Source organism: Vitis vinifera, chromosome 12, assembly GCF_030704535.1.
Source record: "Vitis vinifera cultivar Pinot Noir 40024 chromosome 12, ASM3070453v1".
Lineage (NCBI taxonomy): Eukaryota > Viridiplantae > Streptophyta > Magnoliopsida > Vitales > Vitaceae > Vitis > Vitis vinifera.
In genome coordinates this window covers 7,440,621-7,494,455 of record NC_081816.1, presented here as the reverse complement: position 1 = coordinate 7,494,455, position 53,835 = coordinate 7,440,621, and the positions used below count along the sequence as shown (strand labels likewise).

Sequence of the window (53,835 nt, the reverse complement as noted above, 5' to 3'; positions counted from 1 at the left end):
ATGGGACTCATGCAAACCATTTCCTCACCTCACCCATCTTCACTCTTCTCCTATAGCCATGCCTTAAATGCCCACATGCCATTTCTCTCACTACCCGTGGCTACATTTCACCCATGATCTCTATATCCATGATCTCTACACTCCTTGTTGGTGCCGGACTTCCACCACGGCTACTGTTCCTACCGAAAATGGAGATCGAACCAACTCGAAAAGACTCCTTCCTTTCTCCTGCAAAAAGATGCCCGGACTAACCGTCCGGACACATCCTTCGAAGTTTAAGTTAGTCTCTTTTTTAATTGACTGAAAGTGATACCCTTTTTAGAGAGTCACTTTACCGATCCCCCTCCTGATTTGTTTGTCTCCCTTCTTTTTATGTGAAACAGAGGGAAAGTCATAGTTGGGCTAGTGGGTCCCATGATGGTCATGATTGCAGCTCATAGGGTGGCGGAGTGATCATGACACTTTTAAGGCAAATTAATGGTTGTCAGAGAAGCGCTCAGACGACGCTACTGTTGTCTCAAGTCTTAATCATCATCACGTGGGATACGACAGGTGGCGTGAGAGGCCTGGAGACTGTCCCATCAATCGTATCTTGAGTTAAGAATGAAATGATGACTATTGAGGGATTGAGTCAGAGGCGCTGCTCCTCGAGCTACTGTTCTGATTCCGGGCGATCGTGGTTCCCGATTGGCTAGTAGATTCTTCCGAGTAGGATATATCCGGAGAAGCTAAATCGATGCCTTTTCGGATTGCATGAGCCAAACATCGTGGTTCTGGATGGAGAGCGCCCAGGGGAAGACCAACCATCATCCAGATAGTAATGTGCTTACTGTCCAAATATGATGGTGACACATGGTAGATGGGGATGCGTCCACGTGGGCGAATGAGGAAATGCCGCGTGGCGATTCCGGGAAGGATACCACAATGCCCCCTTTTACACCGTTGATGATGTTCTTACATAAAAGCGGGATAAAAATGTTGTCTTTTCAAAGGTTTTCTTCTCCCTACATAATGTAACAGGACGTGTCACTTCCCCCGAAAAAGGTATTCATGACGAGCGCCATCCTCGAAATTTATGCCAGCGGCGTGTTGTTTCGAAACTTGGCACGATTGGGATCCTTGTCGCTTGGGGTCCCTAGGGATTTCATCTCTATAAATAGTGGCCTAACTCCTCCCAAGAACATTTTTGCTTCGCTGTTGGCTTTTTGGAATTTCTTGGTTCTTTTCCACAACAGAAGCTTACCTAGCGATGCCTGCATTTTAACTCATTTTTGCGATCTTCTGAAAGGTATGTCTTTCCGCATTCGCCTCTCTTTCCGCCCATTGTTTGTAGCAATGCCTGCTTGTGGTTGGGGAATGAACAATTACGGCGGGAACATACAGTGATGGCTGTTTTTGCGAGATTGGGAAATGTGGGGTAAAAGTCTTGCTAGGGTTGGACTGCGTTAGGCATTGATAGAACATATTGGGGGTACTTTAGTGCTTTTTGGGATATTATTCCCTTCCCAAATGCATCGAAAGGGTGGTTTTGGGTTTGTAAGGCGTGGGGTAGAGGTTTTTGAATAGGGTTAGACTTTGGATACATGAAGTCAAAACTTGCGGTTCGGGATGTACCTATGACGGATGTGTTCTTGTTGAAGAGTTTTGAGTTTTGTTCGAGCGATCGCATTCTAAAGGGAATCCTTGTATTATGTAAGTATTATTCCACCGAAGATGCATCCATAAAGAGATATTGTGGCTTCGGGAGTGTCTACTCAGGGCGGAGCAATCATCCGGGCGAGTCAAAGTCCGGCTCGTCCTCTTTTGAACAAGCCCAATGAACTTCTAAACGAATGGGAGTTTCGAGAGCGCTTCTAGATCCCTAATGGTGTATCCATCCAGCTTCTAGAAGGTGGTCTTGTTTCTACTGAGAAGGATGGGGACCACATCATCTGCTTTACTAAGGAACAGTTCACGCGGGGCTCCGTCTTCCTCTTCCCTCTATTTTTAAGCAGTTTCTTCACTACACGAGAATTCCTCCTTCTTACCTTCATCCCAATGTGATTCGGGTGCTGATGGGGTGTAGCGCTCTAGATATGTTGTTTCACTTGGATCTCTCGCTATTAGAGATTCTTTTTGTATATTCCATAAAGAAAGGGAAAATGATATTTTCAGCTTGGCTGCTAGCATCCCGTCCCTTCAACTGGTGACTGGACTTTCAGATTCAATAAAGGGGGCTGCAAAAGGGCATGTGTTAATTAGGGGTCCATGGGCAGGATTGATGGTGCATCCGGAGAAGGAATTTTCGCCAGTTCGCTCGCTGAGGATCCCAGGTGAGAACAACTTTTTGAATATCTTCCTTCAAACTATCATGGCGAAAACAGTTAATTCATCATGGTTGCTGAGGCAGTGTGTTTTGTTGATGCAGGCGCGAATAGGAGGAATTACCAGACGTTGCTCTCCATCTGGAATTTGGCAGCATTGGCTCAGGACTCCCAACCATATATTCCCAATATCATCCCCAGGCGGTTGCCCAAAAAAGTGGTAGTCGAGGAGCATTTCGTGCTTAAAGACCTCCTGTTTTATGCGGTGGCATGCGATGCAGACGCCCAAGCTCGCCAAAAGCGCCTCAGCCACAGGGAGGAGAGGAGGCAAGAGGGGACCTTAAGAAGGGCCCTTGGTGAGAAGCGCTCAGCATTACTCCAGCTGGCTCGTCCCCCAACGGAGAAGAAAAGGAAGGTTGCTATCAAGGAGATTGTAATCCGATCTCCGATTCCTTCGTCCTCTTCTACCTCAACTAGTGAGTCTAGCCTTCCAAGACACGTGCCCGATGCCAAAGGGTCCAGGCCTTCCGTTCCTACGAATGAGCACTTGGCACTTCCGGTTGGAAAAGAATCGAAAGTGGATCAACCCGTGCCACCCTGCTCGGAACCAGAGGATGATCAACTTGCGATTGCGGTCAAGCTGGTTGTGAAGGAGCTTAGGCCTTTTGCCACAGAGCCAGCACCCCCTACGCTCATTGTCATAGATGAGACGACCGTAGAGGGGATGGAATCACCTTGCCGCGAGTTGGACCATCTTGCTATTGTGGTGGTGGATAAGCCCATTGCGAGGAGGCCAATTGTTTCACATGACTTACAAGCGGGCTTCGGCTAAAGGCTTCAAGGGCGCCTCCGTGAGGCTATGGAAGCAAGTTGTTCCTTTGTCCACGGGGAACAACTGGAGAGGATTCGAAAAGGGGATGGGGTCAGACTAATATCTTCTCCGGATACCGCACAATCCAGAGACCTTGTGCATGAGGAATGAGGAACGAGTCCGGCTCCAAGGGGAGATTTCGGACATAGCGCTCCAACGGGGGAAGACTCGGCCAATGAAATTGCTCATATCTCTGTCTCTGTCTCTGTCTGTCTGTCTGTCTCTGTCTCTGTCTCCCCCTCCCCCCCCCCCAGCTACGCGGAGATGGAGGAAATGTTGAGGTGAATCCCTCATTCCTTTGACGCTGACTTGCCCCCTGCGAAGATGTTTAAGGCTGCAGAAATGGTTCTTGTTTCATCCTTTTACTAGTATCTGCCATTTTGATATGTACTTAGTGTAGCAAATGTTTCAACTTATTATTTATGCTTCTGATCGTAGCTAGTGAACGGTATCCGAGGCATGGCTCAGCAGCGCGAACTCTTTTCAGATTTGTTGAGGGTTGTCGATCACATGAAGGCCTTTGTTTCCCATCGCATGGGCGAAGAGGAAAGGTTGCGCCTGAGATTGGAGCAATCTAAAGCTACTTTAGCCACTGCTCGGAAGGTTGCTGCGGAAAATGCTAAGGCCCTAAAAAGGCTAGAAGGAGATAATGAGGCCTTCCGGGTCGAATTGAAAAGGGAAAAGACCCAGGGGGAGGTCTTAGGGGCTAGGCTCGGTGATGTGGAACACAAAAAGGCCCGGCTAGAAGAGAACGTGAAAGATCTCTGGACCTGTCTGGCGAGTGAAAAGAAACAGAAGGAAGATTTACACCTACGCCTTATAGCCCAAAGGGAAGAACTGGAGGCTGGGTTCGTCGAACAGAGGAAAGAACTTGAGACGAAATATCAGAAGCAAGTAGACGAGATGTACTTCTTTGGCTATCGTTGCTGCATAAAGAACAATGGTATCAAACGCGATATTCCTTCAATTCCTCCTAGTGAAGAAGATAAGATACACCGCGACCCTCCTCGATGATCTTTTTATTTTAGTAAATCTTGCTGTAATCTCCTTCTGAGAACTTTTTTGGATGACATTTTTGTAACTAAAGCTCTTTAAATAAATAAAGTACATTACTCATATACTTTTTACATCTTTTCCTTTATTGGTAATATTGCTTCAAATGGGCTGTGTTCCAAGGACGGGGTAGAGGGGTTCCACCTAATGTTTGCAAATGATAAGACCCATTTTCGTTCCTTTTTGAAACCACATAGGGCCTTTCCCAATTGGCTTGGAGTTTTCCGGTTCTTTTCTCGGCAGTGTTCTCAAAAGCTTTTCTTAGAACAGAGTGCCTTCTCTGAAGAAGCGGGGACGCACCTTTTTGTTATAGTACGCAGTTGCTTTCTACTGATAGGCTGCCATTCGGACGAACGCCATCTCTCTTGTCTAATCTGCCCAGTCTAAGTGCCTCGTGAGCTCCTCGCTTTCCTTTTTTTGCCCTTGAACGACAGTCCGGGCCGTGGGCATACCAATTTCTGTTGGTATGATTGCGTCTATGTCGTAGACCAGGGCAAATGGGGTGTTCCCTGTCGGCCGTTCGGGCGTGGTTCGATAGGCCCACAAGACACCGGGCAATTCCTCTACCCACCTTCCTTTGGCCTTTTCTAGCCATTTTTTTAATGTGGACAGTAGGGTTTTGTTGGTTGCTTCTGCTTGTTAGCTGCTTTGCAGGTATTGCGGCGTGGAATATAGATTTTTGATACTAAACTCTGAGCAAAAAGACTTGAAGAGGGCACTATCAAATTGTGGGCTGTTATTGGCTACAATTACTTGGGGGATTCCGAAGCGGCACACAATGTTTTTCCAGACGAACTTTGAGACATCCTTGTCTTTGATGCTCGCGTAAGCTTCAACTTCCACCAATTTGCTGAAATAGTCAGTGACCACCAGCAAAAATTTCTTTTGAGCGGCCGTTGTGGATAATGGGCCTACAATATCCATCCCCCACTACGTGAATGGTCAGGGACTCATCACAGAGTTTAGTGTCTCGGTGGGCATGTGTGGAATGGGTGCGTACCTTTGGCACTTGTTGCATTTTCTGGCGTAAGCCTCTGCATCTTGCTTCATAGTGGGCCAATAATATCCTTGCGAGTGTGCTCTATGCACTAGGGTCCGGTCGCCTGAATGGTTGCCACAAACGCCCTCGTGTAACTTGGATAGCACGTATCGGATCTCCAGTTGGGTCAAGCATCTGAGATATGAGCCTCCGAAGTATCGCTTGTAGAGGTCATCTCCCATTAGAGTGAAGCGGGCAGATTGCACACGAATTTTGTGGGCATGCTTAGGGTTTTCAGGTAATGCTCCTGTCCAGAGATAGGCCTTTATGTCGATTGTCCAGTTTTGATCCTCATTATTGACGCTACAAACATGAGATTTAGCGATGGAAGGGTTTTCTTGAATATATATAGGTAGCAGCATTGACTCTTTAATAGGAAACGTTGCGGCTACTCCGGCTAAGGCGTCAGCTTGCATGTTATCTATCCTTGGAATTTTCTCAATGGCTCACTCTCCCAGCCGGTTCAGCGATTCTTGTACTTTCAGCAAGTATTTGGCCATGCGCTCATCTTTGGCCTCACATTCTTTTTGTATTTGTCCCACGATGAGCTGAGAGTCGCTGTGGATTTTGACTTTTGAGGCATTGAGAGTGATAGCAAGACCTAGACCGAACATAATGGCCTCGTACTCTGCTTCATTCTTTGATGCAGGAAATCCCAGGTGGATGGATTGCTCCAGTCCTTCTCCGATTGGTGACTCGAGGAGAAGTCCGACTCTTGATCCGGACAACCAGGAGGCTCCATCAATATGCAACACCTACCATCTATCCTGGGTTGAATCCTTATCCGGGGCAGGTGGTTCAGGCAATTCCGCTATAAAGTCTGCCATGACTTGTCCATTTAGGGACAATCTGGGTTGGTAATCAATTCCATACTCGCTCAGCTCTATCGCCCATTGCAGCATTTTCCCCGTTATCTCTGGTTTATGCAGGACGTTTCTGAGCGACTGATTGGTGAGCACAGTTATGGGGTGAGCTTGGAAATAGGGATGCAGCTTCTAAGCGGCTATGCGCAAAGCCAAGGCGGTCTGTTCCATCTTCGTGTATCTTGTTTCTGCATTAGCAAGCGCTTTGCTGATGAAATAAACGGGTCTTTGTTCTTTGGCCGACAAGGATCAGAACAAGACCGCACTAACAACCTAACTAGTTATTGCCAAATACAAATATAATCTTTCTCTAGGTTGAGGACTGCTCAGAATGGGAGGTTGAGAGAGATATCGCTTGATTTATTCGAAATCATTTTGATAGCTTTGTGTCCATCCTAATTTATTAACTTCTTTGAGTGCCAGAAAGAAAGGCTTCATCTTGTTTGTGAATCGAGCTATGAATTGTCCGAGAGCGACGAGTTTTCCAGTGAGGCGTTGCAATTCCTTCTTATTCGTTGGTGCAAGTGTGTTCGCAACAGCCTTCACCTGGTCCGGGTTGATTTCAATTCCTCTTTGGGTAACCATGAATAGGGATGGCAATGGGACGGGTCATTTCGGGTATCCGCCCCGCCCCGCCCCTAATGGAGTGGGATATTATTTTTCTAAACGGGTATGGACGGGTTTGGGATTTTTTTTGAAGCCCGGGGCGGGTTCGGGTATTGCCCCACCCCGCCCCGATTATATATAAAATTAAAATTAAAATTAAATTTAATTTAAAATTTAAATTTAATTTAATTTAATTTTTATTTTATTATTTTTAATATATAGATAATAATAAATTATTTTTAATAAAATAAGTTATAAAAAATATAATTATTTAATTATTTATAAAACATATTTATTTTAATATAATTAAAAAAATTTAAAAGTAATTTTTAAAAAAAATTAAAATTAAAATTAAATAAAAAGTTAAACGGGACGGGTATGAGAATGTAGCATACCCGCCCGCCCCGCCCCGCCCTGCCCCGTTTAATTTTTTAAATGGGACGGGGATGGGAATTGGTTTAAATAAACGGGGCGGAGTTGGGAGGGGGGCGCCCCGCCCCGAACCCGCCCCATTGCCATCCCTAACCATGAATCCTAGGAATTTCCCTAAGCTTACACCGAAGGCACATTTGGTCGGGTTGAATTTCATGTCATATTGTCTCAACAAGTGAAAAACCTTTTGCAAATGCTGAGCATGCTCGTTCCGAGTTTTGCTTTTAACCACCACGTCATCAATGTATACTTCTATGATGTCGCCAATTAGTGGTTTGAAAATCTTGGTCATCAACTTCTGGTATGTGGCTCCAGCGTTCTTGAGTCCAAATGGCATGACTTTGTAACAGTAGAGCCCGTGTGGAGTTATGAAGGTGGTTTTTTCTTCATCCTCGGGCGCCATGGGGATCTGGTGATACCCGGAGAAAGCATCCAAAAAGGATAACACCTCATGTCCGGCGGTAGCATCTACTATCTGATCTATCCGTGGCAGCGGAAAACTATCCTTAGAACATGCGTTGTTGAGGTTGGTATAGTCTACACACACTCGCCACTTTCCTCCCTTCTTAGGGACCACCACTGCATTTGCTAGCCACTCTGGATACTCCACTTCTCTTATGAATCCGGCTTCTAAAAACTTTTCCATTTCATCTTGAATGACCTTTTGCTTGTCCGGGTGGAATCGTTGGACTTTTTGTTGAACGGGTTTTGAGGAGGCCAATATATTAAGCCGGTGAGAGGCGATGGTTGGGTGTATCCCAGTCATGTCGAAGTGGGTCCAAGCAAAGATATCCCGGTTTTGTTGGAGGACATTTTGAAGTTCCTACCTTTCAATTGGCTGCACGAGGGTGCTAATGTATGTGAAGCATTCGTCTTCCTCTGAAATTTTCACAGCTTCCAGTGGGTCTGCAACCGGAGGATCTTTGTCCGTCGGACTTTGTAATTGCTATTAGTTGGATGGGCTTGTTTCTTTGGGAGAATGCTCGCGGTCAGTGCTAGGTCCGACCTCGCGAGCGATCTGATAACATTGTCGGGCAACGAGCTGGCTCCCGTAAAGATCAACTTGCCCATCATGGGTGATGAAACTGACCATTTGATGGTACGTGGACGGGATGACTTTCATACTATGTAGCCATGTGCGTCCCAAGATGGCATTAAAGGGAGACAAATCTTCAACTACAGAAAATAGGACATTCAGAATGACTGGTCCAGCTTGAATCGGTAATATAACGTCACCAAGTGATGTTGTGGAAGCACCGTTGAATCCAGACAACATTCTTCCTGGATTCTCCTGGCTGGATGGTATGAAACCCATTTGTTTGACGACCGATACTTGCAAAAGGTCTGTAGAGCTACCCGGATCGACTAGTATCCTTTTCACATCGAAGTCCCCAATCCCTAATGTCAGGAAAAACGATGGGTCCATTTATTGGATGGACGCTCCCACTAGTTAATCCTGGTCGGATGGAGCTTTTATGCTCCTGGATAGTGGCTGCCCGCAACAATATTTGTCTTTTCCTTTTAGAGTTGTATTCTTCATCGAGGGGTCCTCCATGTATGTAGTTGATAATGGCTCTAACAGGAGCTATAGGGCCCCGTAGGCCATGATCACGAGAGGGTTCCCCGCTTTTGGTGGCAGCACGGACGTATTGCTTTAAATGCCCTTCTTTTAGAAGATTCTCCACTAAAAGATGGAGACTTCGGCATGCTTCTGCGGTGTGTCCATGGTCCTTGTGGTACGCACATTTTTTGCTGCGATTTCTTTTCATGGGATTTGATCTTATTGGTCCAGGCCATCTGAAGCCGGGCAACTCGCGAACCACAGGGAGCAGCTTCTCATATGTTAATGTAAGAGGCGTGAGAGTAATTCGTGGACGTCGCTCGACCTGCCCCCTGTTGGATGGCCCTTGTTGACTCGAAGGCTTGAAGTTCCTGGTGGTGTCGTTCCTCGTGGCCTGACCAGCGACTAGCACTTGCTGTGTGGTGGCTCGGACGTCGTCCTCCAACATGGAATATTTGTTTGCTCGTCGAAATAGATCATCCATGGTTGTGGGAAGTTTCTTAGCGAGGGACTCAAAGAAAGGGGTCCCTGGACATATGCTTCGTTTAAAAATTTGTAGGACGACATCCATGTTGTAAGATTCTACTTGCAAGACAACCTGTCTGAATCGTTTCACAAATTCCCTCAAGGTTTCATTTTCTTGCATCTTGATATTCTGTAGGGTGCTGATGTTTTGTTTGTGCCTTGTTGAGCACAGGTGTTGTCCTACGAAAACTTCGGACAGGTCCCTGAAGTTGTCAACCGAGTTCATAGGAAGTCGATGAAGCCATGAGAGGACTTGGCCTTGGAGGCTAGTTGGGAAAACTTTGCACAGTAGCATGTCATTCCCTATGTCGATGGTCATAAGTTGACGATAGTGCATGATATGGTCGAATGGATCACTAGATCCATCATACGTAGAAAATTTTGGAACGATGAACCCTTGTGGGGGCTCATAGTTAATGATGCGAGAACTGAAAGGCGTGGAGAGCATGTCATCTAGTCGCTTACTGATGGAACCTGGAGGTGCTGCGTTTAGGGGGTCTCTGCCGACCCTAAGCACCGATTGGTGTGTGGCGTGCCCTTGTGAAACGGGCGAAGCTGAGGGTCTAGGATGTGATGCTGGCGTTGCGGTGGTGCAAGGTCTATTTTTACTAGGAGCTTGAGGTCCTAACCGTGCGCGCATTGCGTCGGATATTTGAGGCCTCTTTTCACGTTGTCTTTTAGATGAAACTCAAGTAGAGTCTGAACTTTCCTCCCATTGTTCATGACGAGTGGGCCTTGGCGCTTCTCTAGGCCATTCCGCGTGTGCATCAAGGGGAGGACTTGCATCTCCGGGGTGCATAGCTTCCTGGTTGAAGCGGGAATTCCTTGGCTGTTGGTAACATGGATACTTGGATCCTCAAGACGTCATTTTCTTCTCTGAGTCTTCTCGTTTCTTGAAGTAAGGTTTGCACCTGTCTTTCATTTTCTCTCTGTTGTCTCTCCATGTTATCTCGCCATTCAAAGTAACCTTCTTTGCCTCTAGCAAAAGAACGACTTCTTGAAGGTGTGGACATCCTTGCCAAAGAAAGGTTTAGGGGCTACTGAAAATGCTGTTTCCCACAGACGACGCCAATATTGGTGCCGGACTTCCACCACGGCTACTATTTCTACCGAAAATGGAGATCGAACTAACTCGAAAAGACTCCTTCCTTTCTCTTGCAAAAAGATGCCCGGGCCAACCGTTCGGACACACCCTTCGAAGTTTAAGTTAGTCTCATTTTTAATTGACTGAAAGTGATACCCTTTTTAGAGAGTCACCTTACTGATCCCCCTCCTGATTTGTTTTTCTCCCTTCTTTTTATATGAAACAGAGGGGAAGTCATAGTTGGGCTAGTGGGTCCCATGATGGTCATGATTGTGGCTCATAGGGTGGCGGAGTGATCATGACACTTTTAAGGCGAATTGATGGCTGTCAGAGAAGTGCTCAGACGGTGCTACTGTTGTCTCAAGTCTTAATCATCATCACGTGGGATACGACAGGTGGCGTGAGAGGCCTGGAAACTGTCCCATCAATCGTATCTTGAGTTAAGAATGAAATGATGACTATTGAGGGACTGAGTCAGAGGCATTGCTCGAGCTACTATTTTGATTCCGGGCGATCGTAGTTCCTGGTTGGCTAGCAGATCCTTCCGAGTAGGATATATCCGGAGAAGCTGAATCGACGCCTTTTCAAATTACATGAGCTGGACATCGTGGTTCCGGATGGAGAACGCCCGGGAGAAGACCAACCATCATCCAGATAGAAATGTGCTTACTGTCCAAATGCGATAGTGACACATGGCAGATGGGGATGCGTCCATGTGGGCGAATGGGGAAAGGTCGTGTGGCGATTTCGGGAGGGATACCACACTCCTCACGTCCATGTGCATGCCACCACTACCTATCTCTACTTACACCACAACCATACCCATATCTTGGCATACGCTCACACCCACCAAGCTCCTCAAGCCCACATCTTCTCTCTCTACACCATCCAACCATCCAAACCCGCATTGCGGCTATAGGTGGATCCAAAACCCCCTTCATTTAGTCCACTGTTCTACTTTGTGCATGAAAGAAAGAAAAGGTTAAGGCATTAAGGGCAACAAGAGGCTCATTTAGAGTAGCTGTTAGTTGGGGATATATGGGCTTGAGGTGGAGCCCAGGCCCATATGTGTTGATAGAAGGCCCCATGTTTTGTTCACCCATCTTGAGATGAAGCCTAGACCCATACGTGTTGATAGAAGACCTAATGTTTTGTTCACCCATCTTGAGATGAAGCCCAAGCCCATACGTGTTGATGGAAGGCCTCATGTTTTGTTCACCCACCTTAAGTTGGCCCATGCCCATTCCAAGCCCATTTGTTTTCAACTTGCATAATTTACCTTTTCTAAAAAACACTAATTTCTGGATAAATTTTCAAAATTCCATTTTCTAAATTTAATTCCAATTCCCAAAATTCCAATTTTCATATTAATTTATTTAATCATAATCATTTTATTCATTTATTTATTTGTTTATTTTTAAAATTCAATCTTTAAATAACTCTTCAAAATTCCAATTTTTAAATTTAATTCCGATTTCCGAAATTCCAATTTTCATATCTATTTATTTAATCATTATCACTCTATTCATTCATTTATTTGTTTATTTTTTTTTTATAAATTCAATCTTTAAATAACTCTCCAAAATTTACGTCATTTATTTAATCATTATTTTCGTTATTATTATTATTCTATTTATTTTAAAATTCCATCATTTAACAATTCCAATTTTCCTGACTTTCGAATTTAATTTCCAATTTGAAGAAAATCCAAAATTCCCATTCATTTGTTTAATCATTATTACTTTTCGTCATTATTATTATTATATTTATTTATTTATTTTAAAATTCTATTTGCAAACATTTCTTTAAAATTCTAATTTTCGAACTTAATTTCCAATTTTCAAAATTCTTATTTATTTCAAATAATTTACTAATTCCTTTCAAAATTTAATTTCCAAAGTTCCAATTCCTTAATTTAATTTTCGAAACTCTAATTCTCAAGTAATTTTAAAATTTTCAATTCCTTTCAAAATTTAATTTCCAAAGTTCCAATTCCTTGATTTAATTTTCGAAACTCTAATTCTCAAGTAATTTTAAAAATTCCAATTCCTTTCAAATTCAATTCCCAAAATTCTTATTCTTAAATTTAACTCCCAAGACTCCAATTTTCAAATAATTTTCAAGATTCCAATTTTCAAATAAGCTTAAAAAATCTAGTTTTCTCTTGAGCAGTTTTAATCCCTCTGATTTTCAAATAACCTTCTATTCCCCTCGACTTTACATAAGCAAGAATGATGGATTTTCATAATTCCATAATAATGGAATTTGTGAGATTGATTCATGCAAAAATAAATCAGGTTTTGGTGGGAGCCCCACATACGTGATTTTATGATTGATTGATTGATTGGTTGATTTGATTGTCATGCGTAGTTAATTTATTCTGTTCCATAATATGCACATAATCACCATATGTTTGTTCACTAATCCCCGTTTCCAATGAAATAAATCAGACCATCACTCAGGTACAGTATTTGTCTCTCCTGTTCATTATTCATTTATTTTGGTTTCAGTGACATCCGTTTGGTATTAATGCTTGATTAATCAAACGTCATACTTGCTTCATTTTACTAGTAGAGACCTTACTTTAGGAACTTAGAGGGATGCTACGGTCTTTACCGTACCTTCCCAATAAGTAACTTGACCTCCAAGCCCGACCCGATTTTTCACAGACCGCCTTTTCCAAAATAAAGAGTCGCACTTATGGTTTTTTTTCTTATTTTGTTTACTCTTTAAAAATAAAACAAAAATAAGTGGTGGTTTCAAGTAATTTTCTTAACAATAAATAAAATCATTTTTCGAATGAAAAGCAAGCTCGCCATTGAGCGGAAGCGCATGAGTCGAAATACGGGGTCCACAGCGTCATATCGTATTATCTATTTAATAAATACACAATCTAACTTAATTCATTTATTACATGAATTAAATTGATTATGTCATATCATTTTTATAATAAATGTGTCAAGTTACCAATGTTTTTAGAATCGAATCGGTGATTGAATCAGAAAAGTTATCGATTCATGGTTTAATCACGATTGAATCGGTGGTTAAATTGATGATATCATAAATATATAATTTATATTTTATTAAAATTAAATTAAATTATTTAAAATTATAAATATATATAATTCAAAATTATAATATTTATAATATATATATATATATATTTTTATATAAAAATGTATTAATATTTTAAATTTGTGTATAATATTTAAATATGAAATTATATTGAAAATAAAAGAAAAATCGTGTAATGTAATTTTATATATATATATATATATATATATATATATATACTGTTATTAATGAAATAAGATATGTAAATTATTTTTGATATATTTTACAAAATTAGAAAAACAGTGAAGCGATGCACTTACTCTTCCTTGAGCGTAATGTCCATGGTTCAAACCCGTTGCAGTTTAAAAGCTGATTTTTCATTTAAATCAGCTACTACATCAGTCCCACATCGGAAAACAAAGTGCAAAATTCATGGCCCATTTTGCAAAATAAAATGGACAATTACGTAGGGCCGATAAGGAAGGCGAGGCCTATTTTGCCAAAACCAAGGAGAGTTGAACCGTTCACACGGTTTAGGCGGTCTGAGGCCCGTCTCACGGTTTGACAAGCGGTCTGGTTTTCAAAATAGAAAAACCACCGGACAAGTATTCTTTCTTCAAGCATGCATGCATCGTTAAAATAGAAAATGCTAGTGGGCCTAGGCCTATTCCTGAGCCTCTTCTGAGTCCTGCAAAACGGGGGCTGGGCCTAATCCTTAGCTGGGAATGATGGACAAATGCCATAGGAGGATAGCAATTCTTGTTGTATATCTTACGGGGCCCATTTAGTTTAGAAAAGAAATAAGGTGGAAAATAGTCACAAACTAAAACAACATTGGTTTTTTTTTTTTTTTTGAAGATATTTATCTAATTATTTTTAAAAAATAAAAAATAAAAACCCACTATAATTACCATAAAATTATATGTTGTGTAATCTATGAATATTATTAGAATTTTATTTTAGGCTTCTCTAATGAAATTAATATTTGTGATTTAGGTTTATGGAGGTTAAAAGGTAAAAAATTCCAACATAAATTTACATAAATTGTTTCTTTCATTTACTTCATAACCTCATGTAAAGGTAAAATTAATTGACAATAGATTTTGCAATCCCTTCCGATTACAATTAATCATCTTCTGTTGCTCATCTTCATGCCATCAAGATAGGGTTTAGTGCTTGGTTCTATCAATATTGGCTTGATGATGAATGATGTCAATCGATCTTTGGTCACCCCAATTGATGTACCGATACCATCTCCAAACTGAAAAATGCATTGAGCTGATCGCGCCATGTTCAATGATGAATTTATCATGGACTTCGGGAGAGAGCTATCAATACTTGCTTCATTCAACTTTTTCCATGAGTAACCTATAAGCTTCTCTACTTGATCTCGAGCTTGTTCTTCGGATATGCGTTCTTCAATCATGTAACATTGGATAGATTTTGCCACGTCGCCTCTCGCAATCTCGGCCTAAGATGAGAACATGAAAAGTGTTAGATTCACAATATAGTTCAATTGTATCTAAAAAATAAAATAATTTAGTTTAATAGAATAGGTTTAGTTAATATACCGAAGAAGTTCCCAAATCATCGCTAAGTCGAGTAATAAGAGATGACCAATAAAGTAGATTAGAGGCATTGTCTAAACAATTGTTCAAGTTTCCCTTGGTGGCACAACCCATTAGAAAATAGGCATGGACCATGGCTGCAGGACCCCCTACGGAAGTCCAGGCATTGCTTAAGTATTCATCGATGCTTGGCTTATACCCATTGTAAAACCATTGAGCTTCCATTGAGTAGGATGTACAGAGATTTAGCCACTGCAGTAAACATCAATTAGCCAACATTAGTGGAAAATAAGGATTAAATATTTAAGATTCGTTTGAATCATGTGAAGTAGAAGAAAAAGGGAAAGGAGGACGTGGAAGAAGACAAAATTCTATCGTGTCATGTGGAAAATTGGTTCAGGTAGGGTATGACCACACATGTTCATTTTTCTTAGAGTATCCAAAATGCATGCTAGCTTACCTGACTTTTAAGATAGGGTAAAATATATAGGTCATGATCTCTTAATGCATCATAGGCCATTTCATTAGCAAAGTTGTACATGGCCAAGTAACATATCTTCATGTAATCTGGAAGGTCCACCAGTGCCCCAGTATCCCATCTACTCACAACAAAGAAAGGAAAAAAATTGTTCAAGGCAATTGACATCTAAGTGAAATACAGAACAAGATATGAAAAAGATTAGCAGCTTGCATTATTATCATGTCATATATTTCATACCGATTCACAGCATCTGTAAAGCGTCTAAGCTCATCCGGTGATCCATATATGTCATACATGTCATCTATGGCTGTTAATATGCATATGAATTTGGTGAGTCCTATCCTGCATTTGGAGAAGTGGGGCTCAGGAGCGATCCCCATTGACCACAAATAGTTCTCCACCAATCGATCCCGAGAAAAACTTAGCTTCTCCTTAAATCCCAAGTCCGTCCACCACCTAATGAATCAAGTCTCAAACACGTTAATATGACATGTCAACCTGCTGCCATGAAACAACTGGGGTTTTAATTGGTACAGTTTTACCTTGTTAGCTCCTTCAACTCCTTCTGATATGATGACTGCACTAGATTGTAGTCCAGCTTGGCTAGCTCAAGGAGTGCTGAGTTCTTCGTATTGCGCCTTTGGTAGATATCGATGAAGTTTCGGGCTTCTAGCCTTGGCATTCTCCAGTGTAAGGGAACTTCCAGGGACTGCTGCACTTGGTCAGCTAAATCACTCTCCAAATTCCCAACCAGTGACTTCAAATGTCTAGTACTGAACCTCCTGGCTTCTTCCAAGTCATCTTCTCCCTCTAGTCCAAGATGGGAAGCTTCATACAAACTCAAAAGCCCAGCAATATCCTGGCTGATGCCATCCATGAATCTCCCATCTTTACTTCTGAATTGATCAAACACCTCTGTTTTCGTAGTCACCAAGAGGCCAAATTGTTCAGGAACTTGCTTCTGACCTTAAAAACATTATCAAACACATCTGCTAAAAGAACAAACCTGAGCTAACTGGATAGCCGTGTTGTCGTAGAAGTCTTAATCGGAGTGCAGTTGTGGAAAGATCATCGGTAGTGGTATCATCCAAATGAACAAGATCAATAGCCTCTTTGATTTCCTCCTCCAAATGGTAAGCCACTCCCAACCTTTGCATCGAATCAATGAGCTCTAATCGGGAGGAAGTGTCTCTAGCGTCCTTAATTAGCCTTTTAGCTTCTTCCTTCAAGTCCTCTAATAGGTTGGAATAGCCCTCATTCTGCAAAACAATTCAAATGTTCATAACCAAACCTGGTTTATTATGTACATATAGGCATACATATGTTACACTTACCGTATAGGGAGTGCTTAAGGACTCAATAAATTTGGGGTCCCAAATGCTAGGATGGTAATTAGCCGATCGCCTTTCGGTCACTTGCAACTCATCAATCTTCGAAGTGATTGTGAGGTTGGGCAATTCTGATCTCCCTTGCTTGATTCTCATTCTTGGGGATGCCATGGCAAAATTTTTACGACAATTGAGGGCACCATAGGCCAAGGGTGAGAGGGATGTGAGGGTTAGTTCCATTGCAGAGATCTAAGCTAAGTTTCAATCCTAAAGCGAAGAGAGGTAGTTGATTTGAATGTTCAAGCTCAAACACATCCCACACATATATATACATAGCCAAGTTACACTTAATAATATTATTATACTACCATCCGACTACGCACTTCGTGGAAAGAGATCACCATATAATATGCTAATGTTTTTCATGTGATCAATTAATTTTCCTACACCTCTCTTTAAATAGGGTCCGTTTGGGATCTTTAATCATAAAAGAAGCAATTATTACCATTTTAATCTATATTTTATGATTGGAAATTTATTTTTCTATTCAAAGATTCTTCAAAATTGTGTCATACTTTTCAAAGTTTAAGAAAGTATTTACAAGAGTACAAGAAGATGACACATTTGTAAGCAAAATATAATAATACGCTTAATAGTATTATTATATTACCATCCGACATCCGACTACGCGGAAAGAGATCACCATATAATATGTTAATGTTTTTCATGTGATCAATTAATTTTCCCACACCTTTTTTTAAATAGGGTCCATTTGGAATCTTTAATTATAAAAGAAGCAATTATTACCATTTTAATATGAATTTTATGATTAAAAAATCTATTTTTCTATTCAAAGATTCTTCAAAATTGTGTCATACTTTTCAAAGTTTAAGAAAGTCTTTACAAGAGTACCAGAAGATGACGCATTTGTAAGCAAAACATGTGATCGGTGTGATATCCAAAGGACTATATGACTATATATATTATATAGCACCACGTGATAAATATATGGATGCATCCATTTTCTCTTACACCTACAGTGAAGGAGTTAAACATGATTGGCTTTCTTCTGAGTCTTTTGTCTTATTCTGAGGCATACAAAAACATAAGGGTCTCCAAAAAGCTTTTAAAAAATAATATACTTTATTTATATATATATATATATATATATAACTAATTCAATTAATAAGCATAAAAAGAATGTAGTTTAATTGATTAGAGCCTTAAAATTTAAGCATGAGGGGAGGGGTTTGAATCCCCCCTCTCCCTTCCTTTTTTTGAAAGTCATTTTGGCTTATTTCAAAAAGCCCACGGCCCGGCCCGTTTGCCCGCCCCCCAACTTGCCAGCCCGCGGGCTCATAGGCCGGGCCGCGGGCCTAGCATTTTAGCATGGCCCGGCCCGTTGACCAGTTAACGAGCCCATAGGCCCGGCCCGAGCTGAGCCGCGTGCCTCCTATTTACGGCCCGGCCCGCCCGTTGGAGACCCTTGCAAAAACACGTTGAAGTGGGAATATGTATGTTTTTCTGATCATTGAAATCGTGCACATGGGTGATAAGATGCGCACAATATACATATAGCTTGTGATATATGTCATTTTTTTAATTGTTAATTTCATTCATCTTTGACGAGGTTTAAGTTAAATACATGTAATCAATATTAATTGGAAATTTTATTAAATATTTTTCTTATTTTTAGAAGTATAATTTAGACAATTTAATCGACCTAACTCAACATTTGAATGATTTTTGATAATCATTTTCAATACATAGATTTAATTTGGATTATGTTTTCTTCAAAATCAAACTCCATTTCGATTAGATTTAGGTCAAAGTTTGAATATCGTGACTTTGATTTAATTATTTTATAATATTTATTATGTATATTATCTTATATAATAATTTTTTTAAAACAAATTTTAAGAAAAATATCAAATTATACTATATCACATTTTTCTTTTTTCTTTTTCTACTTTTTTATTGTTATTATGAAATTTTATCCTATTTCTTATTTAAATTTTTATATAAATAATTTTTTTTTAAAAAAATATTATATATAAATTTTGAATTATCCAACCCTATCAATTTGAGTTTACATCAATCAACCCGAGTTTAACCTAATCAATTCAAATTCAATATGAGATTAGAGAAATAAGGTTGGTAGGGTTTGGGTTGAGTACCTCATGTTAGAGGTCAGGTTGACTTGGCTTTAGGTTGATTGTTTCTGAATTAAGTTGAACTTGGATTAGTTATCAATTCAACCAATCCTCTTATTTTGAATGAAAAAGGGGTGGGTAAAAATAGAAATGAAAAAGGTGAAGGAAGGTCTTTGATAGACGATCAAGTATATTTAGCTCAAATCTATACAAAATTTCATGAAATTTATCTATTTCTTTTAATCATTAAGCTGAGCCACATGGCTAACTAGATGATTGAATTTAATACCTTGCTTGAAGCATAAATAGTTAGGCTAAATGAATCATAAATAAGGAAAATAAAGGTATCAATGGGCAATTTTGAAACCAAACAATAAGAAGATTAAAAAGTGATATAAGTTTTAGTATTGTGGATCCTACATTTTCTCGTGTGTTTTCACTCGATAGCATGACTCATTTTTTTATTTGTTTAGTGAAAATTTGATTTTTAGAAAAGAACAAACCTGAGCTAACTGGACAGCTGTGTTTGGCGAAGAAAAAGCATTGGAATATTTCGCTTTTGGGACTAGTACTGGACATGTGGCATCTCAAAATTGGCAAACCCAGTATATTTTCAATTAACCATGATCCAGAAAAAGATATAAAGGGGAGGTTTGATGGAGACGAAACATCTGCCACATGGGGAAGATGCCACCGGCTCCATGCATGAGCAATTAATTAGTGACTGGGAATGATTGGGCATGGCCAATTTTCACGTTCATCAACAAGCAACCTACTTTTTTTTTTTTTTTTTTCTTATGGTACGTTTGATTAATTGGTGAGTCTAATCAAAGGTTTTTGTTTTCCCTTTTGCTTCTACGATTAGACTCTGAAGTACTTCACTTTTAATATTATTGCTTTTCAAGAAGCCTCCCCGAACCATATATTACTTGGGTTGGTGTGGTATATATCCACTGGTGGACCATTGGTACTGCACCGACTTATCAACATCTCTCACAGCTTTTCTTTAGCTTCCAAAGGTGTTGAGTTACTATCAGAATTGTGTCATACTTTTCAAAGTTTAAGAAAGTCTTTACAAGAGTATAGGAAGATGACACATTTGTAAGCAAAACATGTGATCGGTGTGATATCGAAAGGACTATATGGACATATCCATTTCATGTCAAAAAATAATTTTATTTTATTTTTATTTGTACATCAGGTTCTTTAGAGAATATTTTTTAGAAAAATTATCTTTGTCTTTTGGTTCCTAAAAAGTTTGAGAGAAAGTGCAAGGAAAAGCAAATGTCGAATAAAAGTATAAGGAAGAAAAAAATAAAAAATAAAAAATAGATTTATAATCAATAAATTATTTTTATATCTTACTTCAAACTCATTTCACTTATTTAAATCTTTTATATAAATATTAAGTAATTTACAAATATAATTTTTTTATTAATTTTAATTATAATTGACTTTCTTTTATATTTTGTTATAGTAAAATCGAACATGAAAAAATCATTTTTCTTAATAATTTTTTTTTTCTTTTTTGTAGTACTTTCTAAAGCCAAACATAGTTTAAATAATTGATTTTAGTAAATGCGAGAACTGAACATTTCATATAGTCTCCCTCCTAAAATATTGAATCTTTTAAAACCGTATTTTGAAGTGTAGTTTCCCATTTTTATAGTGCTACTTTCAATAATAGTTTCAAATAATGATTATTATTTGTATTTTATTTCCCCATATAGCTAATTTAATAACTATAAAAAAATTCTTCAAAACCTACACATTGTGAAATTGTTAACATTGTGTTTTTGTTTGGATTCATTAATTTGTCTTTGAGCATTTAGGCAAAAGATAAGCATGACTAATGTCACGGATCGACTTAGTCTCTTCCTAAGCTCGTGCTGCACTTAGACAAGTCAAGACACTTGATCTTGCTAGGTTAGCCTGACTCCCAATGCTTAACTCGCTAGGCTAGGATGTTCACGACTTAGAAGCTTTAGAAGGCATAGTAGACAACTCTTAAAGAATGGAAGCTTTTATTACTAAAAAAAAGCTTTACAAGTGCTTTGAGAACTCACTTACTTGATTGGTTAGGTTCTTAGGTGGTTTTTGGGTGGTGCTTTGGCCAAATGAGACCCTCACCTATTTATAGGCACCAATGGAACTCTTTGAAACCTTAGAGGGTTCCTTACAAATCAAGAAGATTCTAGAACACCCTACACAATTCTATGTACAAAACTTATGTACAAGAATATACAAGAGATTTCTAGATTTCTCTAGAAAGCCTTGGCCTTCTCTCATGTCTTCCACCATAGTGTAGAAATGTGTGGACATCTCTAGGCATCTTTAGAACCTTGCATACTCTTCCCACCAATGACTTAGTGTAGATGGCTCCAGGAGTTTCTAGAAGCTTCCTAGGCTCTATAGAAGCCCATGGGGAGGATCATTTGAAGCATCCGATGACATTCTCTCCCACCTATGCCGTCGACGTCCCCGTCATTGCCTCTTCTTGAAACCTCTCAATGTGTTTCCAGAATCTTCTCAAGGCATCTGCATGTTCCTAGCTTACCTGCCTCTTAGGTAGTCATTTCCATTATACTAGATACTCTATCACAGGAGGGACCCCTTGTCTCCTGATGACCCGTTCAACCAGGATATTCTTCACCTCCTTCTCCTATGAGGCATCGGATGGATGCAAACCCTTGCACTTTCGGTTCCTGGAGTGTTGTTTCCTCTTACCCATTGAGTTAACCTTTCCCTTGGTGACCTTGTCCATGTGTGTGGGGGCTACCTCAACTCGCCCCTCTTTTGCCTCATTTACTTGCATCCCTGATAATAAGGAGGTCTTAGGCGTACTAGGCTTTAGGTTGACTTGGAGGACACCTAGTAGCTGCATCGAGCCCATATGTGCTTCATGTTCTTGCTCCCTCTCCTCGATCATGGAACTGAGTGCCTTCCTTTTTGGACAATCCCATGCCCAATGTGGATCGTCACACAGGAAGCATTTGATTTTAGGCGTAAAGTCTTTCCTTTCCGCCTTACCCCTTCCTTCTCAGACATTAGGCATCTTGCCTGATCCATTTCTAAGAGCATTTTGGTCCCTTGAAACCTCGTCTTCCCCACCTGTGATGTGGTTATCCTCCAAAGACTCAACCTTGGAGGAGTCTCCCCTCTTGTAATCCGTTAAAGACTCTACTACTGCTATAACAGTGGCTAAGTCTTGAACGCCTCAACTCTTTAATTCCTGCTCGGCCCACCCTTGCAGGTTATCCATGAAGTTGAATAACAACTCCTCTTCAGTTGTGTTAGGAATCTCAAATATGACCGAAGAGAATTCCTTGACATAGTCGCATAGCGAGCCTATGTACTTGAGACACCTTATGTTTTTCCTAACCAAGTAAGTCACGTCCTTGGGGTAGAACTACCTTTTGATCTCCCTCTTGAAGTCCTCTCACGTCTTTATGGTACAAATGCCTTTCTCCATATCGGCAAACCTCCTACGCCACCATAGAGTAATTGTGTCGGTAAGGTAGAGGATTGCAGTCCTTACCTTAGCTGTCTCATCAGTTAGTGTGATAGCCTCAAAGTATCACTCCATATGCCATAAGAAGTTGTCCTACTCCTTGGCATCCCGCTTGCCACTAAACCCTTGTGGCTTCGGCACCTCCACCCTAGATGCCCCCTGGGTGGCCATGACTCGTGCCGACACAGTAGCCTTGTAAATGGCCAACTCCTGTCTAACCTCTTAGTCTCGAGACTCCATTTAAGTGGCCAAGGCCTCTATCATTGACTCCATGTTGCAAGCATGCTCAAGACCTTTTCTTGGAAGAACACAAACTCCTTGTGTGACACTGGCTGAACCTGTGAGACTAGCACTCCCTCACGAAGGTCTTGGATCTGCTCCCTTAGATCCTCTAAGCCCTTTTCCATGCTTTGCTCAATCAAGTCCAACCCCTCCCAAGTGTCCGCCATGGCTAGCTCCACCTTAGCTAATCTTGCGTCCATGTTAGCAATGGCATCACGAGATTTATCCTTCTTACCCCTACCCCGTGCAACAGGCTCGGTCTCCTTCCCATGAGTTCGCTCGCAAGTCTCCTCCATGTTGGAACCCAACATGCTTCCTTTACTATGCTCGTTTTGTAGTTGCATTCTGATACCACTTGTCACGAACTTAGTCTCTTCCTAAGCTCATGCGGCACTTAGACAAGTCAAGACACTTGATCTTGCTAAGTTAGCCTGACTCCCAATGCTTAACTCGCTAAGCTAAGATGCTCACGACTCGAAAGCTTTAGAAGGCTTAGTAGGCAACTCTTAAAGAATGGAAGCTTTTATTGGTCAAATGAAGCTTTACAAGTGCTTTGAGAACTCACTTGTTTGGTTGGTTAGGTTCTTAGGTGGTTTTTGGGTGGTGTCTTGGCCAAATGAGACCCTCACCTATTTATAGGCACCAATGGAACTCTCTGGAACCTTAGAGTGTTCCTTACAAATCAAGAAGATTCTACAATACCTAACACAATTCTATGTACAAGACTTATGTACAAGAATATATAAGAGATTTCTAGATTTCTCTAGAAAGCCTTAGATTCCTCTCATGTCTTCCACCATAGTGTAGAGATGTGTGGACATCTCTAGGCATCTCTAGAACTTTCCACACTCTTCCCACCAATGGCTTAGTGTATATGGCTCTAGGAGTCTTTAGAAGCTTCCTACGCTCTATATAAACCCATGGGGAGGGTCATTTGAAGCATCCTATGACACTAAGCTTTGGACTTATATCGTATGACAACACTAGATTTTCCACATAGAGAAGAAAAATAGGTTTAAAGAGATCAACGTCGATGGTCCCAACTCCCTAGCTAGCCATGGTAGACATTCCACTAAGGATGTGACTATGGTTGAAAGGAGGGTCGGATGTTCCCTTGAAGGATACTTAGGCCATGTTTGCAAAGCCAATTATGAAAAATATTTTATGTATAATTCAAAAGCTCACATGTTATTCTTTATATTTTCATTTTCAATTTGCTATTATATTAAAAATAACTTAAAACATCTTAATTTCTTTCTAAATAATGATTTATTTCCCGAACAAATTTTTAAGAAGTTTTCTCCTAAACTTGTCAAATGTGTTTTTATTTGTATTATTCAAAAATTTTAAGTAAAATAATCAATATATTCAAGGGACTGAAATAAGTGTTCCATTGCTTCATATCGAACATACTTTCATAAGTGTTTCATTACATGACAATAGTCATTTAGTACCAAAATGCATATCGTTGTGGTTTCATTGCATTATTAGACAAAGGGAATCTCTTTATAGTACAAAGTTAAATCATTTTTGTGCTTTGACCAAGTAGGTAAGAGGAGTAAAGTGTGACAGGAGCATGCTTTCGCCAAAGTTAACCAAGTAAGGAAGCAAGAGAAACGTGAAAATATCGATGATATATTGACCAACCGATAATCAGTGATTGATTTCATATCGACCACTCCTGATATCTGAAATTTCATCGATATTTCGACAAAATTTCCTGACATCTTCAATCATATTTATATTTCACAAAGCTTTTATGATATTAATATTTCTCTTTTAAAAAGTCATAATTATAACAACATTGGTCAACAAAAATTAAAATTCAAAAAATTATCTAAAACTAATATTAATGACCAAATCTTTTATTTATGCTTATTTACAATCTCAAAAGTAGTGTCTTGGAGAAAATTATTCAACATGTACTTCATTTTTCATAATAAATAAAATAAAAAATTGAGATCCATGTTGAATAATTTAATTATGAGTTAATAAAAACAAGTCAATATTATTTAACAATATTTGATTGTTTTCTTCGAAAATAATTTAAATTTTGTATACAAATAAATATAATATAAATTTTATATAAATAAATAATCTGGTTTAGATTTGGTTTAAAGAAGTAATGCAACGGAGAAAGAACAACTTCAAATGACGTCGTTTTAATGAACGAAGAACCTTCTCATCCCTCACGTCTGGTCACTGTCCCTCCAAAAATGTCAAATCTCCTCCGAGCCTCCCCTTTCGATGGCCCAATCTACACCAAAGCTTCAGCTTAAAAACCCACTTCTTTCTCTCCTTCAAAAGTCCAAAACGTCCTCACAAATCCTCCAAATTCATGCTCAATTGATCACCACCAATCTCATCTCTGACACTTTCGCCGCAAGCCGATTGCTTGATTCCGTAGTATCAAAAACTCTTAATGTGAACTATGCTGAGCTTGTTTTCGCTCAAATTCACCAGCCCAACTCCTTCATTTGCAACACGATGGTCAAATGCTACACCGAGAGCTCAACCCCGGAAAGGGCCTTGCGTTTTTATGCCGAAATGCGAAGAAAAGGCCTTTTGGGGGATAATTACACGTACCCATTTGTGCTCAAGGCATGTGGTGCAATGTGCGGGTTGTTGGAGGGGGGATTGGTTCAGGGGGAGGCCGTGAAGAGAGGGTTTGGGGGGGATGTGTTTGTGGTGAATGGGTTGATCAGTATGTATTGTAGGTGTGGAGAAACTGGCTGGGCGAGAGCGGTGTTTGATGGGTTTTCTGAGAAGGATTTGGTGTCGTGGAATTCGATGCTTGGTGGGTATGTATGGTGTGGGGAGATGGAGAACGCACAGAACATGTTCGATGAAATGCCTGAAAGAGATGTTGTTTCTTGGTCTATTATGATTGATGGGTATGGAAAGGTTCGCAATTTAAATATTATTTTGGCTGTTTTAATTATTCAGGTTGCATGGTGAGGCATTTAGACAGGTTGCTATATATTTTTAGCTTTATTACTTATTATTTAAGTTTCTGGGTCAATGAGTAGTTGAAGTCATGAATTTGAACTTTTTCTGTCTCTTCTCTCTTTTAAAGTTGCAAGATTTTCAGAAAATAATTTGAGAAATAAATGATATCTGTGGGGTTCGAAGATTTTTTCAGATGAATCTAACCTAGTTTCTTTGAAATTCAATTGTCACATTCTTCTTTATATTTTTGTTCTGTTTCTTGTGCCATTGTTGGATGTATTTTGACATATTTTTGCCCTTGCTCACTTTTCAGAAAATGGGTGAAGTTAATCGGGCCCGTGTGTTTTTTGACAGCATGCCCACACGAGATCTGGTTTCTTGGAATTCTATGATTGATGGGTATGCAAAGGTTGGAGAAATGGAGGTGGCTCGGGAAATATTCGATAAGATGCTGCAGAAAAATGTGATTTCTTGGAGCATTATGATAGATGGGTATGCTCAGCATAGAGATTCCAAGGAAGCATTGAATCTCTTCAGGCAGATGCTTTGTCAAGGCATCAAACCAGATAGGGTATCTGTGGTGGGTGCAGTATCAGCATGTTCCCAGTTGGGGGCACTTGATCAAGGAAGATGGATACATTTGTACATGAAGAGAAACAGAATGTTGCTGGACATTGTTGTTCAAACTGCCCTTGTGGATATGTACTTAAAATGTGGAAGCCGTGATGAGGCTCGCAGGATATTCAACAGCATGCCAGAAAGAAACGTCGTTTCTTGGAATGTAATGATTGTTGGACTCGGCATGAATGGTTTTGGAAAGGAAGCTCTAGAGTGTTTCACTCAAATGGAGATGGAAAGAATTCCAATGGATGATTTGCTTTTCCTTGGTGTTCTTATGGCTTGTAGCCATGCAAATCTTGTAACCGAAGGTCTTCATATCTTCAATCAGATGAAAGGAGTTTACAGGCTTGAACCAAAGCTTGAACACTATGGCTGCTTGGTAGATCTCCTTGGCCGGGCAGGACAACTAGATCAAATTCAAAACATAATACAATCTATGCCTATGAAACCAAATGCAGCTTTATGGGGATCCCTTCTTTTGGCTTGCAGAATTCACCAAAATGTCACTCTTGCAGAGATTGTGGTAGAGAGGCTTGCAGAACTCAAAGCTGATGATTCTGGGGTTTATGTTCTCATGTCAAACATCTATGCTGATGTGGGAATGTGGGAGGGTATGCTAAGGATACGGAAACTGATGAAGGAAAGAAAGATGAAGAAAGATATTGGGAGAAGTGTAATTGAGGTAGATGGCAATGTTGAGGAGTTTGTTAGCGGAGAAAAGTCTCATATTCTAAGAGAGGAAATAGAATTGGTTATTTGGAGCTTAGCAAAGATGGCAATGTTTGCAGGCTAGACTCTGAGATGTGATGACTCCATACGCCAGGAGAGTGTCTGCAATTCTGCATCTAGAAAACCAATCCCCAAAAACGTTCCAACTTCTCAAGGCTTGACATCACATTACACACCCATCTGGGGAATTTAAAGCAGGCATACCAACCCAGGCCTTATACACACTCATTCCTTGGCTGATTTCTTGAGCCATCAGTTCCTTTGGAGCTATTCTTAGCATTGTTGCATGGCCAGATTATCTACAGGAGCTGGAAGGCAAGGTCTAGAAAGCTTTGGTGGTTCAAAGCGATATGTTCGAGTTCCTTGAGGCCAGGCCTTTGTTACCAAGCCCTTATTCTTGACTAGCATGCCAAATTATCTTCACAACAGGAAGACTCCTCAACTAGGAAGCCAGACTGGATGCTGAAGCTAAAATTGTTGTTACAATGGACAACTTACATCACTTGGGCAACTACAGATTCTTAAGAACTACTTTATCTGAGTGAGAGCAATGGCCTTCAACTTGCAGACGCAAACTAAGAGAATCAGCAAACTAAACATCTGCTACAAACTGTGACTGCTTCTTTAGGCATGTGATGCATTACATCACAGAGTATGGGATTATGCCTCATGTCTAACTTCAGTTTCTGAATGAAGATGGTCTTTATTTGAGATTTATGCTCATACGTTGTTATCATCCTCTTGGTTCTAACTTCTAATCAAGACTTCATGGAAAAATGCCTCTGCATTCCTTAAGCAGTTAAATACAGTACAAATTCCAAAGGAAAGATTGAAGCTCTGCATAAAACCTATGAACCCTTGTATATAATACAAAACAATGCAATTGGGAGACACATACTAGCAATCAGATTAGGAAAACCATTGCTTCCTGAACATGACCGAACAACAATTGTGCATACTGGGAAAGAAAAATGACAAAAAAATTTAACTTCTCAGAGACATCTCAGAAACTGAAAATAAAAAGGGAAGAACAACCCACCTGCTGTTCCCAGACCCTGGATTTTTCGGGTGAATCCTCTTTACTCCATGAACTTCAAAATTTCTTGTCCACTATATGGAAATCTATGCCATTTCGTGTCACAACAGTTTGCATAACTAGGCATCTCTTGTTACTCAGACTAACAAAACAAGACCAGACATTTAGTGATTTGATGAATCAGATATAGATCTAAGGGTTATCATTAAACAAAACTAAGTCAAAAACTAATGGCAGTAGAACTTCATTGAAAGTTTCTCACTAACCAATCTGTATGGTTTGAACAAGCATCCATAACTGTACACATTAAATGGGAATAGTGTCAGGACATATGCTAAAAGGGAACCAAAACTAGATAAAGCTCAAGAAAATAACCAGGAACTGCTCTTCTTTTCCACCTGAATTCTGGACCAAGGAATAGAAAGAGGCAACATAATTCAATCATGGCTGTTTATCCAAAGCATTAAGATATGACCCTAATTCACCTGACTTAAGCACTAGGACATGATCAGCATGAAATTCAACAATTACAACTTGATTCAACCCTAAGCAACAAAATCAATTGAGGTTCCAAAAAAATAAAAAATAAAAATTGTATCTTCCAAAAATGAGTACTTTCTCCATTATTTGCTAGAGGAAACATTTGATTCGAACTCACTGCAGAGCAAAAATTGCAATGTTCTACTTCAAGCATATGGAGAAGAAAATGCTAAACACAATTAAAGTTGTACATACCGAAACAATTTCAACAAGCACAATTATGTAACATATTCTTCGCCTACAAGCACCATTTCTCTCAAATAGTAGTGAGTGATAATAGAAGTAGAGAGCAAGTTACATAGATACTTCAACAAGCACAATTATGTGACAAATTTCGTTGCCTGCATAGCTACCTTGAATTGTCACCAGCCGTTGGCTGAGGATTTGAGGGCTTCAATCTAAATCTAATGAATTATTGTTCTCCAGGTAACCAAAACTGGCTCGACCAGGCTGAAAATATTCTCTTGCATGCTCTGACAAAGGGGAATTGAACATTCAATCCTTTCATGCTAATATCAAATAGGATCAAATGTCAACAACTTTAGAAATAATCATTCACCTAGAGAGGTGTGTAAGAAAATTTCAAACTCAAATGGAGCAGCCTATGAACTTATTAGGATAGGAGACATCAAGCAACAAGCATTGATCAATAGATGAACTCAGCAAAACTTCTGAACAAATCAATATATCAAAATTTTAGAACAAACACCGTGAAGAACAGAAATGAGATCAATTTTTTACAGCATGAAATGACTTCATCAACCTGATAATGCAGACCATCTGTGATACCCGAGCTCAACTTCACCCAACATACCTATGTCAACATGGCATGACAAAGGCATGGGTGTGGGATCCGTGATAGATATTTTTATTTTGCTTTGGTTATTGACTATTTTGGGTTTTTTTCTTAAATAAGGATAAAAGAGGGGAAAAAGAGTTATTTTTTACTTTAATCAAAGATATGCTATTATTGTTTCTAATTGATTTTTTTCTTTATTATGTCATATCCAAGAACCATTCAAGATCCTTTTCATCCAAGTCCCCATATGATAAAATTTGAGATGTGAAGGATCATGCATAGACATGCACCTACACCGAACACCCATACATGAACCCATGTAACATAGCAGACCATGCATCTCCGCAACCAAATAGTTTCCCATTTCAGAAGTGTATCCTATAGTAATAAGATATAATCCTGCCAAAAATTTCATAACCATATGGATTGAACAAAAAAAATGACACAGTCTGTAATAGAAAATACATGCAGCTCCTTAAGTAATGACCTATGATATATACTCTCACCAAGATTTCCAAAACCAGAAGAAGCGTGGAGTGCTTTTAGAGTACCCTGTGATCATTAAAATGAAAAATTTATAAGACAACAATTTACTTTACGATACATATATTAGGCATCTAAGAAAGAACTTGACCATAAAATGAAATTAGCTGCAAAACGAACATTTAGAGGGATGGATGGCCGGGCAAGAAAAGACCAAACCAGAAATGATAGCATTCTTGAGCTGGACTCCCAGTCAATCATCAGATGAGTGAAAATCAGCCAAGCTGGTCTGGCAATGTTTAGTGTTAATCAACAATTACAGCAATAAGAAGTGAAACTGCTCGGGTTAGCAACACAACACAACAACAAAAGGCTAACAAGAACCTATGGCAAGGGTGTGATAGAAGACATGAGAGCCAATCAGATGATATGGTCGTAGGCAGCAAGTCTACAAAAAGAATTTGCTACCAACCCTAAAAAGGATTTGCTACTTTCATCCTGGCTTTATAATTATTAGTTGGAGCTGAAGGATTAAGTTCTCTTAAGAGTAAGTGGTAAAAGTGAGCAAAAGGCCCTGAGTTAAGCAAGCGTAAGGAATATCTGGCAATAATTACCCAATGATTATTGAGAGCTTTTAGCAATAAACTACAAGCCTATAAAAAGAATATAATAGATACCAAAAGTGAGCGAAGAGCTCTGAGTTAAGCAAGTGAAAGGAAGACCAGATAATGATTGTCCTACATATAATAATAAACGACAAGGGCATTGAGTTAGCATGCAAGGGACACCAGCCAATGACTGCCCATTTATTACTCAAGTGATTTTAACAATGAAGAAAAAAAGGAGTAAAGGCTCTCGAGTTAAGCCAGCGCAAGGAACACTAGGAAATGATTTCCCAACAACCATTAACAACATTTAATGATCAAAGACTATGCAAATGGGCTTGAGCTAATCCAGCACAAAGAACATCCAATAATGATTACTCAATGATTTTGAGGGTGTTTAAAGATAAAAGAAAAATCAAAGCAAATGGCCTTGAGCTAAACCAGCATGAGGAGCATTGGACAATGATTGCCAATGATTTTAAGGGCATTTAACAATAAACAACAAGAGCAACTAAAGGGCCTTGAGTTTTAAAACAAGGAACACTAGGCAATATTTGCAGAATGATTATTGAAGATATTTAATGACAAATGATAAAAGCAAGCAAAGGGCCTTGAGTCAGGGAAGATAGGACAATAATTTCCTAATAGTTATTCAGGATATTTAATCAAACCAAAAATCTTAAAGTAAATAGAAATCTTTACAAATTAGTTGAAAAAGAGTTCCAACAAAACCCAAGTGCATGAATGTGTCAAGAAAATATGGAGACCAGAAAAGTAAAACAGCTAAATGAAAAAAATCCAATGCAGTCCATTCCAAGCTGTCAATGAACTTCAGACACAGTCTGCTGTTCAGCCTAACATCAACCAACCAACCGAAGAAGGATTTGGTGTAGTCAATCTCAATTTCCATTCCAAAATTTCGTTCCCCTCAAATTTTCTTTTCTTGCACTACTTCCCATTCCACTAAGGTCAACATAAAAGGTGCATTTTTCAACACTTTGTTTTTCCTCCTATCTGTAATTTTCCATGTCAAATAGTCATGGCCTGCTTCACACTACTCAGTAGCATCAAAACTACTGCAAAGATGGTGAATACCACATTCAATTTCCCAACCCACCATAAGGACATGAGAATGTGATCAGCTCTCTGCCAGCCGTCTTACACATACAGCACCAATTTGGATTAGCCCTCCCCTAAAAGTCTTATTTCATCTTTCTTGCACAAAGACAAACTGCTCTCATCACCATCTTAATGGGAAAATTAGTTTTTACTAAGGATTTTTGCGTGGCATCCCTAAAGATATTGCACAAATGGGATTAGACACAGTTTTAAAAGAACTTACTTAAAATGCACCAATTAAAGAACAAATTAATGAAATCTACACTAGGACACCTTTATTACATTCTCGCTCCATTAAGTAACAACTTAAATAGATTTTAAATCTTACAAATACTTGAATTAAGTAACATAGACAATTCAAAATGTATGAAGTTCCCACATTGGAGACAACACGACAGGGGCATTAGTATAGAATAAATTCCAGAAACATGTAGTTACCTACACTGCATGCTGAAAACATCTAGTGTTGAATATGCTGTTAGGTGCACATCATGCATGTTTGACAAAGAAAGAGATGAGTAGTTAGTGTAGGGCACACCAGGCAACAGACACTTCATATTCAATTCACATACCCCTGATCTGAAATTTAAGAATTAAAATTTTCTCAAAAGGATTCAGGCTTTAGATTCAAATAATTTACCTTGAGATGTAACACAAATTGTTAGAATTCAGATTGTACATAAGAGATTAACACCAGTTCCAAGTTACTACCTGAAGTTAATACGACTAATAAGTTAAGCTCGATTGAGCAAACAAGCAATTAGAGGGAAGAATCACAAGCAAATGGAGCACTACAAACTCCTGTAACACAAAAAAATAAAAAAGGACAAATCAAGCAAGTGCAGCACAAAATGCAACATTAAACTTTTTCCCTGCAGCAAATTCAGAGGCATTTGATAGATGAATCATTTTCTGAAACATGATTGCTCAGTCATTGAGAATTTCTTAAAAGTAACTAATCTTAAGTGATAACAGTACAGTTCTGCACCTTCTTGTCAAATTGCAACATTTTATGATCTCCTCCACTAGAAGACCTTCAAGTAATTCATGCTTTTGGTTTTTGAGATTATCTACCAGGTTCTATGAGACACTTAATCTATTTATTATGAGAAAAATAATTTTTCTGCAAAATTATGTATATCATTCTCATGATGTGCCAAATACGATATAAAACGCTTAAAAGAAACCATACTTCTAATCAAGTAATAGAATAACTTATGGCTTCCTTTAGTGAGAAGATTGAAATCACCATGACTTTTGGTTGAGATAATATCCAGTCATATAATATTTTCTGTCTATTAAATATCTCGTGACTATCTACATAATCGTCCATAACTTACTCTTTCTGTAGCATTACTTAAATGAATTCCAATTGAAAACTAACCTATATTGTACTTACCATATATCACAAAGAAAAGCAGAATAAGCTTTTGAGATACCTCAAATTGTCACCAGCCACTGGATAAGGATTGAGGGCTTCAATTTAAATTTAACAGGCTTCTCCACATCAATTCTCTCCAGGTAACCAAAACCAGCTCGACCAGGCAGAATGTAGAATTCTCTTGCATGCCCATTTGTATATCAGATAGAATCAAATTTCAACTTTAGAAACAATCATTCACCACAGACATGTATGAAAAAATTTTGGATCTCAAAAGGAACAGTCTATCAACTTATCATGATAGGAGATATTAAATAACAAGCCTTGATCAATAGATGAACTTAACAAAATTTTATGAACAAACACTGTAAGAATATAAATGAGATCAAATTTTACAGCATGGAATAACTTCACAACGCAATAATACTACCGTGCATGTCCACAGGCAAATAGTATCCATCTCATAAATGTGTCTTGCTAATAATATATAGTCTTGCAAAAATTCCATAACCCTATGGTTTAAACAAAAAGAATGCCATGGTATATAATAGGAAATACATGCAGCTACTTAATTCATGACCTTTAATATATACCCTCACCAAGATCTCCAAAACCAGAAGAAGGGTGTAGAGTAGTTCTTTTAGAGTATGAGGTGATCATTGAAATTATAAGACACAGGCAACCATACTTTACAATTAATATAACGGACAGCTAAGAAAGAACTTGACCATAAAATGAGACTAGCCGTAAAAGAACAGTAATAGAGAGGGAAGGTCAAGCAAGAAAAGACAGAATCAGAAATGAAAGCATTTTGAGATAAACCCCCAAACAATCATTAGTGGAGTGAGAACCAACCGAGCTAGTTTATGTTCAAGGTGCAATGAAGATCAACAGTTACACCAATAAGGAGTGAGATGGTTCAAGTTACCAGCAGTACCACAGAAGGCCTACAAGAACCTATAAGGCAATGCTATGATAGAAGACATGATAGCCCATCAGAGGATTTGGTCATAGGCAACATATCTTGAAAAAGAATTTGTCTCCAAACCCAAAGGATTTGTAACCTTCATCATGATCTTATAATTATTAGTTTGAGCTGAAGGATTAAGTTCTCTTACCATATCACTTAAGGTCACAACAACTTTCAAAAGTGAGTAAATGGCCTTGAGTTAAGCCAGTGTAAGGAACATCAGGCGATAAACACAAAGCTGATCATTGAGAACTTTTATATAATAAACAAGAAGCCTATGAAAAGAAAAAACAATAATCAATAGAAGTAAGTCAAAAGCTATGAGTTAAGCCAGCACAAGGAACATCAAACAATGATTGCCTGGCATTTAACATAAACAACAAAAATAAGGGCCTTGAGTCAGTGAACAAGGAACACCAGAAAATGGATTTTGAATAATTAGTTATGGGCATTCAACAATAAATGATAGAAGCAAGTAAAGGCCCTTGAGTTAAGCAGCACCAGGAAAACCATGCGATGATTTCCCAATGATTATTAACAACATTTAACGATAAACGACAAGGTGAGTTAAGCCAACACAAAGAAAATCAGGAAAAAATTATTCAATGATTATTAACGGCACTTAACAGTAAAGGACAAGGTGAATAAAAGGCTTGAGTCAAGCCAACACAAGGAAAATCAGGCAATAATTGCTAAAGATTATTCATGACATTTAACAATAAACGACAAGGTGAGGAAACGGTTTGAGTCAAGCCAGCACAAGGAAAATCAAGCAAAAACAGCTCAATGGTTATTTACAACAGGGTGAGTAAATGGTGTGAGTCAAGGCATCACAAGGAAAATCAAATAATAATTGCCCAATGATCATTAACAGCTTTTAACAGTAAACGACAAGGGGAGTAAAAAGGCTTGAGTCAAGCCAGCACAAGCAAAATTAAGCAATAATTGCCCAATGATCATTAACAACTTCAACAGTAAACAACAAGGTGAGTAAATCGCTTGAGTCAAGCAAGCACAAGGAAAATCAGGCAATAATTGCCCAATGATTATTAACGACATTTAACAGTTAACGACAAGGTGAGGAAACGGTGTTAGTCAAGCCAACACAAGGAAAATTAGGCAATAATTGCCCAATGATCGTTAATGACATTTAATAGTAAACGGTAAGGTGAGTAAAAGGCTTGAAGCCAACACAAGAAAAATCATGCAATAATCATCCAACGATTATTAACGACAAACCATAAGGTGAGGAAACAGCTTGAGTCAAGCCTAGGAATGGCAATTTCTAGGGTTTTTCGGGTCACCCGCCCCGCCCCACCCCGATTAGAACGGGTATGGGAGCATAGAAATCGGGGATGGGACGGGTTCAGGTTTTTTTTTAAAACCCGAATCGGGTTCGGGGCGGGATCGGGTTTAGTAACAATATGCCCCGCCCTGCCCCGAATGTGAAATTACAAGTTTACCCCCACCTATAAATATTTGCTTCCTATCCTTTCTGGTCTTCCTCTCCCGTTTTAGGTTTTTTTCTCTCGTTTTAGGGTTCTCGTTCCTAGGGTGAGAACACAAGTGATGATGGAGACGGAGCTATCCCGAATCACCTGAGACGACCTCATCATACTAGATTGCCTCATATCAGTTTCCAATGTGAAGAAATGGCTTCCGCAAATCCCTCTCATCCTCGTTCTTGTCCCTGAACTCATCCCTAATCTGCAATCAGCAACTCAAGTGTTCGTCAAAATGCTAAAAGATGGTGTGTTTTGGATAGTTGGAGTACTCAATGCAGAAATCCATCGGATAATCCATCCGAAACTGCCATTTTCTCCATGGGAATCGTTTCAGGTTTTTTTTTTTTTGGAATTTTGATTTTTTGGTTTGGGGTGTTTTTTTGTCAGTTTCTGGGCAAAAAAATGAGAGATTTGAATGTTGATTTGTTTGGTTTAGGGTGTTTTTTTTGTCAATTTCTGGGCAAAAGATGAGAAATTTGTTGGTGATATTTGGGATTGTCCAGATTTGTAATCTAGTGGCAACAAGGTGGTCTTTTTGCTAATTTATTTTCCTCATTTTAGCAATCTGTAACTCATTGTTTTCACCTGTTTTTGGGCAACCCGGGTCGGAACGGCCGGGGATGGGATTTTGATTATTATTTCAAAACGGGTATGAGATTACATACCCCGCCCCGCCCCGGGTTTGGGACGGGGATGAGATTTGTTTTGAAGAAACGGGACGGGGTTGGGATAAGGGCGACCCGTCCCGAACCTGCCCCGTTGCCATTCCTAGTCAAGCCCACACAAGAAAAATCAAGCAAAAAATAGCGCCCAATGATCATTAACAGCATTTAACAGTAAACGACAAGGTGAGGAAACAGCTTGAGTCAAGCCCACACAAGAAAAATCAAGCAAAAATAGCCCAATGATCATTAACAACATTTAACGGTAAACGACAAGGTGAGGAAACAGCTAGAGTCGAGCCAACACTAGGAAAATAAGACAATAATTCCCCAATGATTATTAACGACATTTAACGGTAAATGACAAGGTGCGTAAAAGGCTTAAGTCAAGTCAGAACAAGGAAAATAAGGTAATAATTGCCCAATGATTATTAACAACATTTAAGAATAAACGACAAGGTGAGCAAACGGGTTGAGTTAAGCCAACACGAGGAAAATCAAGTAATAATGATTGCTCAATTAGTAAAATTGAATGCTCCAAGAAGATACACAGAGACTAGGAAAGTAAGAAAACTACAAAAAGCCTCCAATTCTGGCCCCTCCAAAGCTAATGGTTTTTCATCCAAACTTCAACCAACCAAACAGAGAAGGATTTAGGTGTAATCACTTTCAACTTCCATCCCAACAACTCATTTCCTTTAAACATTCTTCTGTTGAACTCATTCCCACTGCAGTAAGCTAAACATAAGAGTGCAGTTTTCAACACTCTGCTTTTCATTCTATCTTCAATTTTTACACTACTCAGGAGCACCAAATTTACAGCAAGGATAGTGAATATTAGATTCAATGTTCCTATCCACCACAACTTCAGGATAAATGACCAGCACTCTCCCAGACCTCTTATCCATGTAGACTAACTGTTATCTCAATCTTGAACAGACCGTTGCGATGTCTGTATTAAAGGGCTTAGACGCAGTTTTAAACTAACTAAATCAAATAGTACCATTAGAGCACAAGTTAACCATTCTACATCAAGACGCCATTCTTGTATCCACACTCCGTTTAGTTAAAAATTAAATAAATTTAAATTTAATAAATATTTGTTTAACTACTAAACTAAGTTACATTGATGCATAAAAATGTCTGAATTATCCACATCGAACACGACAAAACATGGATATCATTAAAGAATAAATTAAGGAGGCACTTAATTAAGTACATACTATGCAAGTTACCAAAAACATCTAGTGTTGAATCCGTTGTTACGTGCACAACATGCATGTGCTACAAAGAAAGCGAAGCACGAATATCAGTAACACTATGCGACAGATACTTCATATTAATTTAGGGAAACAGAAGAATAAAAATGGATATTTTTGCCATGTCCCTGCATCATAGGATTTGAAGGCATTAGCCTATAATGCCTAATCCTGGGAATATAGTTGGAAGTTAATCGTCCTTTTAAGTTTCTTCCACACAAACCCTAAGCGCTGGCAATATTGCAACTGCTATACAAGATCAGACTGGATCTTTTTCAGATTACACCAACTCAGAACTGCCTCAAATTGTTGTCTTGATGATAATTGGGATTAGTGAAACAAAGGCACAACCTCAAGATTCAAGGATAACAAAGAGAAGATAGAGAATTACTGTAAAAGTAACATAATAGGGAAAGGAAAATGTGAAGAGAAGAAAGAATTGACCAAACACAAACAGAATTGTAAAGAAAGTACTTCTATCATATTACCGAACAGAAACATTAAAAATAAAAAACAAAACAAAACCGAAAAAAAAACAAAACAAAAACAAAAAGGGACACAGAAAGAAAGAAAAAAGAAAAGGACCCTATGATTCTGTGGACCTCTACTGACTGTCGGACGTCATTGTTTCGTGCACCACCTTAGCTTGGTCCTTAATCAGCTGTAAGTGGCTTAGATGAAGCTCACATACAGCCCGCCCCAGCTCCTTCCACCTTCCCTCCAGCTCATTCAGTTTCTCCTCCGGGGTCTCTATGAGCTTCTCCATCATAAGTTTCTTTCCCCATTCCGGCAGGGAGGGAAAGCTATCGATAGAGTCACGAAGGCATGGATAGCGAGCCCAAAAATCCTCGCCACCCTTCTCCTCCTGAGTGTTCTGAGGAGCATCTTCCTTTTTAATCATTTCACGTTTCCGTGAAGCAACCCTGTTGCTGGTTCCGAAGGGCCTGCCTCTTCTCTTAGGCCTAATTTTCATCTTCCCATCGCCCCATATTGTCTTAGAAACCTCATAAGCCCTGCGGTCATGAGGCCTCTTAAAAGATGGGTCCTTCCCATCCTTGCCTCTCATGGCATTCCTCACGAACTTCCTCCGCATCCTTCTGGCTTTGTTCACCAGCTGCGTCTGCGTAACCCTGATGTGGATGGAGCCCTTGATGAATTCAAAGAACCCATCCATTTCGTAAAATGGGTCCGTTCCTTTCTGCCGCTCGTACTCCCCGAGCCCCTGCAACAGAGCGATTTCGTCCTCCTCGCTCCACAACCTTTGAAACAGCGCCCTCTTCTCCGACTTAACAGCTCCTTCCCCACTGTCCACCTCCTTCTTCTCCGACCTCTCAGCCCCATCTCCACCGTCCACCTTCTTCCTCTTCCTCTTTTTCTCCGCCTCCGACCCACTGGGCCCGGACCTCGCTGGCTTCTTCCCGGAGAGTCTCCTCGCAGTTCCCGCCACCACCTGCTTCTCCCGCTTCAGCACTATCTGACGGACAGTAAATCCGTCAGAATCCGGAGACGATACGCTCCGGACCTCGTCGGAACCCCCATCGGAGTTGGATTCCGACCCGGGTTCAGCTGCTGGCTTCGAGGAAGAAGCCCCAGCTGTGGGAGCCTTCGAGGAAGAAGCCCCAGCTGTGGGAGTCTTCGACGCAGAAGCCCCAGCTTTGGACTTCTTCAGTAAGCCTATCGGCTGCTCATCTTCCGAGTCCTCTACCACAACGACGTCGTCGTCTCCGCTATCAACGTCATTCTCTTCGCTTTCGGCCTCAGAGACGTCGTTGTCACTGTCACTGTCAACGACGTCGTTTTCGCTGTCAGCGACGTCGTTTTCTCTGTCAGAAACGTCGTTTTCGGAATCTGACGGTTCTTCATCCGATGATGATACTGGAGGCGGAACCAATAATGGGTTGTACTTCAACACCATTTTCTCCTGCTCTTTTTTTACTCTCAAAAAAATCTAGAGAGAGATTTTCTCTAAATCTAGAGAGAGAAAATAATAATAAAATCTAGAAAGAGAGAGACATATTTTCTCAAAATCGAGAGAGAGAGAGAGAGAGACTGCTTACTGTGAAGAAAATGAGGGTTAGAGAGGGGTTTATATAATATTTTATTAGAGACACTTGTGGACACGTGTCTCCTTCCTACTGTTCCAGATCGGATATCTAAATATAGTAAAAACTTTTACGTTATTTCCTATGTAAGCACAAGATGCTACCGTTGATTTGTTACGGACCGTACACGTGTAAATTAATATAACTCTTGCTTTTAAATTCTAAAATTTTAAAATTTTCACTTTTAGAGCCAATTCTTGGTCCCAAAAATGAAAATTAAAAATTAAATTTAAAAAAAAAAAATCAATCTTAATTCTTCTTTTTATAAATGAGAACATTAATCCAAAATAATTTAAATGATAACTCCATATATTGTTTTCTAAATGGAATTTAGAAGTTGAAAATGAAAATGTAATATTTACAATTTTTTTTTAAATTTTTTTTATTGCTTAATTTAAAAAAAAAATTAACGATATATATATTTTAATAAAGTGGTACAAGGAAAAAAATGACTTGTTCATTTCTAATGTGTATCTTATTGCCTTAACAAGTACTTGATTAATCTGGTATAAATACAATTTTTAGTACAATATTTTAAAGTATTTTTACTTTTTTTTTTTTGGCTTAATAAAATGTCATTATAAATTTTTAATACAATTTTTAGTACAAGCAAAGTATTTATACTTTGCTTCAATTAATAATAAAATTCTTGACCTATATTAACTCAAATCAATATGAGATTTTCCTTTTTTGTGTATCCATAAAAATAATTAAATATATATATACCATTAATTATGTTAATACCTTATCCCTTTCACTTCTAAATCTACCTTTATACCATTAATAACATATTTAAAATATTTCAATTATATGGTTTCATTAATTAAAAAGAATTTCTAGGTCACGAGGAAAGTGGTCCAAACAAGGCCTTATTATTAATTGTACTTTTCCTCAATTAATTATAAAAATCCATCACATTTATTAACTCAATCAATAGAGATTTTTTTTTCCTTTTTTGAATATCCACCAAAATAAATAAAAATTTGATATCATTAATTATGTTAATATCCTCTTCTCTTTTTTTTCTTCATTTTGCCCTATATAAATACCATTGAAGTAATAAAAAATTCATATCATTAACGACATTTGTATTTTTTTCTCATTTATGTTTGTCTTTATAAAATTAATATTTTTAACAATGACATTAAAATAATTAAGATTTTTATGAAGGATATTTTAAATTACTTCTATCAATCCACCTACCTTTTCTCTTTATATATTTTACTATTATTGTTGTTGTTTATTTTTTTTCCTTTTATATCTTTTACTACTAATAATTTTATACATTACAAAAATTAACTATTTTCAACCTTTTTTTTAATGCGTGTCCTCTTATATCAAGAGTATGTTTTGCAATGATTCTAGAAAGCATTTTTAATCTAAAAAATGTTTTTGAAAAAAAAAACAAAAAACACTTATAGTGCATTTGATTCTAAAAAGCGTTTTTAACTTTTCTAATACTTAGAAATATAAAAATTTTCAAGTACTATAACTAATTTTGCTAAAACCACTTTACGAAAAAAATACTTCATTAAAAATATTTTGAGTAAAAATATTGTCAAACAACACTTTAAATGACATATCATTTGTTATCCTTTTCTCGATTTTATTTGTACAACTTTATAATCATTTTTATACTTTTCTCTTAATTAAAAACCAAATCCTTTGGGATTTTATTTTCTCTTTTTGCTAGCCATAAAAAATATTAAAAATTTTAAATCATTTATTATGTGAGTACCTTTTTTGTCTTTCATGTTCTTCATTAACTTTTATAAAATTACTATTTTCGATGGTCAACATATTTTTATTTAACATATTTCAATTATGAAGCTTTTTTAGTCATAAAAAAGTTTATAATTATAAGAAAATTCAATTTAATAGTAATATCAATAAGATTTATTAATTTAAGATACGTTTGATAGAATATAGTGTTTTTAGTATAATTGTTTTCTTTAAAAGTGTGTTTTATCGAGTGTTTATCTACAAAACACTTCAAATGATTTTTTAACATATTTTTCAAGTTTTAAAAAATATTTCATTTTATCTATCACTTAATTTTTCTTCAAAAATAACTAAAAGTATTGTTTATATTATAAAATATGAGATTTTGTATCATTATAGTAACTTGTGGATGATCATCCATAAATATCTCGTGTAATTCCCTATAAAATGGAAGGAGCCCTAATGAAATTCAATTAGAGTTTTCTCATGCATTCTATTATCTTTTTTTTGCTTTCTTCTTCTCTTACTTTGTTTTATAACACGTTATCAACACGAATAGTCTCTACAAAAGAAATATAAAATTTTTTCTCTATTCAGAGAAATAAGTAAGACGTTTTTCTTTTTAAAGATATAGAAAGACATTCTTCTCTTTAGAGAAATAGAAAGACTTTTCTCTCTTCTTTCTCACAAAAAGGTATGTGATAAACTTATATCATGATTTTCTACTTTATTACCCTTTAACTATCTATTTTTACTTATTTTATTTGAATGCATAAATATATACAATCTCTATAACCAGAAGTTATGAGGTAAATTATAAATTATAAAGTAAATTCATAACCAAAAGTTATGCAAAATATGTGCAATCTCTACAACGAGAAGTTATAAAAAATATGTGCAATTCCTATATCTAGAAGTTAAGAGGAAAATTACAAAATTACAAATATATGACCAAAAGTTATGTATATGATCCCTAATTATTTATTTTTAATTATATGGTATAACTGGAAGTTATATCAAACAATATTATATACCTAGAAAGTATAAAATAAATAAATAAATGTTTATAACCTGGAGCTATGTATAAATCTATATAATGAAAGTTTATAGCTTGAAGCTATGCACAAATTTATATAAAAAATAGTTCATAGTGTAAAGCTATTTACAAATTTAAATATTTTTTTTGTTCTGACAAAATAATCATGGCCTGAAGCTATGAAATATATTAACTTTTAATTTCTTTAATTTCTTTTAATTATATTGTGTAACTAGAAGTTATACATAAATAGTTCATAACCCAAAGTTATGTACAAATTTGAATATTTTCTTGTTTTGACAAAATAATCATAACTCAAAGTTATGAAAAATATTGGCTTTTAATTTTTATTTCGTACTCACTTATTTTTCACCATAGGAATTATGGAAAACATTTTTTGTTAATAATTTGTGGACCCTGTATTTTGCTCAATGCGTTCCCACTCGATGACTTGACTCATTTTTTTTTTATTTGATGAAAATTTGATTTTTTGAAAATGACTTGGAGTCACTACTTATTTTTGTTTTATTTTTAAAGGGAAAACAAAATAAGAAAGAAAAACTCTAAGTATGACTCCTTATTTAGAAAAGCAAGTCTATGAAAAATTGAGTCTAGGTCCGAGGGTCAAGTTAGCTATTGGAAAGGTACGATAAAAAGACCATAGCACCCCTTTAAGTCCCTAAAAACGGGTCTCTACTAAACAAGGTGAAATAAGTGTGACAATTGATAAGGAAATAAATGGATACCAGTGCAATGATCAAATAATAAAACTAATCAAGTATAAGATTAAGCAAAGTGGGAGTAAGGGCGTACTTTGACGGCAGGTAATAAAGCGCTATCGTGAAACAAAATTAGTGCATAATAATGAATACAAAATATATCACATGCATATCAAATAGCAAGACAAAGATCAGACAATCTTCATTAAGCATAACAATTGACAATCAGAAGAGAAAACTCATATGTAGGGACCCCACCAAAGCCCAATTTATCTTGCATGAATTAGTCCCACAAATTTCATTATTTTGGAATTATGAAAATTGCATGTTCATGCTTATTTAAGAAGTTAAGAAAAACAAAAGAGTATTTGAAAATCAAAGAAAATTTGTGAATATTTGAAAAATTGAGTGGAATTAAAACTATTTGAAAGAAAACCGGAGTTTTGAAATTTATTTGAAAATTGAAGTCTAAAAAATTATTGGGAATTTAGAGTTTTAAAAATTAAATTTAGGAATTGGAGTTTTAGAAATTAAATTTGAAGATGACATTTTTTTAAAAAAAAATAAATAAATTTGGAAATTGGAATTTTGGAAATTTTATTTAGAGAATGGAATTTTAACAATTAAATTTGCAAATTGGAATTTTTGGAAAATTTATTTGAAGATGGCATTTTTAAAAATTAAATTTGGAAATTTGAATTTTTGGAAAACTTATTTGAAGATAACATTTTAAAAATTAAATTTGGAATTTTGGGATTTTGGAAAATTTGAAAAATGGTAGTTTTGGAAAATTATTCGAAAAATGGAATTTCGAAAAATTAAATTTAAGAATTGGAACTTTGGAAAATTATTTCAAGAATGAAATTTTGGAAAATCTAAAAAATTGGAGTTTGAAAAATTAAATTAAAAATTGGAGTTTTGGAAATTTATTTGAAAATGGAAGTCCGTTCTCTAGCCAGTTTCGTAGCCTGTTCTCATACCTTGATAGAAGAGTATGTTGAAAAAATTATTTGAAAATTGAAGTTTTGAAAAAAATTAGAGTTTTGAAAATTATTTGAAAAAAATTGAAATTTTGAAAAATTATTTGAGAATTGGGATTTTGGAAATTAGATTTAAAAACCTAAGTTTTGAAAATTAATATTTGAAAATGTGAATTGGGAATTAAGAAAGATATGAGGGTATTTAAAAAAAAAAAACGGCCCACCAAATGTTAATGGTGTATGCAGAGACTTCATATATTTTATAATAGATTGTCTACAATCAAATTGTACTTTATTGACTTTTTTTCTCTTTTGCTTGCTTTAGCCTTTTGTTTGAGACCTCGCTAATTGGAATATGCAGCACTAGTGGCTATTAACATTATTTCCAGTCGTGCATAGTGTTGTCATTAGAAAAGCACTCATTAGAAATGGTACCAGCAAGGCGTCCAACAACATTTGATCCCAAGGAGACTTAGCAGCAAGCTGGAAGGCAATTGGTCACATACGCTGCTCCTCCAACTGCACCGAAACCTGTAGAGCTCCATGCAAGTCACCAAATGATGGAGATTTTCCACTATAGACTTGCTTCTCCAACTACACCGAAACCTGTAGAATTGGAAATGGAGCTTTCAAGGCTCGAAAATGGAGCTTTCAAAACTTGAAATGCAAGTTTTGAACCAAACTTCTCTCAAACGCAACCCAAGCCCTTTCGAAGAGAGATCAGCTTGGAGTTCTCATCAATGGCGTCATTGATCACTTCGTGAGAAAGGTAAAAGAAGATGGTGTGCTAGTTACCGCCGACAGTGTAAAGAGAAGCGCTCGGGATTGAAACAACATCTCCGAACCTAAAGACAACTTTTACGAGGTACGTGAGGAAGAAAATTGTTGCTTAGCTTGGGCTATCTTTCTCCATTTTCTATATTTCACTTTTGGCACGACCTAGACGTCCACTAGTTGTAGTTGAATGCTAGAAGATGATGGGTGGAGGTGCAAAGCTCGGGTAAGAGAGTGGCAAAGGTGGAAAGAGAAATGGGTTGATGGGAAATGGTAACTTTGTTACTACCATGTGAAGTGGGAAGAGAGCCAAAATGGAGTTCAAAAGGGTTCCAAATGGAAAACTTGCTAGCATTTCATACAGGATCTCGAAACGGGGCCGCACAAACAGATTAGAAATCAAGCATGAAAATGCATGCAAACAAACTCAAATCCCACAAGAATATACAAAAGTTTCCAATGCTTTTATTCCTGCACCAAAATAGAATCCTCATATGCGCAAAATATAATAGAACCGTGTGAAAAAAAAAATCAGCAGGTTGTAGAAAACTTACATGTGTTGTTACCCCATTCCGAATTCCTCTAATTTGTTTTCTCTTTTTTCTGTCAACCTTTGTCGCCTTTCTTGCAACTCCCAAAATCTAGACCCCCCTCTCTATTTTCTCGCTCTCTTTCTTATCCTCTTGTTTTTTAAGTTGCTCCCTATCTTTTCTCTGTTTCTCTTATCCTGCAAGCTTCCACCTGCTCCCTGCTACCGCCATGGCAAGTCACGTCTTTGCCCCATGTCCATGCAGTTTTACACTTGAAGAAACCGACCCCCCACTCCTAGAAATGAAATGCTCAATTGACTCCAAGTGTGAGAAAAAAAAAACTCTAGCCCCTAGAGGGGTCTACAAATATGCCCCTCTTCGGTAGAGTTCACAAGTGTAAGGAAATATGAATACTAGAGTGAAAAGTAAGTGTAAATAGTGAGTGGAACGAAGTGAACACTGCCAAAGAAAAAGAAAGACCCCTAAAGGTACACAAGTAGAATACAAACTTGCTCAAACAACAAATAACAAAAGGGACTCTAAAATCCTAAGAGAAATGTAGCTCTCAGGGTGCCTCTAAAGCTACGCTATGGATCTAGACTCTCTCTAAGATGTTTATAAAAGTGACTCGAAGATCGATATCAAAGCTGAGTAGCAGTCGAACCACTTAGGAGCACAAGAATAAATGTGTACAAAGGAAGAAACCACACATCTTCTATATGAAAGTAGGATGAAATATGAAGTTGTGAGGACAAAATGTGCAAAGACTAGAGTCACCTAAATCTAAAGGAAATGATGGGACGTGGTCGCCATGACCAAAATCACCAAAAATAAATGGAAAAGACGAAATGTGGTCTTAATGACTTAAACTGAACTGACATGACAATGACCGATCGATATAGGTACAGTCCTAAAAAACTTAAACTAAACTGACATGAAGAGTGACCGATTGATATAGGTGCGGTCCTAAAACTCAAACTGACACGGAACTGACATGAAAATGACCAATCAATATAGGTGTGGTCCTGACTTGAACTCAAACCGACAAGACGATGACCAATTGATATAGGTGTGGTCTCATAAACTCAAACTGATAAGATGATGATCGATCGATATAGGTGCGACCCCAAAAACCTAAACTCAAATTGATAAGATGATAACTGATCGATATAAGTGCGACCCTAAAAACCCAAACTCAAACTGATAAGACGATAGTCGATCGATATAGGTGCAATCCCAACTCGAACTAAACACAAATTGATAAGAAAATGAACGATTGATATAGGTGCGGCCCTAAAGGCCCAAACTCAAACTGACAAGACTATGACCAATCGATATAGGTGTGATCCCAAACTCAAACTGAACACAAACTGATAGGAAGATGGCCGATTGATATAGGTGTGTCCCCAAAAACCTAAACTCAAACTGACAAGACGATGACCGATCGATATAGGTGCAGTCCCGAAAACTCAAATTGAACTCAAACTGACAAGACAAATGACCAATCGATATAGGTGCGGTCACAAACTCAAACTGAACTCAAATTGACATGAAGATGACCGATCGATATAGGTGGGTCCCGAAAACCCAAACTGAACACAAATTGACAGGAAGATAGTCGATCGATATAGGTGCGACCCCAAACTCTAACTAATAAGACGATGACTGATCAATATAGGTGTGGTCCCAGAAACTGAAAGCTAACACAAGATGATAAGAAGATGGTCGATCGATATAGGTGCAACCCCAAAAACTCAAACTGACAAGATAAGGACCGATCAATATAGTGCGGTCCCAAAAACTGAACTGACAAGACAAATGACCGATCGATATAAGTGCGGTCCCAAACTCAAACTAAACTTAAACTGACATGAAGATGACCGATTGATATTGGTACAGTCCCAAAAACCCAAACTGACAGGAAAATGGTTGATCGATAGGTGCGGCTCCAAACTCTAACTAATAAAACGATGATCGAACGATATGGGTGACATCTCAGAAACTAAAATCTAACACAAGATGATAAGAAAATGGCTGATCGATACGGGTGCGACCCCAAAAACCTAAAATCAAACTGACAAGACGATGACAAATCGATATAGGTGTTGTTCCAGAAACTGAACTGACAAGATGAATGACCGACCGATATAGATGCGGTCCTAAAAAACTCAAACTGAATACAAACTGGCAGGAAGATGGCCGATTGATATAGGTGCGACCCCAAAAACTCAAACTGAACTGACAAAACAATGACCGATCGATATAGGTGCAGTCCTAACTCAAACTGAACACAAACTAACAAGACAAATGACCAATCGATATAGATGCGACCCTGACTCGAACTCGAATCGACAAGAGAATGACCGATTGATATAGGTGCGGTCCCGAAAACTGAACTGACATGGAAATGATCGATCAATATAAGTGCGGTCCCGAAAACTGAAATCTCATGGAAATGACTGATCGATATAGGTGTGGTCTCTAAAACTGAAATCTCATTAAAATGACCGATCGATATAGGTGCGATCCCTAAAACTCAAACTGAACTGACAAGATGAGTTACTGATCGATATAGGTGTGGTCCCAACTCAAATTGAATATAAACTGACAAGACAAATGATCGATCGATATAAGTGCAGTCTTGAAAAAAACCTCAAACTGAACTGAAAAGATGAATGACCGATCGATATAGGTGTAGCTTTGAAAACTGAACTGACAAAAAGAATGACCGATCGATATAGGTGCAGTTCCAACTCAAACTCATACTGACAAGATAAATGAATGATCGATTGATATAGGTGCAAAACTCAAATTGAACTCAAACTGACAAGACAAATGACCCATCGAAATAAGTGCGGTCTTAAAAACTCAAACTAAACTCAAACTGACAAGACATTGACCGATCGATATAGGTGTGGTTCAGACTCAAACTGAACTGACAAGATGAATGATTTGATCAAGTGACTCAAAGCTAGAGGATAACTAAGATAACGATGCAATCAAACTCGGCAGGAGGGTATATGCCCTAGTATGATAACTCATAAGGATCGACAACTAGGTCAAAAGATAATGAAACCAATGAAAGGTCTAATGATCCCAGGGAATGAGGGTATGCCCCCGTATGCAACTTGCAAAGGTCAACAACTAGATCAAAAGGTGAATGAAAGTTTGTTGAAATATCTGGTGCTCTTGAAGAAGAGGGTATGCCCCAGCATGTAACAGTGAACAAATTGAGATACAAAATGCCTTAAAACTACTGTGCTTTGAAATATGCTCATCAATCATGTAATGAAAATGTCTAACCTCAAATGGGTAATGCCAAACAGGACCATGTATAGTGATATCATGCTGATGAAACAAAACTAACTGATGAATAAAAACAATGATGACCAGTGTTCAAAATGCAAGAGCAATCAAATCAACACTCAACATGCCAATTGTCAAGATGAAAGCATCATCACTAATAAATCAACAATCTGGCAGGCCCTGTCGTCATGGAAGATGTTGAACCTGAAGTCCAAAAGATGTATGAAAGCACAACCAAAGTGATCGAGGACTAATCTACATCTCTCCTAATCGAGAAAGGAATGTGAGGTCATGTGTCACTATGAGATGCACGGGATAAAAAAAAGGTGATGATCATGTTGTGGTATGATAGAAGACATGAAAGTATCAAAGGTGAAATGTTTGAGTACGAAATGAAAGGTATGTAGGTATCCGAGATCATCCAAGTATGCCGAGAAGACTAAACCCAAGGTATCAATAGCTCCATAATCTATCGAAAGCAATAGTCACAAACAGAAAGTCAAGTCTCAATGTCAAAACATTTGACTAGGTGGCTATGCCGTAGTTTGCAATGAGGACAACATAGAACAATCCAATGATCTCTATATCACTCGAAGATGCTCCAATGTAAAGAATCAAATGGATATCTCTACAAAATATGGATATGCCCTAGTGTAAAGGATCTAATTGGCTATGCTCCAATGAAAAATATTCTCCATCCTGGATATGCCCCAGTATAAACCATCTAAAGTGACTATGCTCCAAGATAAATCAAAGTCTATCGCCAATGAGAGGGCTATGTCTCAGTATGTGTCTTCAGAATAAGGTCAATCTCATCCGTCAATGCTGGAAATGAAAATACCAATATAATCTCAACAAACCCTAATCACCCCATGCTCCACAAAAAAAATAGAGTGACTATGTCTACTATGTGCAATATCTGAAGCAACTGTGTCTCAAAATAAACCATCATCTCAAAAATCAACCATTGATGAGTGGAGTGTGTCCCAATGCAGAATATCGAGTATAGTGACTATATCTCCAAAAAAATGCTCTCTAAAATGGTTATGCCCTAGTGTAGGGTCGTCTCACAACTCCCAAACCATTACAATCCAAGTGAAGAAGTGAACTAACTATGCCGCAATGCAAGGCATCATCCCAAAAGAAATTGTCATCGATGAGTGAGGTATGCCCCAATGTAGATCACATCACCTCTGAAAATCCATCACTGATAAGAGGGGTATGCCCCAGTGTAAATCATATCATAGCTCATCATCCATCGTGCTTTAAGAAATCATCTCCAACCAATCTCGAGTATTGCTTGCGTGTGAGCTGTCAAACACAATGTGAAGTCAGGGCCTCAAGGTGGTCTTAGGACACAGGACGTAACATAGGCTAAGGTCATATGGTGAAAGAAACGAAAGGAAACTAGACTCAAAGATCTCAATGATATAATCCCCATACCCCTCATGTATGAGATGCAATGCATAGAAAACGTCATGAGTCGCGGACCTAAGGATCCCCATGCAAAAAACGATGATAAAGGAATGGACACATCAAATAAGCAAGAATAAAGTGTGGATGTTGAACCAAAGTCAAACATCAAGTAGGATGAGAAAAAAAAGATGAGGTAAAGTGAAATAGAGTAATAGAACAAAAATAGAAGAAAGCAAAGAGATAAAAAAAAAATGAGTGATAGTCAACCAACATCAAAGCATGGAAAGTAGTCGCATCTGAAATAAGTGGGATGATGAATAGAGCAAGGATCCAAAGATACTAAAGAAAGGTCGCACGTCTCTCTCACAAAAATCGAATGGGCGACTCATACTCTCAACCAAAATATATACAAAGATAGAATCTTAGAAATAAGCTCTCATACGAACTCTATATAACACATAGACTCAATGAAGCAAACTGGCACGTCTATACACATGCCCAATGGAGAATGATACAATGAAGAATGCACTATCTTTTTTTTGCTCATGCTTTGATCAATAATGAATGACCTTCCATGAAAATACATACCCAAATGATCAAACCCTCTCCACATACGGATGTAACATGAATCCTCACTAACAAGACAACTTCTCAAACTGAGATCTCTGAACCACTGCCCATTGGGTGAACGGGGGGAAAGAATGTGACAATCCTCCATTCAATGATATGTGAAAAACCACCACTCAAGGTAAAATAATGATAATGTCAAGTAAGTAATGATGAGAGAAAAAACAAAGAACGAATATCACAAATGGTGATATGTGATGCTAGAAAAAGTGATGAGATGATGTCAAAGTGGAAAATATCACAATGAAGAATGAAATATGAGGCCTGAATATGTATGTCTAGAACTCATGATGTATCTAATCAAAGCATGCAAGCATTATAGGGTCCCCAACCCGGTGTAATAGGTAAATAAGGTGATGAAAGAAAAAGCTATGGTGCTCGTGTGAGGCTCAATGGGCTAGCAATGGGTAACTCTGTATGTAAGGGTGATAGAATAAATAGGCTCATGAAATGATAGCCACCTATCCTTTGACCATAACCTCGAACATCGTGTTTTCAAGATTTCACATGGCCAATACTAAAGACTAGCTCCTTGATAATCATATCAATCTCTCTGAAATCGTGTGAAAACTCCCATTGATGCTCCGTGGTAATCATCAAAGCTCTTTGACAATCACCTCACTCTATCATTGTAAACCACTCACCATCGTCTCATGAAATCAGACTCTTTAGTCGTTTGGACTCTTTAAAGTCATGTGCTATGACTCAGATCTGGATGCTCCAAGACAACCCCTCTACCTCAACAACATCATCAAGCAGTCAAACCACTCTCTCATCATGACCCATTTATCATCATACAAAGCTCACCTTAGGTTTAACCATCTCAGACTCTACCTGGTCAGATCAAATAAATGATGGAAAAAATAGGCAATGGTACTATAGTATACAAAGGCGAATAATGATGGTAATTTGGTATAATGGTACCAGGGGGTGGTGTCATGTCAGACTCAAAATGGGTAGGTCATCAAGTCTACAAAGTTAGGATATGGATATAGTTATGGTACTGCTCCGATCAGAAGGTGAAATGGGTCACAGTCTCGAACTCCCTAGGTCAATCTCCTAATCCTAGGTCAATAGGCTCAATATCCTCCATGATAGGTCAGACCGGAGTGATCATGATGTATAAGTGAAAATATGTCTCATATTGCAAGCATAACACACATCAAGGCAAGTTATGTAAAACATCCTCAAGAGAAAGAGAATAACACATACTCAGAATAAAAAGATCATATCACTAAATGAACCAATGAGTACATCATGCATGAAGTGATAAAGGACTACAAACGATTGAACTCTCAACATGAATTATAAACAACAACTTTGAACCAAACTGGACTAAAAAAAAAAAAACAAAATAGAAACAACTCTAACGATGACCATAATCAAAATGAAAAGTGCTATGAGTTAAACTGTTGCAAAATGATGTACCCATGTCTACTGAACCAAGTCCTCAACCCAGAATATCCCAAAATACCATATGACCATCAATGTCATCAACATCCAAATCAATTTACTAAAGACTAGGATGATGGGGAACTGCATGTGTAGAATGCGTAAGCAAGGGATTAATGGTCACACTTGAGCCCTACAAGTTGACCAACCCTGAATCAATCAAGTCTTGTATTGCATGATGGAGCGCTGCACAACGTTCAATATCATGCCCTTAAATCTAATGATATAAGAAATGTTCATATAAGCGAAAATGAGAAGGAACAGGATGCTGCAAGGGGCGTGGTGCCAAAAGAACAATCACGCCAACGTCTCTGAGCTTCTCAAAAGCTTTAGTCAAAGTCATGCCCAATGGATTGAACTGTCTTACAGACCTCTATGCATATGGTTTAGGCGACAGAGGAGTAGTGACTCTTGGATGTGGTGGTCGTGGCTGCATGCTAGTCTGAGTAATGTAAGGTTGTTGAGCATAAACTGACTAATACTAATGCTACAAATGAACTCTAGTTGTGGGACACCTATAGTATGAGTGATGTGTAGGTCTCTGATGCTGGTAGCTAATAGTGTCAACCTCTCCAAATTTACTAGATGATCCAACTATCCTCTTCCCCTTACTGTCAGAGAAAGGAACAATATTTGTCTATAATCCTCGAGCAATGACCTCCTCAACACTGAAAGCTACCTGAACCAAACTCTTAAGATCCTGAAATGGAATGCCCACTTTTAGGCCAGTTGTAGGTTCCGAAGAACCATATCAATCTGATCTTGTTCCTTAGGCCGGTCTATCATACTAGCCACTTTTACCCTCCAACGATTGACAAAGGAAGAAATAAACTTGTCTGGCATTTGTCTGGTGGCTTCCAACTCTCGTCTAGATACATCAATGTCGGTACTGAAAGCAAACTGAGTCAGAAACTCATTAGCCACATCCTCCCAAGTGCAAAGTCTCGAAATATCAACTAAGGCAAACCATCTCTGAGTTGTCCCACTAAGTGACATGGGGAAAAAGTCCACCAATTGTGCATCATCTATCTCGTGTGCTCTCATGACTGTGCTGTATAATCTCAAGTGGATCTTAGGACAACCAATCCCACTATAACGCTTAATGTCTGGCATGCGAAACTTGGCGGGGCAAGCTAGTCGCCGGTATGCCATACCTATCATCTCAAGTCAAACCTCCATCCTGTAATCTAATTTGCCTCATCCTAGACTCAAATATCTCAACCCTGGCCTCCTGCTCGGCTAATCTAGTATCATCAGTAGTAGTAACAATGGGAGATGACATTGTGATAGTAGGTGGTGGAGCAATCTCACAATGATCTGATAGATGGCATGGAACGTCATGTGAAATCCCAAGTGGAAGAATCTGCACTGTCTGAGATGCATGGGGAACTGTCTCATCAATGCTGATGTAGACTGGATGATGATCCTGGCGTCAGCTCTCTGTCTAATCTAAACGTTTACTGACTCCTGCCATGAACTCCTGACTAGAAGCAAGTGTGGAAGCTAGCTCGTCTGACATCTCAACTAAACTATCTGAACTCTGATATGAATTTGCTCTGTTCAATCGACCCCCAACTCTCCTCTAAGAATGTGACTCCAAACTCAATCAACTCCTAAAATGACTCCCTACAATGCAAACGAAATGGATGAATGACACAAGACAAGGCCTTAAAAGACAAACCATACAACATGCAAACACATGGTCCTGAGGTGGCAAGCTGAAATCTGGATGTGTGATGAGAACTCTAGAGTCATAAAGGTGTCCACTGTGAAATGGCTTCAAATGTGACTAGAGAATT

At 38.2% G+C, this 53,835-nt stretch overlaps 4 protein-coding genes across 4 annotated transcripts; 1 reads left to right on the top strand and 3 right to left on the bottom strand.

The window, feature by feature from the left end:
* Nucleotides 1-8,519: 8,519 nt before the first annotated feature.
* LOC100854367 (uncharacterized) lies at nucleotides 8,520-9,893 on the bottom strand. Its single transcript, XM_010659056.1, has one exon. It carries the CDS (start codon nucleotides 9,891-9,893, stop codon nucleotides 8,520-8,522), a length of 1,374 nt encoding a protein of 457 aa, XP_010657358.1.
* Nucleotides 9,894-14,413: 4,520 nt separating this feature from the next.
* On the bottom strand, nucleotides 14,414-17,047 carry LOC100260170 (probable terpene synthase 9). Its single transcript, XM_002275070.4, has 7 exons — nucleotides 16,775-17,047; nucleotides 16,447-16,699; nucleotides 15,983-16,355; nucleotides 15,678-15,896; nucleotides 15,420-15,558; nucleotides 14,963-15,211; nucleotides 14,414-14,862 (listed from the first exon to the last, which is right to left on the bottom strand). The coding sequence occupies exons 1-7, from the start codon at nucleotides 17,006-17,008 to the stop codon at nucleotides 14,521-14,523; spliced, it is 1,809 nt and encodes a 602-aa protein (XP_002275106.1). The 5' UTR covers nucleotides 17,009-17,047; the 3' UTR covers nucleotides 14,414-14,520.
* A 7,815-nt stretch (nucleotides 17,048-24,862) lies between these two features.
* On the top strand, nucleotides 24,863-27,736 carry LOC100243081 (pentatricopeptide repeat-containing protein At3g29230). The gene is made up of 2 exons (XM_002275012.5): nucleotides 24,863-25,618; nucleotides 25,977-27,736. The coding sequence occupies exons 1-2, from the start codon at nucleotides 24,962-24,964 to the stop codon at nucleotides 27,075-27,077; spliced, it is 1,758 nt and encodes a 585-aa protein (XP_002275048.2). The 5' UTR covers nucleotides 24,863-24,961; the 3' UTR covers nucleotides 27,078-27,736.
* Nucleotides 27,737-37,831: 10,095 nt separating this feature from the next.
* Nucleotides 37,832-39,413, bottom strand: LOC104880887 (probable transcription factor At4g00390). The gene has a single exon (XM_010659036.3). It carries the CDS (start codon nucleotides 39,285-39,287, stop codon nucleotides 37,977-37,979), a length of 1,311 nt encoding a protein of 436 aa, XP_010657338.1. The 5' UTR covers nucleotides 39,288-39,413; the 3' UTR covers nucleotides 37,832-37,976.
* Nucleotides 39,414-53,835: the final 14,422 nt, after the last annotated feature.

Excerpts from the sequence above, each read along its gene's own strand:
- LOC104880887 (XM_010659036.3), bottom strand. The coding sequence starts at position 39,287 with ATGGTGTTGAAGTACAACCCATTATTGGTTCCGCCTCCAGTATCATCA.
- LOC100260170 (XM_002275070.4), bottom strand. The coding sequence starts at position 17,008 with ATGGAACTAACCCTCACATCCCTCTCACCCTTGGCCTATGGTGCCCTC. Across the intron at positions 15,897-15,982 it reads GAGTTGAAGGAGCTAACAAG|GTGGTGGACGGACTTGGGAT; the intron begins GTAAAACTGTAC and ends TTGATTCATTAG. Across the intron at positions 15,212-15,419 it reads TACCCTATCTTAAAAGTCAG|TGGCTAAATCTCTGTACATC; the intron begins GTAAGCTAGCAT and ends TGTTTACTGCAG.
- LOC100243081 (XM_002275012.5), top strand. The coding sequence starts at position 24,962 with ATGGCCCAATCTACACCAAAGCTTCAGCTTAAAAACCCACTTCTTTCT. Across the intron at positions 25,619-25,976 it reads TGATTGATGGGTATGGAAAG|AAAATGGGTGAAGTTAATCG; the intron begins GTTCGCAATTTA and ends CTCACTTTTCAG.
- LOC100854367 (XM_010659056.1), bottom strand. The coding sequence starts at position 9,893 with ATGCGCGCACGGTTAGGACCTCAAGCTCCTAGTAAAAATAGACCTTGC.